General features: G+C 46.3%; 1 protein-coding gene across 1 annotated transcript; it reads left to right on the top strand.

The window, feature by feature from the left end:
- Positions 1-4,534: 4,534 nt before the first annotated feature.
- NRIP2 (nuclear receptor interacting protein 2) lies at positions 4,535-44,263 on the top strand. The gene is made up of 6 exons (XM_040345241.1): positions 4,535-4,936; positions 11,049-11,288; positions 16,447-16,529; positions 18,186-18,274; positions 40,544-40,596; positions 43,970-44,263. Exons 1-6 carry the CDS (start codon positions 4,736-4,738, stop codon positions 44,087-44,089), a joined length of 786 nt encoding a protein of 261 aa, XP_040201175.1. The 5' UTR covers positions 4,535-4,735; the 3' UTR covers positions 44,090-44,263.
- The last annotated feature ends 27,826 nt before the right edge of the window (positions 44,264-72,089 follow it).

Genomic DNA, 72,089 nt, shown 5'->3' on the forward strand with positions numbered 1-72,089 from the left:
ACCCCTTAAATTTTTCCACATTTTGTCATGTTACAACCCAAAAACATACATTTTATTGGGATTTTATGTGATAGACCAACACAAAGTGGCACATAATTGTGAAGTGGAAGGAAAATGATAAATTATTTTTAACATCTTTCACAAAAAAATATCTGAAACATGTGGTGGTGGGGATGGTGTTCAGGGTGATGTGCAGTGTTAGTTTTCCGCCAAAAAGTCAAACTTTGGTCTCATCTGACCAGAGCACCTTCTTCCACATGTTTGCTGTGTCCCCCCACATGGCTTCTCACAAACTGCAAACGTGATTTTTTATGGCCTTCTTTCAGTGGCGGCCCGTCCATATGGGGCGCACAGGTGCCAGCCCCCCAGTCCGGCCACCTAATCTACATGCAGGGCTCCAGACACATGGATTTTAATATGTTTTTTTTTTTTTTTTTTAAGCATATGATTAGAGCCCGAGGCTCTAATTAGCTTAAAAAAAAAGTGTGGTCTCGGAGCGCAGAGCACTACCCAAACCCATCCAGTTGTGTGACGGAGGGGGGACACGGAGGAGGGAAGCCGCCGCTGGACAAACTTAAACACAGTGGAGACCCGCTCTCCCTTTCCTTGCTTGCAAATGCACGTGTCACAATATTTTTGGTAATATATATATATATATATATATATATATATATATATATATATATATATATAAATACCTTTTTTTAATAAGTGATTACATGACCTCTGCTATAGGCAGCATCAGGGGCTTAGAGACGTTGGGATGTAGACTGCAGGGGGACGTGTCAGCAGGAGGCAGAGAAACAGCAGTACACTGATCTTCCCAAAAATTTGCTCTGCAATGGGGGCATGTCAGCACACGTTTGACCACTAGATCACAGGCAGACTGTACTCCCAAGTAGAATGCAAGAAGTAAACTGATCACGCTAGGATGCTTGTGCTTCCATGCCTGGAGTGGTCAGTTTGAAATGGGAAAGCAGGGGGACTGGCAGGATTACCAGGTATTTCACACAACATAAGCAATACTAAGAGACTAGGATACATTTTCATATAAGTACACACAGTGCCGGCCCAAGACATTGTGCTGCCTGGGACCAAGAATGAAATGCTGCCCCCCCCCCAGAAAAAAAATCACGCCAACCAAAAGGCCTCCACATTCATTATTTTATATCATGATAATTAAAGGGGACCCGTCATGGCACTATACATGTATAAAGGAGTATAAAGAGGACCTGTCATTGCTCTATACATGTATAGGAGTATAAAGAGGACCTGTCATGGCTCTATACATGTATATAGGACTATAAAGAGTACTTGACATGGCTCTATACATGTATAAAGGAGTATAACAAGGGCCTTTCATGGCTCTATAGATGTATAAAGAGAACCTGTCATGGCTCTATACATGTATAAAGAAGTATAAAGAGGGCCTGTCATGGCTCTATACATGTATATAGAGGACCTGTCGAGACTCTTTACATATAAAGGAATATAAAGAGGACCTGCCATGGCTCTATAAATGTATATAGGAGTATAAAGATTACCTGTCATGGCTCTATACATGTAAAAAGGAGTATAACGAGAGCCTGTCATGGCTCTATAGATGTATAAAGAGGGCCTGTCATGGCTCTATACATGCATATAGGCGTATAAAAGGACCTGCCATGGGCTCTATACATGTATCCAGGAGTATAAAGGGACCTGTGAATTGCCGGCGGTAACAATGTCTTTTGCGCAAACTAATCAATGTACGCCAATTGTGTTTTTTTTTTGGTACCAAAAATATGTAGAAGAATACATATTGGCCTAAACTGAAGAAAATTGTTTATTTTTCTACATTTTGGGGATATTTATTATAGCAAAAAGTAAAAAAAATGTATATATTTTTTAGCACAAAAAATTCAAACCGCAGAGGCGATCAAATATCACCAAAAGAAAGCTCTATTTGTGGGAAAAAAAAGGACATCAATTTTATTTGGGTAGCGGAGCTGGCGGAACGGGCTGGCGGGCATCAGTATGCTGCACCCCTAAAAGTGCTGCCTGGTACCCATGGTACCACCCGGTCCCATCATAGGGCCGGCCCTGAGTACACAGTAAAAAAGATACACATCAGGAATATGAAATACTGGGGTAGCATACACTTTAAATCAGTAGTTTACATTTTTTAATAAATTCCGTTTTTTCTTTTAAACTTTTTTTTTTTTTTAGCTTATACTATACTAATGTAAGTATTATTTAGGTCAGCAAATTATTAACTCATGTTAACTGATGTGTAGCGGCTAAACTTGGCCTGGAAATGTACACTGCAGTGACCTCTGGTAACAAAAGGGTTAAATATCTTTTCCTCCAGGCACAAAGCATCCCCCCCCCCCCTTCTCCTGAAAAGCATGTTTGTCTACATGTTGTCAGAAAATATTTTCAGTCTGTCAGTAAAGATCTATTCTATGTTTGGCAATCACAATAAATTATTTTGCCCGTCGCTTTTTGTTTTTTTATTGCACAATAACACATTGGAGATGAATCTGTCAGTAGAATTAACATAACTGTCAGTACATTTAAAAACAACGTGCAATCCTGCTACCTCTGTGTCACTCTTCGTGTACGCTGTCAGTAACTGTATTTAAAACTGTCAGTAGAAAGAAACAAAAAATAAAATTCCAATTTTCCAAACCTGCCTATTTTTTTATTTTTTTTTAGCTTCTGCGTTTTTACTATGTAGTATATAAAGCACAGCTGTCACTTAATGTCCACAAACATTGGGGGAGATTTACTAAAACTGACGCACACAGAATCTGGTGCTTAGTAACCAATTAGCTTGTAACTTCAGCTTGTTCAATTAAGCTTTGTCAATAAAACGTGGAAGCTGATTGATTACTATGAACAGCTGCACCAGATTCTGTGTGCGCCAGTTTTAGTAAATCTCCCCCGTAATGTAAAAAAAAAAAAAAAAAAAAAAAACTAAAGGTGGATCCCACCTTACACACTATACAACTTTTGCTGTTCAATTTCCTTTAGATTTACCTTCAACTATGTAGTGCAAGGGCATGCCTGATTGCATACAAATTGAAAGTGTTTAGGTTTGACCTCATATTATATGGTTTTGGTTAGGGTTGTCCAGATACCGATACCAGTATCGGTATCGGGACCGATACCGAGTATTTGCGGGAGTACTCGTACTCGCGCAAATACCCCCGATACCTAAATAGAATACTTTCCCCCCCCTTTCCCCCCCCGCCGCTGCCGCCGCATCGCACATGGCTAGAGGGACATTGCTGCATATGTGAGGGACATGGCTAGAGGGACATTGCTGCATATGTGAGGGACATGGCTAGAGGGACATTGCTGCATATGTGAGGGACATGGCTGCATATGTGAGGGACATGGCTAGAGGGACATGGCTGCATATGTGAGGGACATGGCTAGAGGGACATTGCTGCATATGTGAGGGACATGGCTAGAGGGACATGGCTGCATATGTGAGGGACATGGCTAGAGGGACATGGCTGCATATGTGGGGGACATGGCTGCATATGGGGGGGACATGGCTGCATTTGGGGACACATTTAAAAAAAGTATCGGTATTCGGTATCGGCGACTATTTGAAAAAAAGTATCGGTACTTGTACTCGGTCCTAAAAAAGTGGTATCGGGACAACCCTAGTTTTGGTAAATCTAAAGGAAAAAATCTAAAGAAAATGTTATAGTGTGTATCCAGCTTTAACCACATTCAATGCTGTGCAATCATTGCCTGTCTGCCTGCGTTTGCGCTCTGCATAACAATGGTCTGTAGACAAATGCTAGCTGTTAGCAAACATTTAGGTATCTGTCAGTAAAAAAGACACTCTTATGCTGCGTACACACGGTCGTTTTTTGTGATGAAAAAAAACAACATTTTTAAAAACGTCATTTAAAATGACTGTGTGTGGGGAAAACGTTGTTTTATGTCTTCTGAAAAACGACAAAAAATAAATTCAAACATGCTTCAATTTTTTATGTCGTTTTTCAAAACGTAGTTTCTTGTGTCATAAAAAATGATCGTGTGTGGGCTAAAACGACGTTTAAAATGACGTTTTAAACTCAGAAGCAAGTTATGACGCAAGCTTGAATGGAACAGAGTGCCGTCGTACGTGTTGTACGTAACCGCGTTTTGCTAGAGCATTTTGAAAAAACAATGGTGTGTAGGCAACGTAGTTTCTTAAAATGATGTTTGAAAAACGTAGTTTTTATCATGATAAAAAAGTCAGTCTTTTACAAGACAAAAAACGACTGTGTGCACGCGGCATTAAGGTTTTCGCAGCCCTGCAGATTAATGTGCATCCTTTTTTTCTTAACGACTCCGTTCAACCAGGATTTGGTGCTCTGCGCAGACAGACTTGCTGGGATGTGATGCTTTTACAGAAGTAGCTGGTAGAGGAAACCGGGACCTATTAAACTGCGTAACAGGACTGTACATGAAACCTGTGCAGTAGAGGGGGAAAGATTGGAGGGGAGGGAAGAGAAGAGAGAGCTGTGCACAGTGGCAGAGGATGGATAGCTTGTAAAGGAGGCAGGCAAAGGGGAATCACTGCAGAGGAGGAGGAGGAGGGGAATTAACAGAGGAATCCCCCAGAATACAGAGACACATCAGAAAGATTGGACACAGGCAATCCGGGGGAGGGGGGCACACACAGCAAGATAACAATAAGAAGAGGGCAGGGGGGTACAGACCGTCCGCAGAGGGCCCCCTACTTTGCACAATGAGCTTTCATAAGCCCCCGGTGGGGTTGCCAGAAGATGCCAAGATGAGGGGATCCCCAAGAAAAGATCAGGACTTGAGGGGCGCAGCCATCCTGCACCAACAGAGGCGCCTCAAACAGGCCACCCAGTTTGTGCACAAGGATTCTGCAGATCTGCTACCGCTGGACCAGCTGCGGAGATTGGGCACCTCCAAGGACCTGGTGAGTAAACTGGAAAGGAAAGGGGGGGATAAGGGAACTGCTTTTGGGTTTATGCAGCAGGTGGGATAGGGTCGTGATGCGTCACTTGTAAAATTTTAGATTGTGTGCTGGAAGACATGCAAGCAGCACCGTGGGGGTCCTGTGTGAACAGGTCTTACCACAGACAGCAAGGCATTTTTTTTTTTTATAACGCTTCAGCAAAGCTTTGGGGTGTACAAAGGACAATCAGAACATACAAAAGCAATGATTTACAAAACTAGGGGGAAATCGGTCAAAAAGATTTTCCAATTTTTCAGTCTAATTTTCTTTTGGTGGATAGCAGTTATTGATACCAGTGATCATTTTAGCGTAAAAGGGTGACAGTCTAATAGTATCATTTACTGTTTAAGATAGAGGGGAAAAAAAACATTAATCAAGTGACTATTGTTAAAGATGCAAAGAAAGATGGCAAAATATAGTCTACTACCATACAGGATATTATTATTATTGTTACTTACCATTGTTCATGCAAAGATTTTGAAATAGCCCAGTTATTGCCTGTCTAGTATATACGTGATGCAGGAGAAAGGGGACTGCTTAGAGGTGTCATTATTTGCCAATGAATACAGGAAAAAGGGAGAAGAAAATGAGTGCTCAGGGGTGTCACTGTCAATTATGTAAGGGAATGCTCAGGGATGTTACTATTAGTCACTGGATGGTGGAGAACAAAAATTTGCTCAGGGGCGTCACTGTCAATCACAGGATGCAAGAAAAAAGAGAATACTCAGGGGTTGTCACTATTAGTCACTGGATGGTAGCGGGGAAAAAACTGCTTAGGGGTGTCACTGTCAATCACAGGATGCATGGAAAGGGGATTTCTCTAGGATGTCACTGACAATCACAGGATGAAGAAAAAAAAGGGAGTGCTGAGGACTGTCACTCACAGGATGAAGAAAAAAAGGGGTGCTCAGGACTGTCACTGTCACTCACAGGGTGCTGGAAAAAGGAGCGTTCATTAGTGTCACTGTAAATCACAGGGTACATATGGAAAGGAACCATTCAAAGGTGTCACTGATAGACTCACAGTACAGGAAAAATGGACTGCTTGGGTGTGACTGCAAATCATGGGATGCAAAAGAAATGGGGTATTGTTGTAAATTCCCTGCTGGAGGAAAGGGACTGCTCAGAGGTATCACTGTCACTCACAGGATAGAGAATGAAAGGGACTGCTGTAAGGTAGGGTGACCAGACATCCCCAGTTTCCGGGGACAGTCCCCGGATTGAAGACACTGTCCCTGGACCAAGTCTGTCCCCAGTTTTGTCCCTGGATTGGATTTGAACAGGGGCTGGGGAAATTTCAAAGACAGTCGGTGCAGAATTAAAAAAATGACACCCCCCACTCTGTATTTTTTCCATTATCTGTGCCCCTTTCTGATGATCATGCGCATGCCCATTCAGCTCTGCTCATATATTCTTCTGCCTTGGCTCAAGTCCCTGCCAGCCATCTGCCTGATTATCTCCTTGCCTTCCCTGGTGGAGTGACCTTCCTCCGCTCCCCACCCAGTAGTAGCCGGGGCCCGGAGCGTAAGACTTGACTGGCTGTGAGGCGGGCAGTGGCGGCGATGGCCAGAGATTCCCGCCTTTACTAGTAAAAAAAAAACATCCCCGGATTTCATTTGAAAAATCTGGTCACCTTACTGTAAGGTCTCAAGTCAGTCACTAGAAGCAGTGAGAAGGGGATTGCTCTGGGTTGTCACAATAAATCACAAGTTATAGGAGGAATAGTACTGTTCTGGGGAGTCACTGTCAGTCACAGGATACAGAAGGAAAGGGACTATTTGGCAATGTTAGTGTAAATCATAGAATACAGGAGGAAAGAGACTCTTCTGGGATGTTATGGTAAAATCAAGGGACTGTTTAGGAGTGTTACTGTCAGTCACAGGATACAGGAGGAAAGGGACTACTCAGGGGTGTTACTGTCATTCCCAGGATACAGGAGGAAAGGGACTACTCAGGGGTGTTACTGTCATTCCCAGGATACAGGAGGAAAGGGACTACTCAGGGGTGTTCCTGTCATTCTGAGGATACAGGAGGAAAGGGACTACTCAGGGGTGTTACTGTCAGTCACAGGATACAGGAGGAAAGGGACTACTCAGGGGTGTTCCTGTCATTCCCAGGATGCAGGAGGAAAGGGACTACTCAGGGTTGTTACTGTCATTCCCAGAATACAGGAGGGAAGGGACTACTGAGGGGTGTTACTGTCATTCCCAGGATACAGGAGGAAAGGGACTACTCAGGGGTGCTACTGTCATTCCTAGGATACAGGACGAAAGGGACTACTGAGGGGTGTTACTGTCATTCCCAGGATACAGGAGGAAAGGGACTGGTCAGGGGTGTTACTGTTATTCCTAGGATACAGGACAAAAGGGACTACTGAGGGGTGTTACTGTCATTCCCAGGATACAGGAGGAAAGATAATACTATGAGTAAGCACTGATTGTAGTGCGAAACGTCAGCTGTATGCCCCTGTCTTTGCTGTGATGTATGGTGTTTGAATACTTTTATCAATAAAAGGCAACCAAGAAGGTTTTTCCAGAGTGCGGCTGTCCAAATATTTCTTTCTACAATTGCTTCGTGCATTGCTGGCACCTGGGTTTCTCTGAGAGGATACGGATTCATCCACATACCTAATTGGAGCGGTGACTATCTTCTCTTCAGGAGGAAAGGGACTGCTCAGGGGTGTTACTGTCATTTACAGGGTACAGGAGGAAAGGGGCTGTTCAGGGATGTTATTGTAAAATCATAAGATGCAGGAGGAAAATTACTGCTCAGGGGTGTCACTGTCATTCACAGAATACAGGAAGAAAGGAACTGTTCAGAGACATTATTGTAAAATCACAAAATGCAGGTGGAAAAGGGGTTGCTCAAGGGTGTCGCTGTCACTCACAGAATACAGGAGGAAAGGGACTGTTCAGGGATGTTATTGTAAAATCGCAAAAAACAGATGGAAAGGGGTTGCTCAGGGGTGTCACTGTCATTCATAGGCTACAGGAGGAAAGGGACTGCTCAGGGGTGTCACTGTCATTCACAGGATACAGAAGGAATGGGGTTGCTCAGGGGTGTCACTGTCATTTACAGGAGGAAAGAGATTGTTCAGGGGTGTCACTGTCATTCATAGGCTACAGGAGGAAAGGGACTGCTCAGGGGTATCACTGTCATTCACAGGATACAGAAGGAATGGGTTGTTCAGGGGTGTCACTATCATTCACATGATACAGGAGGAAAGAGGTCGTTCAGAGGTGTCACTGACTCACTGTCATTCACAGGATACAGGAGGAATTGGCTTGGTCAAGGGTGTCGCTGTCATTCACAGGATACAGGAGGATAGGGGTTGCTCAGGGGTGTAACTGAAAAATCACAGGATACAGAAGGATAGGGGTTGCTCGGGCATGTAACTGCAAATCACAGGATACAGGAGGAATGAGAGGATACGGATTCATCCACATACCTAATTGGAGCGGTGACTATCTTCTCTTCAGGAGGAAAGGGACTGCTCAGGGGTGTTACTGTCAGTCACAGGATACAGGAGAAAAGGGACTACTCAGGGGTGTCGCTGTTGTTCACAGGATACAGGAGGAAATAAACTACTCAGGGGTGTAACTGTAAATCACAGGATGCCAGTGGAAAGGGGTGATTGTGGCAGGGTAGGAGGTAAGAGTGCAGCCACAACAATCATACCGGTGAAGATCTGCCATTTGTTGTAGTCTCAGGATTCACAAGCAGAATCATCTTAGATCAGTATTATCTGGCTTTGCTGCATCAAGAAATGTAATTTGTGTGTGTGTGTGTGTGTGTGTGTGAGGGCAGGCTTGCCAACATTCCTTCTTCCACTTAAATGGAGACAGGGCTGGTTTTGCCAAACCCAAATCAATTATTTTTCAGGCAATTGTACAAAAATAAACCAACAGCTTAATTTTTAATGAAGACATCACAGTGATATCAGTGACCACCCCACAGGACAGTTATCTAGCAGCATGATCATTGCTGTGTGCCTGGGCAGGCTGGCATCATTCTGTCGTTTTCTGTGTGATGTACAAAATGCTCCATGCTCTGTGCCAGGCTGACAACAAATAATCTTTCACTGCATCATCCTCGTGGGAACAGGCTCCAACCGGCTGTTCATCAAATTGAAGAAAGCAAACAAAATGACTTTATGGGTTTTCCTGACAATCTTTATTTTATGTGTCACAAATTTCAATAACATCAAGATTCAGATCTAGGCCAACAGTTGAGGTGTTATTCAGCTAAAAGGGTTTATTTCAGGTTCTGGGTGGAGTTGGGAAGAATTAGAGACCCTGTTGTTTTTTTTTTTTTTTTTTACTGCTATCTGGGGCTCCATTAGAGATATTTCAGGTCACTTCCTGCCCTGCTAACAATGGTGATGTCACATCTGAAAAAACATATTGGGAACCATGGCGTACATCATCACGCATGCGTGCCAAATGGTGGCCTTCTTGGATGTTGGCAACATTGAGGTCTTACTATACACAGCCAACGCCGTATCCTGGCCTAGGCCAACAAGGCCTAGGGCAGCACTTTGCAGGGGGGCAGCATGGAAAGCGTCCCAGACGGCTTGCACTACACTGTTAGTGTAGTGCCAGTCTGATAGGGCAGACTGGGCTGAGAGGCAAATTAGTCTAGCATGCGACCCCCATAAAGCGGCCTCACTGCTTCCGGTATGTGGGAGGCCAGCATTCCACAACTGTGGGGGGGGGGCTGCTTCTAATTTTGACTGTCCTATCATCCTGGACTACAAACCTTCCTCACTGTGCTATATGTTTTCTGCTGCACCATTTAGTCCTCTCCATAAAATTATCAGAAATTTGTGCTTAAAGTAGAACTATAGGTAACATTTGTTTTTTCATTTTGGAGTAAGGGAGGGTTATAGCCCCTGTCAGTTTATTTTTTACCATCCCTGTCCCATTGACAGAGATTTCCCTTCACTTCCTGCCCCATAGCCAAGCAGGAAGTGAGAGGAAATCTCTGCAAATTAAGGGAATCCATTGCCCCGCCCCCCTCCAGGCCCTCAGAATTTGTGCCCCCACTCGAAAATTTCAGGGTGGGCCTTAAACAGAAAGGGGGTGTGGCCTTGACAGAAAGGGGTGGGTCATATTTAAACTATGAGGGTGAATGCATTTAGTCAGGCAGGCCTAGGGCAGTACAAAGTGACAGGTTAATATCTGGCTTTACAATATATTTAGTATTGATTTTTTTTTTTAGGAAGTATTTTTATAAGGTAATTCAACAGGGTTTTGGCTTTTCTGGTTTTGCAACACATTAACGATTGTTTTTTATGCACAGAAAGTATTTTTATAAGGTAATATTTGATTTGTATAGTACATATTTATCTCATAGTCCTCCATATGCACTGAACTTTTTGAGAACTTTTTTTATCTAAGCCGAAGAACCAAAATATGAAAAACTTTTGTGTGCGAAGTTCACGTCTGCTAGTGAAAATCCTTGTACATACCTTTTTTGATGCCTGCAGTCAGTGCCAATGCTGTTTTATTATGTGAACACTGACTTTGCCTAAGAAGTCAGTGCTTAGCCCCACCCACTCCAGCACCTTACTATTGCTTGGCGTGGATGCCCATAATTGGGATGGGCAAGCAGGAAGACATCCGCTGTCTTCCTAAGAGAAGTAAAAGTTTGTATAATAGAGCAACCAGTGTTTTGGGGATCCTTTGGGGGCTATAGGACACAGATGACCCTGCCTGCTACTGGGTGCTGCTTAGCATGTTTGAGACGAGTACAGGTATACTTTAAAGTAGGGCAGACTCAGAAAAAAAATGGTTCCGATAATTTGGTTTAGGAGATTACTGGTAGTTGATTTCAGCTAAGCAGTCCAGGCTTTAGATTAAGCTGAGACAAAATTGTTAATTAGTTAAAGGTTATATTTAATGATCTGAATTACCCTGTCATGCCTTAGAGAATATTTTAATTTTGATGCCAGCTTATTGTTAACGACAGATGAGGGGTGCAGAGAAAAAGGTGGAAGGTTAGTACATTGTTCTCTGTAAATAGAAATCTGTGTGGTGTCACTACTGATTTCATTTTTTGTTTCTGGATGTAGCAACCTCACAGTGTGATCCAGAGACGTCTTCTTGGTGGGAGCCCTATAAAAGAGACCAGCAGCTTAGTACCGTCCTTCCATCTCTGTGACCTGGGAGTGCAATCTACCAATGAATCAGCTAAAGTAGAAGAGAAGATTGATGAAGACTTCGATACGGTCCAGGACCAGCCAACAGCTCCTGATGCCTCTAAGGAGACTCCGGGGAGCTGGGTACAACGCAGCCTCCTGATTAGTTGTAAGGTGAGACACACAATACACAATACGCAATATTTAACCACTTGCCCACCGGGTTAATTTTGGCACTTCTCTCCTTTATGTAAAAATCACAATTTTTTTGCTAGAAAATTAATCAGAACCCCCAAACATTTTATATTTTTTTTAGCAGACACCCTAGGGAATAAAATGGCGGTCATTGCAACTTTTTTTATCGCACGCTATTTGCGCAATCATTTTTCAAACGCCTTTTTTGGGGAATTTTTTTTTTTCATGAATTAAAAAATAACAAAACAGTAAAGTTAGCCCAATTTTTTTGTATAATGTGAAAGATTATGTTACGCCGAGTAAATAGATACCTAACATGTCACGCTTTAAAATTGCGCACATTAATGGAATGGCGCCAAACTTTGGTACTTAAAAATCTCTATAGGTGACGCTTTAACATTTTTTACAGGTTACTATTTTCAAGTTTCAGAGTAGGTCTAGTGCTAGAATTGTTGCACATGCTCTAACGCACGTAACGATACCTCACATGTGGGGTTTGAACGGTGTTTACATATGTGGGCGGGACCTGCATGTGTGTTCGCTTCTGCGCGCGAGATAACGGGAACAGGGGCGTTTTGAAAACATGTTTTTTTCATTTTATTTTACTTAATTTTTTTTATTTTTACACTTATTTAAAAAAAAAAAATTTTGATCACTTTTATTCCTATTACAAGGAATGTAAACATCCCTTGTAATAGGAATCAGTGTGACAGGTCCTCTTTATGGAGAGATGTGGGGTCAATAAGACCCCACATCTCTCCTCCAGGCTTACAAGCATGAAATCGGTGAAAAAAGAATCACCGATCACATGCCAACAGCCGCGATTGCGGCTTTGTTTACTTCCGGGTACCGGATGTGATGTCATAACGTTGCGCCCGGTCCTCCGACGGTAATAGAGATGACTGTGACCGTCTGGTCACCAGTCATCTCTATGGTTCTGCAACGAGCGCCGACCGATTCGCTCTCCGGGCCCCCGATGGCACGGGAGAGCCCGGAGAAGCACCGGATGGCGGCGGGAGGGGGGGTCCCCTCCCGCTGCCCATAAGAACGATCAAGCTGCGGAACCGCCGCTTTGATCATTCTTATGGTGCAGAGAATCGGCGGCTGAAGACGGCGATATCTGAATAATGCCTGTAGCTGCAGGCATCATTGAGATATCACCGCTCAAAGTGGAGGACGTCCCAGGGACGTCCTCGGTGGTAAAGAGGTTAAAGCCTAATTCCAGTCAAGTTGAATGTTTGACTTTGGATAAAAGAGTTAAAGCTAAAATACAGGATAAGCAAATGCTGCCTAAATACAAGAAGCATTTGTATTATTAATTGAGTCTTGGTGGGCTTAGTGTATTTCTTCCAGATCTGTGCACCAATCCAGTGTCAAACTTTACCTCTGTACAGGAGCTTCCTGTAATAAAGACTGGTCACGGCTGCTCTCTCTACTTGTGCAGGATGACTGGTCTTATCTCCGCCCCCTTCGGAGCTTTCTGCAGGCAGCCTGTAATGGGTGGAGCCTGCTGAGGCTCTCCCACAGCTCTCCTTTCTGCACAGGCTATATACAGCACAGTAATGATATTACTGCTACCAGGGCCATTTTAATAGCGCCATGGGCCCCTGGGCAAAGTAATGCACTGGGGCCCCTACCAGCCTGCCCCAATTTACACACCTACGCTCAAGAATTAAAGTATAAATGGTTGACAGAATTAAATATATATTTAACAGTACTTTCAATAAAATTGGTTTTAGACCATAAAAAACATGCCATAAATCAAAGGCAAATTAACAGGGCACAGAACAAGGGGGGGCAGAAAATCACAGTATGGGGAGGGGGATCAGAAGGGCACAAACCTGGGATCAGGAGGGCACAGTACAGGTTCCGGGACACGGCCATTCTGGGACAGCTTAGAAAAAACTTTACTGTTCCAGCATATCCGGGACAGTTGTCAATTATGATGTAATGCAAGGTTATCATGAGGCCCCCATGCACTTGGGGCCCCTGGGCAGTGCCCAGGGGTGCCCATGCATTAAGAAGGCCCTAACTGCTACCTTATCAAAGTAATATCTGGGTTTCCAAAAGATGTTTGGTCACACAAAATGGAGTTAAATTAAAGCATTTGTGGCAGAAGTTCAGCTTTAAATTTTGGTTCTGTTCGTGACCTCATTAAAGAGATCTTCTCTTACTTCCTGCCCCGTTGACATCCATAGAAGGTATAGCACCACCTAGCTGTGTTGCTAGAGTGCTAGGAGACCTCCCCGCATCTCTGAGACCTCCCCCTACTTCTAGAAACATTCAGAAGATTCTAGAAGAATGGGAGTGGAGGAGAGGAGGAGCTGCCTGGAGTATTCTGAGGGCCCTGATCAATCCCCAACAGATGGGTTGGCAGGGGGTAAGCCGCCTCAAATACTCATGGTCAGCTCAACTGGGGCAGTGGAGTTTGGGTGGAAGCTGGAGATAAAGTGTTAGGCTGTTGGTAGCTCTTGAGGATGCCCCCTAGTCTGGGGGGGGGGGGGGGGTTGACCTTGGGCCTGTACTTGGCTGTAGAAGGAATCTCCTTCATGACACACACAGAGGTGTCCTAACCAGAAGCACGGGAGCAAGTGGAGGACAGCGGGAGAACACTGCTGGGAAAATCTCCAGGAAGGAAGACAGCCAGATGGGCTGGTGAGTGTTGCAGTCAAGAGGACTGGGTGCAAGCAGTCTGGGATGGATGCAGAGCCAATCTGGGAGGACTGTGGAGTCTTAGCCAGGAGGGCAAGTAAAATGGGCAGCTGCAGCCAGTTGGGCTGGCAGTGCCTGAGGTGTGGTAATGGGGTCAGTAGCCACAAGAGGAGAACAGCTAGGCACTAGGACTTTTGGCTACACTACCAAAGCGGCCTGCGGTCCCAGCCTGTAAAGGGCATTTGCTACCGATCTGATTTCACTCTTGTCAGACCATCCATGCAGTGCTAGCTGGTCCTGGGAGGTATATTTCTACAAGTAAGATTTGTGCTGGAGGTAAAAGGAGAAGTGTATATATGGACTGTATATAGTTGTGTCCCTGAAGAGTTCAACTACCTTGATCAAGTGGGCATCTCATAATTTCTCTATCCAAGTTTATTCCCCTCAATAAAAGATAAAAACAAAGCACTGGACTGTTCTTCTGACTCAAGTGTGCTGTGAAGATGCGGTGCGACTGGCTGTACAGGGTGGGAATCCCCTTCTACTTAGGGGGTGCGCTAAAAAGGAATGGAGGTCTAGGTGTCACTGGGACAGAAAGACAAAGACAGCCAAAAAACACTGTCAAAAAATAATCTCTTCCCCACCCTGCTAAAACTGTATTTTTCTTTTCATCCATGTCCCCATTGACAAAGTAAAGTCTATACGAAACAGGCAATGAGGGGAAACCCACAAACAGTAATAAAATCTTATAACATTTTTACTTTAGCTAGGTTTTACCTAAAAATCTCAATTAACCCTGGTGCCATCAGATATAGAAGCCAGTAGAAACCAGTAGCGGAAGCTCCATTAGGGGCGCAGGGGTGGCCCCCCTAAACGTGATTAGAGCCTGAGACTCTAATTGGCTTTACTGACAGACTGACTGAACAGGGGGATTTATTGAGCGACCGAGGGGGGGAGGGGGGTTGGCTGCCGCTTGTTTTTTTTGCCACCCCAATATGGAGAACCAGCCGCTACTGGTAGAAAGACAGTTTTTATTTCAATGTTTGAAGGAAATCTACTCTGATTACTGATTACTGATTACTTTCAAATTCTAAGGACTACATACCCCATGGTACCTTGCTGTCTGCCAGGAGTGATTCCTGTACTGACTCCCGAAACTCCACCTCTCAGCACCTCTGTAGTTCAGAAAAAAGGCTCTATGAAATGTGTAACACAGCAATGCCTACTCACAGAACATAGTAAATATCTGTCACAGAATTCAAAGAAGTAAATGTGTGGGAATCTCACAAAGTAAGTTTATTAATTGCAAGATCATTCAGAGTAATAGTAGTGGGCTAGAGATAATTAAAATACAATGTAGAAATTATTATATAATTCACATACGACCATAGATGCATTCAAGTTCCCCCTTCCATTAAAAGAAAAAAAAAGCAGCGCCAATCTGTACTTGCCCTATCCACGCTCCACCACTGTTCCTGATTTCCTTCTCGGCCCAGCACGGGAGGTCTTCTTTGGGTAAAAATCAACACTCTATCATTCAGACCATTTCCTGTGTGCCCAGAATGTCATTTACACCCCTTAGGGGGTAATTTATCACACTGGGACTGAGTGACGCTCACATCTGATTACATGAGCGTCCCTCATTTCAGAGAAATGCCGGTCCCCTGCTACCACTGGAAGAAGAAGGTGATGCCGACAAGAAGGCTGCAGAAAAGATGTATGTATGGAGGTTGAGGCTTCCTAAAGGTTTAGGGGGTGGTTGATAGCTATAAGACCCCTTTCACACTGAGGAGTTTTTCAGGGGTTTTAGTGCTAAAAATAGAGCCTAAATACCACCTGGAAAACTCCTGCCCTGCAGTCTCAGTGTGAAAGCCTGAGTGCTTTCACACTAAGGCGATGCGCTGGCAGGACTGATCCAAAAGTCCTGCTAGCAGCATCTTTGGAGCGGTGAGAGAAGCAGTGTGTTTACCGCTCCTCCACCACTCCTTCCCATTGAAAACAATGGGACACCGCGGCTATACCGCCGGTAATGCGCCTCTGCAAAGGTGCATTGCGGGTGGTATTAACCATTTTTTGACCGCTAGTGGGGGTTAAAACCACACCGCTTACGGCCGAATACCGCCGCAGATTTGCGGCAATTCCAACGGTATAGCAGCGATATACTGTCACCGCACCTCCCGCTCCAGTGTGAAAGGGGCCTAAGGAGTCAGCCCCTTCAAAGTAGTATTTTAGTTAAAGGTGGTGGCTGGTGGACTGAGTCAGCCCTTGTCTTCTTATATGTCTTGGCTACTCCAGCTGTGAGATCTCCATTTCATGATGTTCCTGCACAATTGAGGGTCTTGGTGTTCCTTCCCACCTTTATGGGTCTCAGTTCATCCTGTTCAATCTCCATAATAGCAGACTAGAGCTACTTTTACCAAATTGTTTTACAAAGCACTGCACACATGAATTCTCTTTAATGTTAAAGTTTTCTCTCTTCTCTCAGGTGTGTACGCAGGATGTCTCTTGCAGGCTGTCTATTGAAAGCTATGAGAATCTCATCTCCAGGTCGTGCATGCATAGACTGGGGTAAGATGTGGTCCCAAATCCTAGCAGGCTAATCCCTTCCCTTTCACTATAATTACTTCATCAGCAGTTACAATAATCACTGAGACATGAAATGCTAACAGCACACAAACACGGAGTATATACAACTCCTTCCTTGGCATTGTTTACCACTATAGTGTTGTTTCAAATGTAGCTTTATACATTGACATATGTCCATAGACTAGGGTGACCACATTTCCAAACTACAATTCAGGGACACCCCCCTTCCCAAAAATCAGCTTGGGCTGTAACGAATCACAGCACAGTGATTGAACACAAGAGGCAGGATTTATGATTTCTCCAATCACAAACAGGGGGGCGGGGATTGTGCTCCTCCAGGCATTCCCGGTCAGGACAAGTACTGTCAGTGAGTAAAGCGGTGATGTGACAGCCTTTTTTGGGGGCATCAGATTGGCCCAGGGGGGTTGCTGTGTCAGTTTCATTCCGGGACACTGTATTGTCCTGGAATAAAGGTGCCCGGGACAGACCTGCAAAATGTGGTCACCCTACCATAGACCCATTCTGTCTTGACAGTATGGTCACCTGCTGACTTGTAAAGGTTTGTGTTTTTTTAACCATTTACAGACTGCTTATGACCAGGCCATTTTTTGCGATACGGCACTGCGTCACTTTACCTGACTATTGCGTAGTCGTGCGATGCTGTACCCAAACAAAATTGATGTCCTTTTTTTCCCACAAATAGAGCTTTCTTTTGGTGGTATTTGATCCCCTCTTTGGTTTTAATTTTTTGCGCTATAAACAAAAAAATTTGCGACAATTTTGCAAAACAATAAACAATATTTTTTTACTCTTTGCTATAAGGCCCCTTTCACACGGCCGGACCGTTCAGGTCCGCCTGTCAGTTTTGTAGATCGGACACTTTTGACCCATTTTTGGGACTATTGACTTTTATACAGCAATCAGTGCTAAAAAAATGCACTAATTACTGTGTAAATGTCACTGGCAGGGAAGGGGTTAACACCAGGGGGCGATCAAGGGGTTAACTTTGTTCCCTAGTGAGTGTTTCTTTCTGTATGGGGATGGGACTGACTGAGGGGGGAGACATATCGCTGTTCCTAATTAGTAGGAACAAACGATATGTCTCCTCTCCCCTGACAGAACAGGGATTTGTGTGTTTACCCAATCACAATGATTACAAGGTGTTTTTTTTTTTTTTTTTTTCTGGGTTTGCATTTAATCAACCTTTAACTTTCTAGTATGCAAAGCAAAATGAAAGAAATAAATCTACTGGTGCCATTTACCAGTGCACACAGTATTTTAATGTTCTCTGGCATTGCCTATAGAACAGTAATCGACTTTCCATTTTAGAATTGGGAGCATGCACCAGTGTGCGCATCTAGTTCTGAGACTGTACTGTCACTGACAGTGAAGGATTCAGCCAATCAAGTGATTTTTACAAACTGACCTGCTGGCCATTGGTGGTAATGCAGTTTGCAAACCAGAGCTATCTACTAATTTGAAAGATAGAGATGTAGGCAGCCATCCCAGAGTTTGGAAGATCTTCAAACATGGCTAGAAATGTGTTTTTCATTGGCCAAAGTATGTGCATGTACACATTTTACATCTTTATCTAGCTTGCAGTTGTATGGCATTAACTATTTCAAGTTTGATTTTCAGGCTGCAGAGGTTAAGTGACCCACAGGGAAGGGTGCCGGTGGATGTTGAAGTAGGAAACGAGAAACTGACAAGCAATGCTGTAATTGTTGGTAAGACAATGACAGATTCTAGCAACAGAAAGGGGGACGCAATAATCATGCAGGGCATTATGAAATCGCAAACTAACACAAACCAGAAAACCTGGTGGGACTCGGAGAGAGAGAGATGGGCTGCTACACTGTGCCAGACAGCTTTTAATCTGTCTTAAACTGACCATACACTTTACAATCTCAACTATCATCTATGTAGTGCAAGGGCCTGCTTGATTCATGCAAATTGAATGAATAGTTTAGGCGTGTTCTAAGTTCACATGTTTTGGTAAATCAAAAAATCACTGTAGACTAGGATTGTATAGTGTATAACCAGCCTTATGCCGCGTACACACGATCATTTTTCGGGTTGTAAAAAACAACGTTTTTCAGGCTCTAGAAAAAAACACTGGGCCATATTCTCTTACATTTTCGGCGGGCGGCGCGTAAGCCATTTACACTCCGCCGCCCCAACCTACAGGAGCAAGTGCTGTATTCCCCAAACACTTGCTCCGTAGTTTGGGGCCGCGTAGTGTATTTGGCCCGGCGTATCCCCGCGTAAATCCAAGGTGGCGGCTTCTATTTAAATGAAGCGCGCCCCCGATTCTAACGAACTGCGCATGCGCCGGGCTTAAAATAGCCCAGTGCGCATGCTCCAGTTCTCGGCGTAAAACGTCAATGACGCCGACGTGTGCGTCATTGACGTAAAGTCGTATTCAAGAACGACTTAGTAAAACGACGTACCTGACGGGAAAACACCACGCGGACCCGACGCCATACTTAACATGGCCTACGTGGGACTGGCGTAAGGTTACCCCTCATATAGCAGGGGTAACCTTACGCCTACGCAAACGACGTAAGCGACGGTTACGCGACGCAAATTCGTTCGGGAATCGGCGTATCAGGCTCATTTGCATAAACAAATGAGAACTGAACGTAAACGCCACCTAGCGGCAGGCGGAGTAATTACATTTAAGATCCGACAGTGTAAGTGACTTACACATGTCGGATCTTCAGCGTATCTATGCGAAAATGATTCTTTTTTTTTTTTTTTTTTTTTTTTTTCTTTTTTTTTTTTTTTTTTCAACTTCAGACTCCACCTCATAGAGTGTGCATTTACATGCTCATGTTCTGCGTGCCAGCCCATTGCATCTCTATTTCGGTTTTGCATCATTAGTGTCTCTGTTTTTTATGCTAGTTGTTTTTGTTTTGTTTTCCACTTTTATCTTTTTTTTTTTTTTTATTATTATATATATATATATATTATATTGTTTTCTTGAGTACATTTTTGACTTCTTTTGCTGGACATATACAAAAGTTTTCCCTTAATACTTCACCTCCCCTTACCCGTCCCCCCCCCCCCCTATCTCACCAAAACAATCTTCTTATACCTCTACTTCTCTCTAATTTTTCTATAATGGCCTTAAGTGTCTTCTCTTAATTTTTCCGCGTAACTCCACGATTTCTTAAAAGTTCTCCAATTTTCCCATTTCATATTTTGTAATATGTTATTACCCTCCATGTCCTCCTGCAGTTCCTCCATTTTATACGTTTCTTCAACCGCATCGATCCATTCCCAGATCGATGGGCATTCCACCTCTTGCCAGCCCCTTGGAATTAGTCTTTTGGCAGCATTCAATAGGTGTGGTACTAGCGATTTTTTATAACTTTTAATGCCTTCTTCCCCCCCGTGGAACAGGACAACCCAAGGGTCCATCTTTATCTTTTTCTTTGTAATTTCTTCAACGCAGGCCAATATTTTTTCCCAGTACCTCCTTATCTTAGGGCATCCCCACCACAGGTGTGCCATATTTCCTGGTAAACCGCATCCCCTCCAGCACTCTCCAGTCTGTCCTTCTTTAAACTTTTTTAATTTGTCTGGTGTCATATACCATCCGGCTATGCATTTAAAACACATCTCTGCTGTGCGGCTATCCACCGCGGAGGAGTGTGTCAGGGTCAGCATTTTCTCTATTGTGGTCCTATCCTGATGTGTCCCTAGTTCTCTTTCCCATTTTTTAATGAATGGGGGTATGTTCTGCTCTTCCATCTTCAGTAACATCTTATATAGTCCTGAGATAGATCCTCTGGCATTTTTTGTAGAGCATATTTTTTCCAATTCCAATAACTGATCTCCCGACCTCAGTGGGTGTGGAAGGTCTTGGATAAAATGGTTTAGTTGCCGATATCTCCATTCATTAATTTCCAGGGAAGAGTTTTTTAATTTCAACTCCTGTAGTGTTAAAATGTGCCCTTCCTTCATTATATCCTTTAATTGTATAGTGTCCATTTTAATCCAATTTCCCCCCACTTGTGTTTTACCTGGTGCAAAATAATCATTATTCTTTAGTGATATAAGGGGTGAATTGTACTCTTTCACAATTTTTTTATAGACAGTGTCCCAAACTTTAAGTGCATTTTTAGTTATCTCGTGTGCGTTTTTATCTATTGTCCTAAATTGTGGAGGGTTCCAAATTATCTTATCTAACCTTGCCTGTGACAATTTATTTTCTACACTGACCCACCTTTTTTCTTTACTAGCCCTGGCCCACTCCACCACTCTTGTTAATATCACCGCCTCATAGTATCTTTTGACATCGGGGACCGCTAATCCACCCTTTTTTTTTGGTTGTTTTAGGGTCTGGAGTGCTATCCTGTGCTTCTTATTTCTCCATATATAATTCATTATTAATTTTCTGAGGGCCGAGAACAATGTCCCGGGGAGGGCAATGGGGATCATCTGGAACTTATATAAAATTTTTGGCAGAATGACCATTTTGCAATAATTAATTCGTCCTATCCATGATATTGCCCTGTTTTCCACCCTTTTTGTTTCTGTCTTAATTTCATTTAATAAAGGGATAAAATTTATCGTATACATCTCCCTAGTAGATTTTGCTAGCAGTATTCCTAGGTATTTGAGTTCTTTAACCCAAGCAAATTTGTACTTCATTTTCAGGAGTTGTTCTTCTATCTTGCTTATGTTTATACTCATAATCTCCGTTTTTGTGATGTTTAATTTAAAGTTTGAGATTTCTCCGTATTCGCTACAAAGGTTTAGAAGATTTGGGATTGATGTTTTGGGTTCCATTAAATAGAAGAGGACGTCGTCTGCAAAAGCTGCCAGTTTATGTTCTTCCTCTCCTATTTTAACCCCTTTTATTTTTTGAGAGTTTCTGATCCTAGCCAGTAGAGGTTCCAATGCGAGCACGAACAGTAATGGCGATAGAGGGCACCCTTGTCTTGTACCGTTTCTCATTAAGAAGGTTTGAGAGAGACTTCCATTTATTTTTATTTTGGCCGTGGGGGACCGGTAGAGAGTGCCAATCCACTCCATCATCCTCTGTCCAAACCCCATTTCCTTCAGGGTGAGCAACATGAGTCCCCAGTCTACCCTGTCAAACGCTTTTTCTGCGTCTATCGACAGAAGTAGACCTGGGGACCCCACCGCCTTCATTTTCCGGAGGATTAACAGTGTTCTAACCCCATTGTCTCTCCCCTCTCTTCCCTGGACAAAACCCGTCTGATCCGGGTATACCAATCTCGCCATTTCCTGTTTAACTCTCCCGGCCAATACCTTTGCAAACAGTTTTAAATCTGTATTGAGCAGAGATATCGGCCGGTATCCTGAACAGTTTCCGATGTCCTTCCCTTCCTTAGGGATAACGGTGATAGTTGCCTCCGATGCCTCTTTACTTAGTTCGTAATCCTTTCCAAGCCCATTATAATACTGGCATAGCCTTGGCAAAAGTATCTCCTTAAATTTTTTGTAATACATTACTGTAAAGCCGTCTGGCCCCGGACTTTTACCTGAGGCAGAGCTTGATAATGCTACTCTGATTTCGTTTTCCGTTATTTGCCTGTCCATCCCCTCTGCGTCTATTTGACTGACTTTTGATAACCTTGCTTCTTCTAAAAATGCTGAGATTTTTTTGTCCTTCTCCCCTTTTTGCCAGCTTTTTTGTTCTACTGAGTATAGTTTTTCATAATATAATCTAAATGTTTCAGCAATATCTTTTGTTGTATGCAAGACCTCTCCTTTTTCGTTTTTAATTTTGTCTATATAATTCCTTGATTTCTTTTTTTGTACCATCCGAGCCAGATGTTTGCTTGTTTTATTTCCCCACCTATATCTCTCCCTTGCCACCAAGTTAAATTCCCTTCTTGTTTCCCGATCAATAAGTTCTTTAAGTTCGTTCCGCTTATTAACTAAGTCCAGATAAATATCTCGTTGTTTACCATTTTTCTTATGTGTTAGTTCCAAATTGAGGATCTCATCTACTAATTTTTCCTTCTTGCTGTTCATTTCTTTTTTCCTCCTTGCCCCTTCGGAGATTAACACCCCTCTAATCACCGCCTTATGGGCATCCCATAATGTTGCTGCCGAAATTTCGTCTGTCTTGTTTATCTTAAAATATTCCTCTAATTCTTTTTTAACCCTCATTAAACTTTTCTCTTCTATTAGTAGTTTCTCATTTAGTCTCCAATTTGGATAGGTCCTTTGATTGCCTATAATATTTATGGATATACTAATTGGGGCATGATCGGAAATCGTCATAGTCTCTATTTTTGTCTCGACCACCGCATCTAACATTCTATGCTCAATGAAAATGTGATCGATCCGGGAGTAACTCTCATGTACGTGAGAATAAAATGTATAATCTCGTTTGCTTGGGTTAAAGATCCTCCATGTGTCTACTAATTGGCTTCTATGTAAACTGCCTTTTACCTTTCTTAATTGCCTCTCTTGAGTCTCTAATGTTTGGTGTGTTTTATCGGCCTTTGTGTCCATACAAAAGTTTAAATCTCCTCCCAGTATTATCTTTCCCCTCCTGAAATCTTTTAATTTCCCCAGGATTCCCTGGAGGTATTTCATCGGGGAGGTATTCGGTGCATATATGTTTACAAGAGTATATTCCTCCTCCTCTAGTTTTCCCCTTAAAAAGAGGAATCTCCCTTCTGGGTCTGTCAATCGGTCTGTTAACACAAACCTAATCCCCTTAGCTATCCCGATTGCTACCCCTCTGGCCCTTTTAGAAATGGTGTCACCATAGTACCATATGGGGAAGTCAGGGGAATATAGCTTTATGTTTGATCCTAATGTAAGATGGGTTTCTTGCAGGAGGACAACATCTGACCTAAGCCTCTTTAGTTCCTTTAGTACCTTATGTCTCTTTGATGGACTATTGAGGCCTTTTACGTTATAAGATAGACATTTAATTACCGGCATCTTGGTTGTTGGTTACAGTTTCTTCCGATTGTTTTGGTGAGATAGGATATCTTCCCCCCTCCCTCCCTTCCCCTCCCTTCCCTCCCCTCCCTCTCCCCCCTCCCCCCATCCCCTCCCTCCCTCCCACCCTCCCAATTTGGCCTATTTAAGACCTCTGAACCATTTTCCATGTCTTGGTTCAGATTTGCTCTAGGTGGGGTCTGAGATTGCCTCTCCCTCTCCCGGGTTATCTACCCGGGACAGGGGGGGGGTACAGGGGCCCCAGGCCAAAAAGAAAATACAAGTATAGCGAGAAACCGGGGGTCTCAAGAGGGACCCACAAGGTGACTCCAATAGAAGAAAAATAATAACAAGGAGAAAGAGCGGGAAACAAGACGGGGGGGGGGGGGTACTTCCATTTTCCACTCCCTCCCCTACTCCCAACCCGGTATGTCAGGGACCTGCATTTCTAATTTCCTACAGAATTCATTCAAGTCCTCTGGGAATCTCAGTGTCGCTGATCTCCCCTCTTTTGTTCCAATTAAGCAGGCAGGAAAACCCCAATTGTACTTGATATTCAAATCCAACATCTGTTTTAGGAGTGGTTTTAGCAACCATCTCCTTGCCAAAGTTTCTGGGGCCACATCGGTGAATATCTGCAAGTCCATCCCTTCAAACACTATCGGGGGTTGTCCCCTCAACTTCTTCCAGATTGCTTCTTTTTCTTCATAGAATCGGAACCTTATTATGACATCTCTTGGTCGCTCAGAAGTCCCTCTTTTCGGATTTCCTACTCTATGAACCCTTTCAATCCTGATTGGGTTGTCTGCAGTTCTTTCCAATAATGGATTAAATATCATCTGCGTTATTATCCTGAGGTCCTCACCCCTTTTCTCTGGTATGGACCTTATCCTCAAATTTTGTCTCCGATTTCTGTTTTCCTGATCCTCTAATTTATAGAGAATATGTCTTTGTTGTGATTGAATCTGGTCAATCTGGGCTTTTAATGTATTGGCTTCCTGTGCTTGTTTCTCTATTTGTTCCTCTGCTGTTTCTATTCTGGAGAGCATATGGCCAAGATCGGTCCGCAGGTTCTGTATTTCGGCTTTTATTACATTTTCCAGTCTTAACAGCATCTCTGCCATTTCTCCTTTAGAGGGGGATTGGGTGTCTGCACTTCGATCCTCCATCCTGCTGCTTTCCGGTCCACTCCCTGTAGGTCCTTCCTCTATGGATACTTCCCTGGAAGTATCGCTCTGGGGTTTCTTATTTTCAGTCTTCTTTGCTTTATTCACTTGTTGTTGCTTTGTTGTTCCCTGGATGCCAGGGGCTCGCGGACTTTCCCCTCTGGTCACAAATGGCCTTATTGAGCTTGTTGCTGTTGTATTGCTCGGAGTAGTTGGAGGTCCCCCTTTTGTTGATCTACTCGTCATCCTGCTCATGTTAGTCTCCTTCTTTCTAATTCTCTTCCCCAGCTTGACCTCTTATTGGTGCAAAGCTTAAATTAATGAAATAAAGCCAATTTGGGGTGTCAAACTAAGTCGGACCCGTGTTTCTGGGGTGTATTTGATTTTTTCTTTTTTTTTTTTTCCCTCTCTTTTTTCTTTCCCCCTTTCCTTTTTTTTCCCCCTCTCCCTTCTCTCCCCTCCTTTCCTCCCCCCACTATTTTCCAGTCGGAGTTGTCAGAATACCACACTCCTAGGCCGAATAGCCTGGGGGTTTCTAATTTGTATTTAATATTGTGTTCTAGCTGCCTTCAGGTCTCCCTCCCCTTTCAATTTTTTAACAAGTCCTGTGAGGAGGGGGGGGGGGACCTCCAGAGGGAGAGCAAGGAAGGTCCAGGCCTGATGGCCTGATGGCACCTGGGATTTTCCAAGAGAGGGGGAATTATAATTATCCTCCGTCCGCGGGCTCAAATGGCTCAAATGGCCCTTGGATGTTCAGGAAAATGGGCCTCCTTTAGGATTCTTTGCCAAAGCTACCAAAAAAAAAAAAAAAAAAAAAAAAAAAAACAGCAACACAAAAAAAAAAAAAAGTTCCACAGTTTTTGCCTATTCCCAATTAACGGGTAGGTGATCCCATTCCATCAGTTAATATGTCCTTGTCCACCCCTTTTTTATCCCGGATCATCCAAGGAGATAGGGAGGAGCTAGGAAGAAATATGCTATTTTGAATCTACCCTTATATGCCTGGTCTATTCTGGGTGTTTCAAAAAGAAGAGTGGAGGGGGGGAGGTGTAGGTAGTCCACCCAGCTAATAGCCTAATAGCCAGATTAGTCGGTTACCGATAGTAACAGCTGACTTCCATGTGATTTAACACTGTCTTGCTGGTTATCTTAAGGTTCTCCTCTACTCCATCCATTTTGTCCCCGATATTCATATACTGGATAATATATATCATACCATTTCATAGCATTTATATAACTTGTAGAGGACTTTATAGGGGGGGGGGGGAAGAGGTTGTCTCTTGTTCTCACTGGATTTTTTTAAAATTTGAGTAACCTCTGCTCCTTAGAGTCACCTCTCCACCTCCTCACTCTTTGCCATATTCCAGGTTTTCCTCCGGGTCCTTGCCGTGTCCCAAATCTTCCCCCAGAACCTCAAAATGAAGTGCTTTAAAGTGCTAAGTGCTTTTTGGATTTACTTATATCACTCTAATGTTTTGATAGTTTAATACTTATGTTCAGTTTTTTATCACACAAGAAGTACCATGACACACTTTTGCTTTCCAGATACTTAGGTGACAGCAGAGAAATTCCAGATCTTTTTACTGCATTGATATTGTTTTCAGCTCACCTTCTCCTCTCCCACTGGGGGTTTCCCCTACCTTACCTCCGTGCCTCTGTCTTCTGTGTTCATACATGAGAGGGATGCAGGCATCCGGGAGCAGACCTTAGTGGAGGTAGGCGTCCGACGTTTTGGACCTGGCTGCCTCAATCTTCCCGCTGCATAGTCCGCTCGCTACCTTGGACCTGGCCATCCGTCTCCGATCCTTACCGGCTGTGTGTCAAAGCAGCTACACTGCACACCGCGGCAGCCCGTGCAACGCAGTGACCCGCTCCCGCCGATTGCGTCCGTGGTATCCAGCTGATCAGCCTACTAGTAGGAAGGCAGCGAGCGGGCAGAAGCTACTGCTATCTGCCGTCTCCTCTCCTCTTCCTGTCAGCGCGGTCCGTCCGTCCCCATACCTGGCAATCCCGCAGCTCTTCACTCCCCCCACCTACGAGCGCGCCACGTCCTCACGTGCACGTGCACGCCATCTCGGTGCTCACAGCGAAAATGATTCTAAGAATCACTCGCATAGATACACTGGCCAAAAAAGAGAGATACGATGGAGTATCCTGAGATACTCCATCGTAACTTTACTCAGAATATGGCCCAATGTTTTTTTCAACTTGATCATTAAAACGGCCTTGCCTGCACACGATCGTGAAAAAAAAAAATGGTCTAGCAAAGCGCGGTGATGTACAACACGTACGACGGCACTATAATAGGGAAGTTCCATTCAGATGACAATACCCTTTGGTCTGCTTTTGCTGATTTTGTGTTAGTAAAAGACGATTCGCCCTTTCCTGTCTGTTACAGTGTGATGAATGTGCTTACTCCATTACGAACGCTAGTTTTACCAGAACGAGCGTTCCCGTCTCATAACTTGCTTCTGAGCATGCACGGATTTTTCACGTCGTTAAAGCCCACACACGACTATTTTTTACAACCCGAAAAACAACAACGTTAAAAACGTTGTGAAAAAATAGAGCATGCTCGTTTTTTTTTTGCCCGTTCTTCAGAACCAAAAAAATGCTCTGAAGCCCACACACGATTGTTTTTAACCACTTCAATACAGGGCATTAATACACCCTTCCTGCCCAGACCAATTTTCAGCTTTCAGTGCTCTCACAATTTGAATGACATTTACTCAGTCATGCTACATTGTATCCAAACAAAATTTTTATCATTTTGTTCTCACAAACAGAGCTTTCTTTTGGTGGTATTTAATGACCGCTGTTTTTTTTTTTTTTTGCAATATAAGCAAAAAAAAGAGACATTTTTGAAAAAAATAATAATAATTTTTTGTTTCTATCTTAAAATTTTGCAAAAAAATAATTTTTCTTCATAAATTTGGGCCAAAATGTATACTGCTACATATCTTTGGTAAAAAATAACCTAAATTAGTGTGTATTATTTGGTCTCTGTGAACGTTATAGAGTCTACAAGCTATGGTGCAAATCATTGAAAAATGATCACATCTGATCACACCTGGGGCCAGATTCAGAAAGAGATACGACGGCGTATCTCCTGATACGCCGTCGTATCTCTGAGTGCGCTCGGTCGTATCTATGCGCCTGATTCAGAGAATCAGTTACGCATAGATATCCCTAAGATCCGACAGGTGTAAGTGTCTTACACCGTCGTATCTTAGGCTGCAATTTCACGCTGGCTGCTAGGTGGCGCTTCCGTTTGTTTACGCGAGGAATATGCAAATTACTATTTTTGTCGATTCAGAAACGAACGACCGCTCCACGCCGTTTGCGTTCGGCTTTTTCCGGCGTAAAGTTACCCCTGCTATATGAGGGGTATGTGCGGCGTATCCTATGTTAAGTATGGCCGTCGTTCCCGCGCCGAGTTTTGACATTTTTACGTCGTTTGCGTAAGTCGTTCCCGAATACGGCTGGACGTAATTTACGTTCACGTCGAAAGCAATGACGTTTTGCGGCGGATTTTCGAGCTTGTGCACTGGGATGTTTTCACGAATGGCGCATGCGCCGTAAAAAAAAAACGTCAAATACGTGGGGTCAAGCCAAATTTAAATAAAACACGCCCCCTATATCCCCATTTGGATTACGCGGCCTTATGCCGCAACACATACGTTACGCCGCCGTAACTAAGGGCGCAAGTTCTTTCTGAATACAGAACTTGCGCCCAAAGTTAGAGCGGCGTAATGTATCGGAGATACATTACGCCAGCCGGACAGATACGCTCAGGTATCTGAATCCGGCCCCTGATGTACTGACGTCCTATCTAATTTCTTGAGATCCTAACAACCTAGGAAAGTACAAATACCCCCCAAATGACCCCATTTTGGAAAGTAGACATTCCAAGGTATTTAGTTTTTTTTTTTACACAAAATTGTCATAATTACAAGTTAGTTCTCTCACACAGCACATGCATACTTACAATGACACCCAAAATACATTCTGCTGCTTCTCCTGAGTATAGTGATGAGACTTTTACACAGCCTGGCCACATACAAAGGCCCAACATGTAAGTAGCACCTCCAGGCGTTCTAGGAGCAGAAATTACACATCTCATTAGATGACAACCTATCACACTTTTGAAGGCCCTGGAGACTATGGAACCGCCCACAAAATGACCCCATTTTGTAAAGCTAACACCCCAACGTAATAATCTATCAGCCATAATGAGTCTTTTGAACAGTTTATTTTTTTCCAGACATTTTTGGAAAATGTGGAAAAAATATGAAAACGCATTTTTTTTACACAAAGTTGTCAATTTATAAGATATTTCTAACACACAGCATGTACATAGCAAAAATGACACCCCAAAATACATTCTGCTACTCCTCCTGAGTATAACGATACCAAATGTGTGAGACTTTTACATAGTCTGGCCACATACAGAGGTCCAACATTGAAGTAGCACCTACAGGCGTTCTAGGAGCATAAATTACACACACAAATTCCTGCCAACCTATGACATTGTTGAAGGTTCTTTATATTTCTAACCTATAGCATATACTGTACATACCAATTACAAACCAAAATACATTCTTCTTAGCAAAGAGTAAAGAAAGGATTACCTGTGGTTTTAGTAGTGCAGTGGTCCACAGAGCAGAGCATCGGTCCAGGTAGCAGGCAGATGTGGTCAGCAGCAGCGAAAGGATCGTCCATGCAGCAGGCAGGAATACTGTCCATAGTACAGGCAGCAGGCAGAGATATGATTAGTGCAGCCAAAGTATTGGTCCAGGCAACAGGCAGGACCATCAAGTTTAGGGCCTCGGTCAGGGAAGAATGGGGACAGGGGTAGAGGTTTCTCCCACCCAAATCGCTTTGAAGCCTCCGGGCAACCAGACCCTGTTCTGGGAACACAGAAAACCAAAAACAGTTTTTCTGAACTCTGAACACTATTCTGGAGCCCCTCACATATGTGAGACCCCTGAGTAGCAGGGTGAAAGATCAGTCCAAGGGGCAGGCAAAAACATGGTCAACAAGCCGAGGTCAGTGCAGGTAAAAGGCAGAAATAGACGGTAGGCAGAAGCATAGTCGAGAAGCAGTCCAGGGTCAGTTCACGTAAAAGACAGAAACATGGCAGATAAACAATGCAGACGGCAGGCAGAGGCATAGTCGAGAAGCAGTCCAGGGTCAGTTCACGTGAAAGGCAGAAACATGGTGGATAAACAATGCAGACGGCAGGCAGAGGCATAGTCGAGAAACAGTCCAGGGTCAGTTCACGTGAAAGGCAGAAACATGACGGATAAACAATGCAGACGACAGGCAGAGGCATAGTCGATAAACAGGTAAATTCCAAAAGCCAATATAAAGGAATAGTAGTGGTAAAAAAAGCATTTGTGGGTTTAACCACAATCTTGTTTTTTTGTACGATTCTCCTTTAAGGGGGCATGGCAAGGGGTGTGTCCTATGCCTGCATACTTTTGCTGATAGGTGTCCCTCATTCCCATCTCAGAAAGTTGGGAGGTATGGACAAGTTAACAAAATGAACAAGTACAAAAAATTAAAGAGGTTTTTCCATAATTTTAGGATAGTAGATTTAGATATTCAAATCTTTCCATTTTGTCTAGGTCCCCAATCCGTCCACCCTGGAAGTCATGGTTTCCATACACTGATGTTGGCCAGAAAGTCTAAAAGCCGTGGATTTTTGTCCGAAGGGCGTTGGCCGTGAACTTTTTCAGCCAACATACACGAAACGACGTTGTTCTTTTAAGCACTTGCTCCGTAAGTTGCGGCGGCGTAGCGTAAATCTGCCGGCGTAAGCGCGCCGAATTCAAAAGGTCAAGAGGTGGGCATGTTTTATGTAAATAAAACATGACCCCACGTAAATGACGTTTCTCACAAAACGGCGCATGCGCCGGCCGTGAACGTATCACAGTGCGCATGCTCCTAATCACGTCTCAAATAGTCAATGCTTTCGACGTGAACGTAATTTACGCAAAGCCCTATTTGCGAACGACTTACGCAAACAACGTAAAATTTTCAAAATTCGACGCTGGGAACGACATCCATACTTAACATTGGCTATGCCTCATATAGCAGGAGTAACGTTACGCTGGAAAAAGCCTTACGCAAACGACGTAAAAAAATCAGCCGGGCGCACGTACGTTTCTGAATCGGCGTATCCAGCTCATTTGCATATTCTACGCTGAAATCAACGGAAGCGCCACCTAGCGGCCAGCGTAAATGTGCACCCTAAGATACGACGGCGTAGGAGACTTACGCCGCTCGTATCTTAGCCTAATTTAAGCGTATCTGGTTTCCAGAATATGCTTACATTTACGACGGCGTAGATTCAGAGTTACAACGGCGTATCTACTGATACGCCGGCGTAACTCTCTGTGAATCTAGCCCTATATCTTTTATTTATACGTAATCCTTAATTACACAGGATTTACATTTATTTTGTGTGCACCAAATTCTTATACAATCTTAGATATTATCTATATCTATATATCTATATATATCTAAAAGTATCATGTGCCGCTCAGGCTCACTGAAGGGGGCGCTAGTCCTTGGTATCCACCGCTGGGAGTGCTGGTCGGGAGGAAGCTGGCCCCAGTTCTTAAGATTGCTCAGTGTAAAGGAAGGTATCCCTGTGACCGCACATCCATGTCATCCCAAAGTACAGTGGTAAGTGGCAACCTCAGCCTGGACTTTCCAATGCGTTTTTCTCCGCCCTTCGGAGTCATGGGGATGGAGATCCCAGGCATGTGGGGGAGTTTTAATGCATCATTGGCTGTCACGTTTAGTGAAAAAGGTGTGTCATGTGTGTGCGGATCTATTATGGAGCTACGTGAGAGACAAAACAAGTTTGTAATCAACCTAAGTGGACCACAGAGACCTATAAAAAATATTGGATGGCATTGATATCTAAATGCAAAAATGAAAAGAGGAAGCCAATATTTTTTATAGGTCTCTGCGGTCTGATTGGGTTGATTACAAACTTGTTTTGTCTCTCACATATCTCTATAATAGATCCGCACACACCTGACACTCTTTTTTCAATCGTGACAGCCATATATGCATAAAACTCCCCCACATGCCTGGGATGTGCATCCCCATGACTGAGAAGCAGGGAGAAGCGGAACGCGTTGAGGCGTAGCCTGGCTGGACTCCAGGCTGAGGTTGCCACTTACCATTGCACTTTATGGTGACATGGATGTGTGGTCACAGGGATACCTTCCTTTAAACATAACCCATGTAGACAGCAGAGCTGTGAGAGGGGTCCAACAGGCCTACCCACTACAGACTGTCTGCAGAAAACTACAAGAGGGGACAGAGATGCTGCATCTGAGATCTAGTGAGCAAATTTTACGGAGTGCGAGGACATTTGTGCTGTGCTGTACTTCTGCACTCTGCATTACATACTACTAACCTGAATTCTGTGCTGCATAGTACTAATGACCCCTGCACTCTTCCTTACGTACCCTTGACCTTTGAACTCTGGATTACCTACAACTGACCCCTGCACTTGGCATTACTACTGGCCCCTGCACTTGGCATTACTACTAGCCCCTGCATTTGGCATTACTACTGGCCCCTGCACTTGCCATTACTACTGGTCCCTGCATTCTGTGTTATTTACTACTGACCACTGCACCTGGAATTACATACTACTGATCACTGCATCTGCGTTACATACTACTCACCCCTACACTATGAATTACTTACTGCTGTCCTCTGTGTTACTTACTCCTGACCCCTTTACTGTGCAATACATACTTCTGACCTCTAAACTCTGGATTACTTACCCCTGACCTCTGAGTTACCTCCTACCCCTAAACTCTGCATTACATACCGGTACTTCTAAACTCTGCGCTCCATTACTTAAATCTGAGATGTGCATTACATACTACTGACCCCTGCACTCTGCGTGCCTTTCTCCTAACCTCTGAACTCTGTGTTAATAACTACTAACCCCTGCTGTCTGAATTAACTACTATTGACATCTAAGCTCTGTTACTTACTACTGACATCTGCACTCTGTGTTGCTTACTTCTGACCTCGGAACCATGTAATACTCCTTACACCTGAACCTTGCTTTTTTTCTTACTCCTGAACTCTGTGTTACTTACTCCCTACCCCTAAACTCTGCATTACATACTCCTGACCTCTTCACTCTGTCACTTACTCCTGACCTCTGAACTCTGCATTACTTACTCCTGACCTCTGAACTCTGCATTAATAACTACTGACTCCTATATTTTACAATACCTTCTCCTGACCTCTCAACTCTGCATTACTTACTAAGGAACCCTGAACTTTTCAAATCTTCCTTACTTCTTAATGTGGCCTTGTTACAGTACCTCACAAAAGTGAGTACACCTCTTACATTTTTGTAAATATTTCATTATATCTTTTCATGTGACACTGAAGAAATGACACTTTGTTACAATGTAAAGTAGTGAGTGTACAGCTTGTACAACAGTGTAAATTTGCTGTCCCCTCAAAATAACTCAACACTCAGCTATTCATTTCTAAACTGCTAGCAATAAAAGTAAGTACACCCCTAAGTGAAAATGTCCAAATTGTACTCCTCACATGGTTGCCACCACATACGCTTGACACCATCTGAACCAAATAAGTTTTTCTAGGTCTCCTCAGACCAAAGGATATGGTTCCAGTAATCCATGTCCTTAGTCTGCTTGTGCTCAGCAAACTGTTTGTGGGCTTTCTTGTGCATCATCTTTAGAAGAGGCTTCCTTCTTGGACAACAGCCATGCAGACCAATTTGATGCAGTGTGCGGCGTATGGTCTGAGCACTAACAGGCTGACCCCCCACCCCTTCAACCTCTGCAGCAATGCTGGCAGCAATCATACGTCTTTTTCCCAAAGTCAACTTCTGTATATGACACTGAGCATGTGCACTCAACTTCTTTGGTCGGCCATGGCGAGGCCTGTTCTGAGTGGAACCTGTCCTGGTAAACTGCTGTATGGTCTGGGCCACTGTGCTGCAGCTCAGTTTCAGGGTCTTGGCAATCTTCTTATAGTCTAGGCCAGAGATATGCAATTAGCGGACCTCCAGCTGTTGCAAAACTACAAGTCCCATCATGCCTCTGCCTCTGGGTGTCATGCTTGTGGCTGTCAGAGTCTTGCTATGCCTCATTGGACTTGTAGTTCTGCAACAGCTGGAGGTCCGCTAACTGAATATCCTTGGTCTAGGCCATCTTTATGTAGAGAAACAATTGTTTTTTCAGATCCTTTAGAGATTTCTTTGCCATGAGGTGCCATGTTGAACTTACAGTGACCAGTATGAGAGAGTGAGAGCGATAAAACCAAATTTAACACACCTGCTCCCCATTCACACCTGAGACCTTGTAACACTAACGAGTCACATGACAACGGGGAAGGAAAATGGCTAATTGGGTCCAATTTGGACATTTTCACACAGGGGTGTACTCACTTTTGTTGCCAGCAGTTTAGACATTAATGGCGGTGTGTTGAGTAATTTTAGAGGGGACAGCAAATTTACACTGTTATACAAGCTGTACACTCACTACTTTAATTTGTAGCAAAGTGTCATTTCTTCAGTGTTGTCACATGAAAAGATATAATAAAATATTTACAAAAATGTGAGGGGTGTACTCACTTTTGTGAGATACTGTATATGGCAATGAAGGGATTAGCCCACCCATCATGGCAGCTCACCTCTTAGCACGTAGTGGAAACTCAATGGGCACTCTAGTTGAGCTATATGGCTCCTTGGTCCCAGCTAAAAATAACCTACTTTTTAAATGAATGACTGTATATTTGTCCTGGTATGTTATCCCTGTGAATGGAGCCAAGTGTCTGTTATCATAAGAGGGTTGTATACAGTTTAGGTGCACTGAGCCCCTCTCCTGGCTTGGAGCCAGTAACGTCACGGGAGGACACTGTATATAGAGAGCTGTATTTACTATGTGATAATCATTTACATTCGGCTGCCCCACTAATGTTGGTCTCAGTAGCTTTTGTATTTTTAGTTGGGGCAGTGGCACTCCATCTGAAACATTCATTGTGGGATGAATTAAAAAACAAACAATTAACCACTTCCATACCAGGCACTTACAGTACGCACCTTCCTGCCCAAGCCAATTTTCAGCTTTCAGCACTGTCGCACTTTGAGTGGCAATTGCGCGGTCATGCTACACTGTACCCAAACAAAATTGGCGTCCTTTTTTCCCCCACAAATAGAGCTTTCTTTTGGTGGTATTTGATCACCTCTGCGATTTTTTTTTTTCGCGCAACAACTAAAAAAAGACTGAAAATGTTGAAAAAAAATGACGTTTTTATTTTTTTATGTAAATTTTTTTGTAAATAAGTAAGTTTTCTCTTTCAATTACGGGCACTGATATGGCGGCACTGATGGGCACCGATGAGATGGCACTGATGGACATCGATGAGGTAGTACTGACGAGCACAGATAAGGTGGCACTGATCATGCTGGTATGCGGCACTGATGGGCACTCATAGGCGGCACTGATGGGCACACATAGGCGGCACTGATGGGCACACATAGGCGGCACTGATGGGCACTCATGGGCGGCACTGGGCACTCATAGGCGGCACAGATGGGCACTCATGGGCGGCACTTATGGGTGGCACTGATGGATACTTATGGGTGGCACAGATGGGCACTGATAGGTGGGCACTGGGCATGGATGGGCACTGTGGGGTGGCACTGATGGACACTGTGGGGTGGCACTGATGGACACTGGGGTGGCACTGATGGACACTGGGGTGGCAGCACTGATTTACTCATATTGCCAGTCAGTGCCCATTTGTGGGCACTGATTGGCATCTTTTTCTTTTTTTTTTTAATGCTTTTTTTTTTTTTTTTTTTTGCAGACTTTTTTTTTTCTTGCCCTTCCCTGGTGATCCAGGGTGGGCTTCCCTGGTGGTCCATGTGGCGATCCGAGGGGGGGCTGCGCTGATAAACAATCAGCGCAAACCCCCCCTGTCAGGAGAGCCGCCGATCGGCTATCCTCTACTCGCGTCTGTCAGACGCGAGTGAGGAAGAGCCATCAACGGCTCTTCCTGTTTACATCGTGATCAGCCGTGGTTGGACACGGCTGATCACGTGGTAAAGAGTCTCCGCCGGAGGCTCTTTACCGAGATCGGAGATGCAGGGTGTCAGACTGACACCCCGCATCACCGATCGGGCGCGCGCGGCATGAAATCCTGCAGGACGTCCATGGACGTCCTGTCAGGATTTCAGAACCACTTCCCGGACGTAAATCGGCTATAGGCCGGGCGGGAAGTGGTTAAAGATGCTTCTGTTTCTGGCCAAGAAAAATGCTAGTTGACTGGCTGTCATGCCAGTCTTATGCCCTGTACACACGATCGGTTCATCCGATGAAAACGGACCGATGGATTTTTTCATCAGTTCAATGCTTCCGAGCATGCGTCGACTTGATTCTGAGCATGAGTTGATTTTTAACCGATGGATTTCCCCACAGACGATCGTTTTTTTTCTAACGTTTTTTTTTAACCATCGAAGGGGACCACACACGATCGGTTCGTCCGATGAAAGCGGTCCATCGGACCGTTTTCATCAGACGAACTGATCGTGTGTACGCGCCATTATTGTTTCCTTATTTCCTGACCTAAGATAAGCATGCAAATGAGGAGTCCTCACCTTGCTCTGCCTTTACTTGCGGGTCAGTGACTCAGGAAGCACCAAAATCATTGGATCAGCATTTGAGGTCCCGTACACACGGTCGGATAAAACCGATGAGAATGGTCCGACGGGCCATTTCCATCGGTTCACCGCTGAAGTGGCCGGATGGTGCGTACATGTGCGTACACACCATCGTTCCAAAAAACTATCGGGTCAGAACGCGGTGACGTCAAACACACGACGTGCTGAATAAAACTAAGTTCAATGCTTCCAAGCATGCGTCGACTTGATTCTGAGCATGTGCGGGTTTTGAACCAATGCTTTCTGTACTAACCATCGGTTTAGACCAGGGGTCTCAAACTCAAATTACCTGAGGGCCACAAGACAAGTTTTCATATGCCATGGGGGGCCGCATGCAAACTTTCAAACTTCAAAAACAACAGTACTGGTGTCAGCGAACACATTATTAACCCCCAGCACTGGTGTCAGCGAGCGCATTATTACCACCAGCACTGGTGTCAGCGAGCGCATTATTACCACCAGCACTGGTGTAAGTCAGGGTTTGACAAATTTGCTTGGAATCTAGGAGCCAGCTAAAAAAGTTAGGAGCCAGAAAACGCACCCCATCCCGACGAGCTTGCGCGCAGAAGCGAACACATACGTGAGCAGCGCCCGCATATGTAAACGGTGTTTAAACCACACATGTGAGGTATCGCCGCGATTGGTAGAGTGAGAGCAATAATTCTAGCTCCTCTGTAACTTAAAACATGCAACCTGTAGATTTTTTTAAACGTCGCCTATGAAGATTTTAAAGGGTAAAAAAGTTTGTCGGCATTCCACAAGCGGACACAATTTTGAAGCGTGACATGTTGGGTATGAATTTACTCGGCGTAACATTATCTTTCATAATATTAAAAAAAATGGGGATAACTTTACTGTTGTCTTATTTTTTAATTAAAAAAAGTGTAATTTTTTCCCAAAAAAGTGCGCTTGTAAGACCGCTGCGCAAATACGGCGTAACAGAAAGTATTGCAACGATCGCCATTTTATTCTCTAGGGTGTTAGGATAAAAAATATATATAATGTTTGGGGGTTCTAATTAGAGGGAAAAATATGGCAGTGAAAATAGTGTAAAATTACATTAGAATTGCTGTTTAACTTGTAATGCTTAACTTGTAATACCAACGGCCACCACCAGATGGCGCCAGCTCACATCTGGTGGTAATAACTTGTAATACCAACGGCTCACCACCAGATGGCGCCAGCAAAAAAAAGGGGCCGCCATTTATAACTGGTCCGCGGGCCGCAAATGGCCCGCGGGCCGGTACTTTGAGACCACTGGTTTAGACCGATGGGGCAGCGGTCCATCGGTTCGATTTTGAAGCATGTTTTAAAATTTTGGACCGAAGGACAACAGACCGATGGGCTATAGACACGGTCGGTTTGGACCGATGAAACTGAACCTCGGTCCATTCTCATCGGTTTTGTCCGACCGTGTGTACGGGGCCTAACAGCAATTGTCAGCCAGGAAAATAGCATTTCTAGAATAAGAGCAGCAATGGTAGCCTTCATATTAGAGCTAAAATCCAGGCAAGCAGCTTAATAATACCCTGATGAAATACAAATAGGGGAGCAGTGCTACTGGCAAATTAATTTGTATTTCTGTCCATCCAGTTCTGAGACTCACAATGCTCTGCTCTGTCTAACAGAGGGGAGGAGACCTGATTTTTTTCTTACTGCATCTCAGTAAAATTTACATGTCTTGTCCCTCCCAAAGCCTGTGACTGGACAGGGAAAGGACAAGCAGAAGACTGATGAGCTGATCTCTCTGCCCTCTCCTCTTATCAGCATCCTCTTTGACTGTGAAGCTGCCTTAAAGCTCAGGTAGTGGCACTCCCAGATGGGGGACTTGCATGCCATGCTATCTAATGTTGCCATTTACAGGAATCAGCATGAAGCTTTCCATTTCCCATGAGAAAAACTGACTTCATGAAATGCCGGGCAAAGATGGAAGACAGGTACCCTTGGGATCCTCACTCTTAAAGCGGAGTCCCACCCAAAAGTGGAACTTCTGCTTATTCGATCCCTCCCCCCCCTCTGGTGTCACATTTGGCACCTTTCGGGGGCAGATACCTGATTTTTACAGGTACCCTGTCCCCACTTCCGGGTAGGGTTGCCAGCAGTCCGGTAATCATCAAGACAGTTCGGGTTTTGAATCATGTGTCCGGGTTTCAGTCCACCTGAAACCCGGACACAATATTTAGACAGGAATGTGGCTGGGAACAGGGCCCCATAGGAGGGTGAGGGGGCACTATGCACGTCACATTACTATTCTATTTGGAGTGTCCTAGGTCTATTACAATCCTAATTGCTGCGCGCCACTTAAGTGTTTGGGTTTGGCTTGAAGAAAAAGTGGCAACCCTACTTCTGGGAGACTGGGCTGCGGCGAATTACGTCAGCAGCTTGGCCCCCTCCTCCTCCCTCCCCTTCTGCCGGGCCAGTGAGAGTACAGCGCGCTCCGTGCATGCGCAGTAAGGACCCGGCCGTCAAGCCTAAAGGCTACACTGCCAGGTTCCCTTACCCGCAATGTTGGCAGCAGTACCCGACCAGCTGATGTAAACAATCTGCTGCAGTGCCAACATTGCTGGTTTCCAGGACAGGTAAATGTCCTAATGTTAAAAGTCAGAAGCTACAGTATGTGTGCAGTTTGTGTAGCTGCTAACTTTTCATTTTTAAAGGGGCGGACGGACCTTCTTGTTTAGCGTTCCAATGCAGTGCATTATGCAGATTGTGGCACGTGTCTTGAATAATTGCAGTCCATTCACTATGAATGAGCCCCCTATGCCCCACAACGAATGGAAGAATGAGCCGCCGGGGGAGAAATAAACTGCTACTTTCATCTTTTTATACATTGGCTCTGCATTTCTTCCCATGAAAGGACTTTAGAAGTAAGCACTGGCAGTATATACTGACACACATAGGCGTGCGCACAGGGTGTGCCGAGTGTGCCCAGGCACACCCTAGTCACCCTGTGCAGCACAGATTCCCCCTACTGCCCTGGCTTTCCCCTCCTTCCCTCTGCAGCACTACCGGCTTCCCTCCTCTCCTCTCCTGCCGGATGTTGCTGCGGGGATGTTTTAGGATGAGTGAAGGAAGGAGCTGATAAATATGTATTTATCAGCCTCTTCCGGTGGCGGTGCGTCCATAGTGGGCGCAGGAGCGCCACCCCCTCTCTCCCCTGTGCCGTCAGGTGTACAATACATAGAGATTCATTGCCGCCCACTATTCAGATGGCCGGCTCAGATGTGCCTATCAGAGCCAGCGGCACAGTGGTGACAATTGCTGGGCACAGTGGTGACAATTGCTGAGCACAGTGGTGACAATTGCTGGGCACAGTGCAGTGGTGACAATTGCTGGGCACAGTGCAGTGGTGACAATTGCTGGGCACAGTGGTGACAATTGCTGGGCACAGTGGTGACAATTGCTGGGCACAGTGCAGTGGTGACAATTGCTGGGCACAGTGGTGAGAATTGCTGGGCACAGTGCAGTGGTGACAATTGCTGGGCACAGTGGCTGCGTTTGATGGCACAGTGGCTGCGTTTGATGGCACAGTGGCTGTGTTTGATGGCATGGCACGTTTGATGGCACAGTGGCAGCGTTTGATGGCACAGTGGCTGTGTTTGATGGCATGGCACGTTTGATGGCACAGTGGCAGCGTTTGATGGCACAGTGGCTGTGTTTGATGGCATGGCACATTTGATGGCACAGTGGCGACGTTTGATGGCACAGTGGCTGCGTTTTATGGCACAGTGGCTGCGTTTTATGGCACAGTGGCTCTGTTTGATGGCATGGCACGTTTGATGGCACAGTGGCTGCGTTTTATGGCACAGTGGCTCTGTTTGATGGCATGGCACGTTTGATGGCACAGTGGCGACGTTTGATGGCACAGTGAGGCTTCAATTTATGTTTTTTTTTTTCTTGTTTGTTTGCGCCCCCCAAAAATTTTGAGCACCAGCCGCCACTGGCCTCTTCCCTTTCTGAACGAACATAGTGAGTGATCAATAGTGTGTGTTTGAGCTTTGGGGTGCACACCCTATTGCAATAGGCTGCACACCTATGCTGACATCCTGTAGGCGACAGCAGCATACAATCAATCTCAGTGATTTATACATTGTTACTCTACGCTTTCTGTTGGAAATTTGCAGTGAAATCTATTTTTTCGCCCCTAACAGATGACGGCAGTGCAGAATTCAGCATCGGTCTGGACACATTGGTAAAACTCAAGGTATGTCCAGCATTTTCTGTTCCATGGCTGTGGGGTGTGACAGAGTCTTCATCTTAAAAACCGTTACCTTTAAATATCTTTTTAATGCTTGCTGTACCATATTTCCATTACTACTATACTACTAATATTATTATTACACATACACACTCAGATCCCATCCATATCACCCAAGTTTTAGATCTATTGTCAGATACAGTAGTACCTTGGATTACAAGTTCCAGAAGAATGCTTGTAATCCAAAGCACTCATATAGAAAAGCGAGTTTCCCCATAGGAATCAATGAAAACTCAGATAATTTGTTCAAATGTTACTGCTAGTGTATGCAGTACCGCATGTGGCCAGAGGTGGGGTCGCCGGAGACACTCGAATACGCTTGGAGACACTTGAAAACACTTGGAGATGCTTGGAGACACTCGGGAACAGAGTATTTACAAGTGTCTCTGAGCAGCTCCGAGTGTCTCAGAGCATCACCGACGCCCCCACACCTCTGGCCAAATGCGGTAGTGTTCGTCTTGCGAGACAACACTTGCAAATTGAGTCAGAATTAAAAAAAAAAAAAAACAGCTTGTATTGCGAAACGCTCGTAAATCGCATTACTCGCAATCCGAGGTTTTACTGTACTATATATTTTTTCATCTTAAGTAAGTTTAATACTTCCAGGTAATTACTACCTGTAACGGTCACCACCGTTTACGACCTTCCATCACATCCACGACAGCTCATCTGACACACAGACAAACCAGCAGGCATCCGATTTTCCCAGAATCAAGACGAGACACGCAGCTCTGTACTTGTTTCAAATGAAGACAATTTTAATGGTTTCTTCTCAGCTTATATACAGTACAAGACATTAAAGGAACAATCAACTCCCCACCCACACACTAAGGCTAATTACTAACCATTCTAGACAGGTCGGCGCCGGCCTATAATTATCATGTCTAATCACTGCACATTCCTTAATTAACAGCATAACAAACAAAAACATCATCACACACTGAGTTCCCTAGACAGACGCTCTGTCTTCGCATACAGCTTGACACCTATTCACACCTCTGAGCATCAATAGGTTTTAGACAGTGTTATCACACAATTAAAGGCCTTACACAATGGTTAATGGAATATCTTAGGAGTCTATGCAATTGACACCTTTCACAAGGACAATGAAATGTCTTCCAGGCCCTGACTCAATTAGCATGTCACTAGTCAGGGCTAATCATAGAATGAGTCACCACATTGAATAGCCAACAACTTGTGATATCTCAAGACATCCTGCAAACATGAATTATTATTAATGTCCCATCTCATGTAATACATGAATTATGATTCACTTGCCACCCCATGCCCAAAGGGCACAGGGTGGACTCAGACCCAAGAGTTATCAGTGACGCTGACACAGGAGTATCCCCCATCCTCACAAAGTCTCTGGGTGTCCCGGGTCATTCCGTTACATTACCTCTCACAGAGATCACAGTAACTCCCACCAGGCAATGCCTTCCACTCCTTGTCTCTTCAGAAGGCCAGAGCCATCTTTGTTCAGGCATTGCCCACTTCCTGGACTTTTTTTTTTGTTGGGAGGGTGCATGTGATCAGCATAGGGCCAATCAGCACTGTCCATAGACAGACGGTTAGGGGTCATGAAGCCTCCTAGGACAGTCAGAGGAGAATGAAAACTCCTCATACAAGCTGTAATCAGTGTTCAGCCGGACACTGATAGAAGTCACAAGACTGCTATATACTGCTGATGAGAAAGGGTATTTAGCAGTTTATATTTACTAAAATAATAGCATTTCCATGTTCTGTGTACTGTGGGAGGCCAGATATAGTGAATGCAGGGTCCTGGGTTTAGTAACACTTTGGGGGTTATTTACGAAAGGCAAATCCAATTTGCACTACAAGTGCAAACAACAAGAGCAAAGTGCACTTGAAATTGCACTGAAAGAGCACTTGGAAGTGCAGTCGCTGTAAATCTGAAGGGAAGCTCTGAAATGAGGGGAAGCTCTGCTGATTTTATCATCCAATCATGTGCAAGCAAAAATGCTGTTTTTTTATTTCCTTGCATGTACCCCTCAGATCTACAGCGACTGCACCTCCAACCTCACCTTGTGACTTGCTACAAAGTAACAATATTGTAGCTTAAAGGGTCACTAAAGGAAAATATTTTTTAGCTAAATAGCTTCCTTTACCTTACTGCAGTACTGGTTTCATGTCCTCATTGTTCGTTTTTGCTTTGAAGTAGCTGTAATTCTGCTGTGATCTCCACACTTCCTGGTTGCCTGTTTCCTTATAACCATCATACTGGGAGATTTTCACGGTGGTCTAAGCTGTCATTACTGTGTGTCTAAAACTCCTCAGAACCAATCAGATTCATTTTAAAAACAAAACACTGCCCTGGATTTGTTTGTTTTTGTTCTGTGAGTCTTCCCGACTCACCTCTCACCCGGAACTTCATGTATGTACCATTTAAACCGAACGTGAAACTAGAGGCATATTTTATGATAGATTCAATTCAATTTTTATTCATTTTTAAAAGGAATCAGTTAACTTTTATGTCTCTATACCCAATAAACAGTAATTTCAGCAAAAAAATGTTTTCCTTTAGTGACCCTTTAATCACTGGGGAAAAGAGACTGAGGAAATGCTTTCTCCTGACTGCAACATCATCTCAGCCTAGGCAAACCCACTCAATGATGGCTTTTAAAATTATTGTAAACTATCACCTTATAAAACAACCCATTCAAGTTTATAAAAGAAAAACAAGGCAAAACATGTGTATAGATATAAAAAAATATAAAAAATACTTTTTTTTTCTATTTTTATTATTTTCCCTTCACATTCCTTCTAAACTCGGTTGCATAAAAGCTGGGGATGGAGGAGCAGCAGTACACTGATCTTCCCAAGTCTGATCATTGGAGAAGAGCAGGCTGAGTTCCAGAATAGCTAGAGAACTGGCCATGCTGTGTTCTCCTGCTTAGTGTGGTCAGTTTTTTTTTTTTTTTTATCAGAAAAATGGTTTATGGTGCCAATAAAATAATATACAAAAATATAAAACCAGCATATATAACAAATCACACATTAGCATCAAAGGAAAACATGTATCATCCATATGCTAGAACAAAGGCACCAAAAATAATACACAAAACATATAATATGTGGTCAGTTTTTAATAGTAAAGCAGAAGGACTGACAGGTACATCAAGTATTTCACACAAAAGGAAGAAATGCAGAGAACAGGAAACGTTCTCATACAAATACTTTGAGTAGAACAGACACATCAAGAATATAAAACGTTGGGTTTCCATACAAATAATGAAAAGATGATACTGTTGCTGTATATAGTAATATTTCTTGAATGATGATTCCTTGACTTCCTCAGAGCTGCATAGATTTGGAGCATGGTGTCCTGAAGACCCCTTCACAAGTCATCCCATTTCTGACTTTCTTCAATCATCCAGAGGCAGAGAAGACCGCCATTATCTCTGCCCCAAACCAGTGAGCGCTGAAGCACCACCCGCTGGCAGGGGAGCGAACAGCAATGCTGGCCGAGAAGCACAAACAAGTACAGCCATCCCTCTCCACACTGTGTTCATGGACAATTTTTCTGCATGGCCTTACAAGGCAGGAAAAACCAACAGAAGATATGTTTGTATGCAAATGTGTGTTGTTAAAATTTTTTTTTCATTTTTTGAAGTGTTCCAGGAAAAATTTGAACTGACAAATCTGTGACCATTCTTTATAAAGGAAGACATTTTCTCATTCTATGTAGTGTGACTGTGTTTTTTATATGTATTAAGGAGTTATTTCCCAGAACTCAGCAGTGGCATCCCTAGTCAGCGTACAATACTCTATACCAGGGTTAGGCAACCCCCGGCACTGGTGCCGCAAGCAGCACTCAAAGCCTCTTTTACCGCCACTCGACTCCCTCCCCATCAGCAGAGCAGTGCAGGGAAGTGTCAGTGAGACACTAATGCATTCCAATTTCACAATTCCCCCATGCCGCACCTGCACTGAGAAACATTGGCCCAGATTCAAGAAGCACTTGCGCCCGCGCAACCATAGGTTGCGCGGCGCAAGTGCTTACTTGCTCCGGTGTAACGAGTGCTCCTGATTCAGGAACCTCGTTACACCGACTGCAGCCTAGGATCTGACAGACATAAGCCTCCTTATGCCTTCACATCCCAGGCTGCATTCTTGCGTTGGCCGCTAGGGGGCGCGGCCATTGTGATCGGCGTATAGTATGCAAATTGCATACTACCACCGATTCACAAAAGTTGCGCGGGCCCTGCGCACGCAAGGTACGGAGTTTCCGTACGGCGACTTTAGCGCAAGGTTGCTCCTGCTATAGCAGGGGCAACCTATGCTAAAGTATAGCTGCGCTTCCCGCCCGTGAAATTTAAATTTCACGTCGTTTACGTAAGTGATTCGTGAATGGTGCTGGACGCCATTCACGTTCACTTAGAAGCAAATGACATCCTTGCGACGTCATTTGCCGCAATGCACGTCGGGAAAGTTTCCCGACGGAGCATGCGCTGTTCGCTCGGCGCGGGAGCGCGCCTAATTTAAATGATTCCCGCCCCCGGCGGGATCATTTACATTAGGCAGCCTTACGCCCGGCTGTTTAGCATATCGCCCGCGCAATTTACGGAGCTTCTGCTCCGTGAATCGCTGGGCAAATCGAAATATTTGCGTGGGCGCAGAGAAAAATCTTTGCTCTTTGCCCACGCAAATATTGCTCCATTCTACCTGAATCTGGGCCATTGTATCTCACATTGTAAAAGATGAGAAACATTGGGGTGGATTCAGAAAGCAATTGCGTCTGCGTATCCATAGTTACGCAGCGCAATTGCTTAGTTGCGCCGGCGTAACGACTTTTCTGTATTCAGAAAGCTTGTTACGCCGACTGCAGCCTAAGATATGCCCGGCATAAGGCTCTTATGCCGTCGTATCGTAGGCTGCATTCTTACAATGGCCGCTAGGTGGCGTTCCCGTAGTGGTCAGCGTAGAGTATGCAAATTGCATACTAACGCCGATTCACAACCGTACGCGCGCCCTGCGTACGCAGTTTACGTCGTTTACGTTCGTCGGGTTCTGCGTAAGGCTGCTCCTGCTATTAGCAGGGGCAGTCAATGCTAAGTATACCCGTCGTTCCCGCGTCGCGATGTTTGAAAATTACGTTGTTTGCGTAAGTGAATCGTGAATGGCGCTGGACGCCATTTACGTTCACGTTGAAGCAAATGACGTCCTTGCGACGTCATTTGCCGCAATGCACGTCGGGAAAGTTTCCCGACGGAGCATGCACACTACGTTCGGCGCGGGAACACGCCTAATTTAAATGATCCATGCCCCCTACGGGATCATTTAAATTACGCGCCCTTACGCCAGGCATTTTTAAGGAGCGCCCACGCAAATTACGTAGCTACTGCTGCATGAATGAAGCGTAGGGCACGTAATTTACGGAGGCGCATCGTTAAAACGGTACGCTGCGCCTCCGTAAGAGGGCGCAAGTCGTTACTGAATCCACCCCACTGTTTAGTTCTCTAACTTTGCTGTAGCTGCGATCTTCAGCTTTTGTGTTGGGGAAGAGATTGGGTGCAGTTCTACTGGGGGAGGGGGGACCGGTCCCTGTTTCCAGGAGGAGGAGAACTGTCATTGGCCACTGCTAACGTCAATCACAGTCCTGCTAGCCCCGTCTACCATCTGAGAGGAAGATGACTTGCTTGGTTGCCACCAGGGGCGGACTGACAACTCATGGGGCCCCTGGGCAATAGGAGATTATGGTGCCCCTAGGCATTAGATTATGGGGCCACACAGTAAACCCACACATACAGTATACACACACACAGAAACACAATATACATACACAGACACACAGGGCCAGATCCAGAGAGAGAGTACGCCGGCGTATCTACTGATACGCCAGCGTACTTTCAAATTTCCCGCGTCGTATCTTTAGTTTGAATCCTCAAACCAAGATACGACGGCATCTGGGTTCAATCCGACAGGCGTACGTACTTCGGCGCCCGCTGGGTGGACTTTGCGTAGTTTTCCGCGTCGGGTATGCAAATTAGCTTTTTCCGACGATCCACGAACGTACGCCTGGCCGTCGCATTCTCTTACTTCGTCTCTAGTCAGCTTTTTCCGGCGTATAGTTAAAGCTGCTATTTTGCGGCGTATAAATAGACTTGCCATGTTAAGTATGGCCATCGTTCCCGCGTCGAAATTAGATTTTTTTTTTTTTTGCGTAAGTCGTCCGTAAATAGGGATAGACGTAAATCACGTCTAAGTTCAAAAAATGACGTTGTTGCGACGTCATTTCGCGCAAAGCACGGCGGGAAATTTCAAAACGGAGCATGCGCAGTTCAATCGGCGCGGGGACATGCTTCATTTAAATGAATCACGCCCCCTAATCGCCAATTTGAATTCCGCCGCCAGAAATACACTACGCCACCGTAACTTACGGCGCAAAATCTTCCTGGATTCGACTTAAAGCCAGGTAAGATACGGCGGCGTAGCGTATCTCTGATACGCTGCGCCTATCCATTTCTATGTGGATCTGGCCCACAATATACATACACACGGAATACACATACACACACACTGAAAAGGTACTGGAGAGGCGGGGCAGCTATAATCTTGAGATTTAAAAAATATATATATATTTTTACATACTGCCCCTGGTTTTACTGAGGCTGGCAACCCTGATGGGGCCCCCTGTTGGCATGGGGCCCCTCAGGCAGTGCCCGAATGGTCAGTCCACCCCTGGTTGCCACTACCAATCTCAGAAAGAAGGGGTTTTACTGTGATTCAGAAAATTCACAATCAGATGACAGTTCGTGGAATTACTGTTGAGCTTCTGGGAACTTTGTTGAAATTATTTCTTTGTGTCACTTACTACTGAACCACTGCACTCTTTGTCCCTTTAAGCCACAGCCAGTATTCAGCGCAACTTTTGCTGCGGCGCACTTTTTTTCAGCTGCAGGTGTCCACCTTATGATCTTGCACACAGGCACACACTGCTTTCAGGAAATGCCCCTAACCTGAGCTCATCATTGCACATCCATTCCATATTCTTATATGTGACATCACATACATCCCATACATCACATACAAGCACGTGGGCTGGATGCAAGAGGTGGATCAGCAGAATGAGTGTGCCAGGATAGGTAGATGTGTCTCATCTTTTCTTCCTTTCACCACTCTGCATATCAGGTATATCACAGATGAGAAGAGGTACAGCGGTGGAGCAGATGAGCAGGAGGGTACAGCAGTGGGGAAAATGAGCAGAAGGGGTTCAGAGGTGGGACAGAAGAGCAGGAGGTACATCAGATGTGCAGGGGGGTACAGTGGTGGAAGAGATGAGAAGGGGCTTCAGCAGTGGGACAGAAGAGTAGGGAGATACAGTGATGGGGCAGATGTGTAGGGGGGTTCAGTGTTGGGCCAAATTAGAAAGGGGGTTCGGTGTTGGGCCAGGTGAGCAGGGGGGGTTCAGTGTTTGGCCAGATGAGAAGGGGGCTAATGAGAAGGGGGTTCACCAGTTAGACAGAAGAGCAGGGGGTACAGTGGTGGGACAGATGAGCAGTAGATGGGCAGAAGAGCAGGGGGTACAGAGGTGGAGCAGATGTATAGAATGGTACAGTAGCGGTACAGAGGAGAAAGGAGGTACATTGGTGGGACAGATGAGCAGGAGGTACAGTGGTGGGACAGATGTGCAGGAGGTACTTCGGTGGGGCAGATGAGAAAGGGAGTTACAGTGGTGGGGCAGATTTGCAGATAAGTTCAGTGTTAGGACAGATGAGAAGATGGTTCAGATGTGAGACAGAAGAGCAAGGGGGTACGGTGGTGGAGCAGATGTGCAGGGGGTTACAGTGGTGGGGCAGATGTGCAGGGTGGTACAGTGGTGGGGCAGATGTGCAGGGTGGTACAGTGGGGGGGGCAGATCTGCAGGGTGGTACAGTGGTGGGGCAGATGTACAGGGTGGTACAGTGGGGGGCATATGTGCAGGGTGGTACAGTGGTGGGGCAGATGTGCAGGGTGGTACAGTGGTAGGGCAGATGTGCAGGGTGGTACAGTGGTGGGGCAGATGTGCAGGGTGGTACAGTGGTAGGGCAGATGTGCAGGGTGGTACAGTGGGGGGGCAGATGTGCAGGGTGGTACAGTGGTAGGGCAGATGTGCATGGTGGTACAGTGGTGGGGCAGTGGTACAGTGGTGGGGCAGATGTGCAGGGTGGTACAGTGGGGGGGCAGATGTGTAGGGTGGTACAGGGGTGGTACAGTGGTGGGGCAGATGTAAAAGGTGGTAAAGTGGTGGGGCAGATGTGCAGGGTGATACAGTGGGGGGGGCAGATGTGCAGGGTGGTACAGTGGGGGGACAGATGTGCAGGGTGGTACAGTGGGAGGGCAGATGTACAGGGTGGTACAGTGGTGGGGCAGATTTACAGGGTGGTCCAGTGGGGGGGGGCAGATGTGCAGGGTGGTACAGTGGGGGGGGGAAGATGTGCAAGGTGGTACAGTGGTAGGGCAGATGTGCAGGGGGTTACAGTGGTGGGACAGTGACAGTGATCTGAGGTGTAATAATTGGGGCTGATCTGAGGCGTGAGGGCAGGATGTTAATTTCTCACTACTCAAGTAATTTACAGCATTTACTTTATAAAGAAAATACTTTTCGTGATTGAGAGTGGGAAATTGACATTTTGTGTTATAAAATCTGCACTCTTAATTTCACTGAAAATATTTTTCGGCACACTGTGCTCAAAAGGTTGCCTACCCCTGCTCTATACTATGTAACAATCATGCCTGTGCAGCATAAAATGAAGAGATCAGTGTATTGAGGACAGGAGATAACATCACGTGGCAGCTACATTTGCTTACATGTTTTATTTATGCCAAAGGGTCAACCCAGGGCTGGATGTACAAAAGCCACACCAGGCTTTTGCCTATAGGTGACAGAAAACTTTTGACAGGTTATGGAATACACAGTTTTTCCCCCATCATCCTAAGAAATTGTCATCTCAATTAAAGTGATCCCGTGCTTTACTAATGCAGGACAAAGCAACACGTTCCCCCTTATGCCACCAACCCCTGGGTGGAGTTGGGCTTTAAATGTAAACTCCAGGCAGCTATAACAGACACAAACTAATGCATCTCTGCAATTAGTAATACATTAATAGGTAGATTCAGGTACATTGGATTAAAGTTACGGCGGCGTAGCTTAGCGTGTTTAGGCTACGCCGCCGTAAATTAGCTAGGCTAGTAATGATTCTCAATATACTTACCTGCTAATATACAGCGGCGTAGTCTAAAGCGGGCGGGCATATGGGCGCCTAATTCAAATGTGTGGAAGGGGGGCGTGTTTAATGCTAATAAGGCTTGACCTTACGTTTTTTACATCTTTTGGACACTGCGCATGCGCCGGGCGCCTACATTTCCCAGTGTGCATTGCGGCTAAGTACCCCTGTACGGGCCTATTGATTTCGACGTGAACGTAAACGACGTAAATCCCGTTTTGCGGACGACTTACGCAAACGACGTAAAAATTTCGAATTTCGCGGCGGTAACGGCGGCCATACTTGACATTACTATTCCACTAGGGCCTAGCTCTAACTTTACGCGGCCTATCTCTTACATAAACGGCGTAAAAGTACTGCGTCGGCCTGGCGTACGTTCGTGAATCGGCGTATCCCCTCATTTACATATTCTACGCCGAACGCAATGGAAGCGACACTTAGCGGCCATCCAAAATATTGCAATCTAAGATAGGACGGCGCAACCCGTCGTATCTTAGATATGTTTAAGCGTATCTCTGTTTGAGAAAACGCTTAAACATAGGTCGGCTTAGATTCTGAGTTAGGTCGGCTTATCTACTGATAAGCCGGCCTAACTCTACCTGAATCTACCTAAAGATGTATTATTTTAAATGCAAGTAGTGAAAGTCCCTGAATTTGTCCTGGATTCTTTTTCTGATATACAGGTAGATCCTATCCTGTGGTCTGATGAGACCAAGATAAACTTATTTGGTTCAGATAATGTCAAGCATGTGTGGCGGCAACCATGTGAGGAGTACAAAGACAAGTGTGTCTTGCCCACAGTCAAGCATGGTGGTGGGAGTGCCATGGTCTGGGGTGGCATGAGTGCTGCCGGCACTGGGGAGCTACAGTTCATTGAGGGAACCATGAATGGCAACATGTACTGTGACATACTGAAGCAGAACATGATCCCCTCACTTCGGAGACTGGGACACAGGGCAGTATTCCAACATGATAATGACCCCAAACACACCTCCAAGACGACCACTGCCTTGCTAAAGAAGCTGAGGGTAAAGTTGATGGACCGGCCAAGCATTTCTCCAGACCTAAACCCTATTGAGCATAAGTGGGGAATCCTCAAACGGAATGTGGAGGAGCGCAAGGTCTCTAACATCCACCAGCTCTGTGATGTCCTCGTGGAGGAGTGGCAACCTGTGAAGCTCTGGTGAACTCCATGCCCAAAAGGGTTAAGGCAGTTCTGGAAAATAATGGTGGCCACACAAAATATTGACACTTTAGAACCAATTTGGACGTTTTCACTTAGGGGTGTACTCACTTTTGTTGCCAGCAGTTTAGACATTAATGGCTGTGTGTTGAGTTATTTTGAGGGGACAGCAAATTTACACTGTTATACAAGCTGTACACTCACTACTTTACATTGTAGCAAAGTTTCATTTCGTCAGTGTTGTCACATGAAAAGATAAAATAAAATATTTACAAAAATGTGAGGGGTGTACTCACTTTTGTCAGATACTGTATATAAAGTGCCTTGCAAAAGTATTCACCGCCTTGGTATTTTTCATGTTTTGTTGACTCACAACCTGGAATTAACATGGACTGTTTGAGGATTTGCATCATTTAATTTACAGAACATGCCCACAACTTTGAAGATGTTTTTTTTTTTTTTTTATTGTGAAGCAAACAACATATAGGACAAAATAACAGAAAAAGTCAATGTGCATAACTATTCACCCCCCTAAAGTCAATACTTTGTAGAGCCACCTTTTGCGGCTATCACAGCTCCAAGTCGCTTTGGATAAGTTTCTATGAGCTTGCCACATCTTACCACTGGGATTTGTTTTCCCATTCCTCCTGCAAAACTGCTCCAGCTCATTCAAGTTGGATGGTTTGCACTTGTGAATAAAGGGCCAGATCCACAAAAGAGATACTCCGACTTAACTGCTGTTCAGTCTGTGTGTAACTTTGGAAACGATCCTCAAAAGGCTTTTTCCAAAGTTAGGCAGAAGATCCGGCATGTGTAATTGAATTACACTGCCGAATCTTAGGATGCAGTACCGCATCCGCCGCTGGGGGCATTTCGAGTCGAAATTGCCGTTTCTAGTATGCAAATTAGCACTTAAGGCGATCCACAAAGCTTTCCAGCTTCGTTTTTGCGCCGTAAGTGTTATTTTGCAAGTGTAAAATTAGGGCTGGTTCTACAAAGTGTAAACTAGTCACACCTTGTAAAAGCCCATTCCAGCGACGGCATTTGGTATGCTTTCCCGAGGGAGAACTCCACGGCAATTTGTAAAAACAAAACCGGCATGGGTTCCCCCCCAGGAGCATACCAGGCCCTTAGGTCTGGTATGGGTTGTAAGGGGACCCCCCCTACGCCGAAAAATTGACGTAGGGGGTCCCCCTACAATCCATACCAGACCCGTATCCAAAGCACGCTACCCGGCCGGCCAGGAAAGGAGTGGGGACGAGCGAGCGCCCCCCCCCTCCTGAGCCGTGCCAGGCCGCGTGCCCTCAACATGGGGGGGTTGGGTGCTCTGGGGCAGGGGGGCGCACTGCGGGCCCCCCCACCCCAGAGCACCCTGTCCCCATGTTGATGAGGACAGGACCTCTTCCCGACAACCCTTGCCATTGGTTGTCGGGGTCTGCGGGCGGAGGCTTATCGGAATCTGGGAGTCCCCTCAAATAAGGGGGCCCCCAGATACCGGCCCCCCACCCTAAGTGAATGGATATGGGGTACATCGTACCCCTATCCATTCACCTGTAGGCAAAAAGTTAAATTTAGTAAACACACAACACAAGGCTTTTTAAAATATTTTATTATTCTGCTCCGGATGCCCCCCCTGTCTTCGTTATTAGCTCAATTAGCAGGGGGGGCTTCTTCTTCCGCTCTCCGGGGGTCTTCCGCTCTCCGGGGGTCTTCTCCGCTCTCCGGGGGGGGCTTCTCCGGACTCCGGGGGGCTTCTTCCATCTTCTCCCCTCTTCCGCTCTTGACTCGGCGAACCCCGGTTCTTCTGCAGCTCTCCGGTGCCTTCTTCTTCAGCGCTGGCTGCCTGCTATGTTTGTGTGTTAGCTCGATTTCAAACAGGCAGCCAGCGCGGTCTTCTGTGGCGTCAGGGTCTTCTGTTCTTCTCCCCTCTTCCGATGTTGCCTCGTCGCCTGTTGTCGCTGTAATGATGGAAGCGCGCCTTGCATCACATTTATATAGGCATCACCGTCCCATCATGCTCCGGTAGGTACCCACGTGGTGGGTGCCTACCCACGTGCACCCACCACGTGGGTACCTGCCGGAGCATGATGGGACGGTGATGCCTATATAAATGTGATGCAAGGCGCGCTTCCATCATTACAGCGACAACAGGCGACGAGGCAACATCGGAAGAGGGGAGAAGAACAGAAGACCCTGACGCCACAGGAGACCGCGCTGGCTGCCTGTTTGAAATCGAGCTAACACACAAACATAGCAGGCAGCCAGCGCTGAAGAAGAAGGCACCGGAGAGCTGCAGAAGAACCGGGGTTCGCCGAGTCAAGAGCGGAAGAGGGGAGAAGATGGAAGAAGCCCCCCGGAGTCCGGAGAAGCCCCCCCCGGAGAGCGGAGAAGACCCCCGGAGAGCGGAAGACCCCCGGAGAGCGGAAGAAGAAGCCCCCCCTGCTAATTGAGCTAATAACGAAGACAGGGGGGGCATCCGGAGCAGAATAATAAAATATTTTAAAAAGCCTTGTGTTGTGTGTTTACTAAATTTAACTTTTTGCCTACAGGTGAATGGATAGGGGTACGATGTACCTCATATCCATTCACTTAGGGTGGGGGGCCGGTATCTGGGGGCCCCCTTATTTGAGGGGACTCCCAGATTCCGATAAGCCTCCGCCCGCAGACCCCGACAACCAATGGCAAGGGTTGTCGGGAAGAGGTCCTGTCCTCATCAACATGGGGACAGGGTGCTCTGGGGTGGGGGGGCCCGCAGTGCGCCCCCCTGCCCCAGAGCACCCAACCCCCCCATGTTGAGGGCACGCGGCCTGGCACGGCTCAGGAGGGGGGGGGGGCGCTCGCTCGTCCCCACTCCTTTCCTGGCCGGCCGGGTAGCGTGCTTTGGATACGGGTCTGGTATGGATTGTAGGGGGACCCCCTACGTCAATTTTTCGGCGTGGGGGGGGTCTCCTTACAACCCATACCAGACCTAAGGGCCTGGTATGCTCCTGGGGGGGGAACCCATGCCGGTTTTTTCTTTGAAAATTGGCATGGAGTTCTCCCTCAGGAATGCATGCCGCTGTCATTTTTTTTTTTCCCGACGCAACTTTTTTAAGCCGTCGCGATCCTCAAAACTCGGCGTAACGTAACTTCGCGCATGCGCAGTACGGCCGGCGCGGGAGCGCGCCTCATTTAAATGGGACTCGCCCCATTTGAATAGGAACGCCTTGCGCCGGCGGAATTTTAGTTACACAGCCTTAAATTTCTAGATAAGTGCTTTGTGGATCAGGCACTTAGGTAGAAACTTTAAGGCAGTGTAACTTAAATGGGATTTTTTAAGTTACGCCAGGTTTTTGTGGATCTGGCCCAAAAATCTTTAAGTCTGACCACAGATTTTCTATTGGATTAAGGTCTGGGCTTTGACATGTTTCCCCTTAAACCACTCAAGTGTTGCTTTAGCAGTGTGTTTGGGGTCATTGTCCTGCTGGAAGGTGAACCTCTGTCCTAGCCTCAAATCACACACAGAGTGGTACAGGTTTTGCTCAAGAATATTCCTGTATTTACCACCATCCATCTTTCCTCAACTCTGACCAGTTTCTCAGTCCCAACTGCTGATAAACATCCCCACAGAATGATGCTGTCACCACCATGTTTCACTGGGCGGATGTTTTTTTTTTGGGTGATGTGATGTGTTGGGTTTGCACCAGACATAGTAAAAGTTCAATTTTAGTCTCATCAGACCAGAGCACCTTCCTCCATACATTTTGGGAGTTTCCCACGTGCCTTTTGGCAAACTCAAAATGTGCCATTTTGTTTTTTGCTGGAAGTAATGTCTTTCTTCTGGCCACTCTGTCATAAAGCCCAACTCTATGGTGCGTACGGCTTATTGTTGTCCTATGTACAGATACTCCAGTCTCTGCTGTGGAACTCTGCAGCTCCTCCAGGGTTACCTTAGGTGTGTGCTGCCTCTCTGAAAAATGCCCTTCTTACCCGGTCCGTGAGTTTTGGTGTGCGGCACTCTCCTGGCAGGTTTGCTGTTGTGCCATGCTCTTTCCATTTGGTTATGATAGATTTGATGGTGCTCCTAGGGATCATCAAAGATTTGGATATTTTTTTATAACCTAACCCTGACTTGTACTTCTCAACAACTTTGTCCCTTACTTGTTTGGAGAGTTCCTTGGTCTTCGTGGCAGTGTTTGGTTAGTGGTGCCTCTTGCTTAGGTGTTGCAGCCTCTGGGGCCTTTCAAAAATGTGTGTACTGTATATGTAATGACAGATCATGCGACACTTAGATTGCACACAGGTTGACATCATTTCACTAATTATGTGACTTCTGAAGGTAATTGGTTGAACCAGGGCTTTTTATGGGCTTCATAACAAAGGGGGTGAATACATATGCACATGCCAAATATCAGTTTTTTTATTTCTGAAAAATAGTTTTAAGTACAGTATATATGTTTCTAATTTTACTTCACCAACTTAAACTTTTTTGATCCATCACATATAATTCAGATTAAAAAAAAACATTGAACTAAAGGCTGTAATGTAACACAATAGGTAAAAAGCCAAGTGGGGTGAATACTTTTGCAAGGCACGGTATATATAATCTCAAATTGCATTTCTTTGATTATCTGAGTTTACAATTCACGCAGGCAAGCAATGTCACTGATATGGTCCTACAGGCCAAAACCAGGCAATAATATCATCCAGTAAAAAATTAGCATGGTATGCAGTGGCATCACTAGGTGTGGCTATTGGGGCTATAGCCCCTACACTGAGGCCCATAGCCCCGAGTCTCTTACCGCAGGGGTCCCTAACCACCAGGCCATGGCCTCTCTGTAGCTGCTAAATAGCTCTGTCTACTTTCCAAAAGGTTATTTGGTGGGTATTTGTACTGTGCTGCTGTTTTTGGGCCTCAAAAAATTAGATAGGCAATCAGTACATCAGGATTGATGAATTTTTATATATATATATATCATAGTTTGTAGACGCTATCATTTTCCTACAGACTAAATAATATACACTGATTTGGGTTACAGTATTTTCACCAAAGAAATGTAGCAGAAAATGTAGCAGAATACATTTTTGAAGAAAGATCATTTATTTGCAAAATTTTATAACAGAAACGAAGAAAAGCATTTCTTTTTGTTTCGTAGATTTTGGGCTTATTTTTTTTGTTTAAATAGAAAAATAAAATTAAAACCTGTGGTGATTAAATATCACCAAATAAAAAGTTCTATTTGTGTTACATGACCGCGCAATTGTCATTCAAGGTGCGACATGACCGCGCAATTGTCATTCAAGATGCAACAATGCTAAAACCTAAAAACTGGCTAGGGCAGGAAGGAGGTAAAAATGCCTGGTATTGAAGTGGTTAATCTTGTCTCAATATATCATCCAAACTTTCCACTCTACTCCTCCCAAGACCTTCCTGCTCTCTAGCTCTAGAAATCTGTTGGTGCTTTATAAATCCTGAATAATATTAATAATAATAATACAATTTAAAATATCTATTGCCACTGACACATTTTGGGGGATACCCCCCCCCCCTCCTTCTTCAGGGCTTCAGTATTAATTGCGAGGTTTAAGAAATGGCCCTATGACCAGGATTCATTTTTTGTAGGGGGAACAGGATCGGTGTATCAGCAAAACACAATTTTTAGTAATACAATGATTCTAGGCTTACATGAACTTTCACCCTATAAGGAATGAATCCTGGTGAATGGGCCCCTTATGGGTCATCCTAACTACTTAGAATACCCTAAAGAAAGGGGAGATATATTGAGCTCCTAAAAATGCGTTCCCACTTTTCTTTATTCTTGTTATGAACTATTTATAATATTAAAAGATTTAGTATTTCTAGACCTTTGGTTTGGAACTCTCATTCAATTTTATATACACTCCCCTAATTTATCTTGCTGCATGGACATGGGCACCACTAAAAGGCTAAAAAGGGGTTTCAGCCCTTCTTCATTATACTCAGAAATAAACAAATAAATACAGAATTTGAGGTTTTAAAGAAAATCTGACACAAAACTTCACAACTCAAACTGGGGAAAGGTCTAGACTGCCCTGCAGTGCTGGGACCCTGGTTTAAATCTGGGGCAGGAGTAGGAAACTATCTACATGGAGTTTGCATGTTTTCCCTGGGCTTTCATTGGTTTTATTCCATACTCCAAAGATATGCCGTGTAGGTCAATTGTCTCCTGTCTGTAATTGTCCCTCGTATACAGGGCTTTTTTTCAGCTGGAACTTGGTGGAATTCAGTTCCACCACCTCTGGCTCAGGCCTTCTGCTCCCTGTCCACCATTATCACTTGTAAACATAAGTCCGACTCATGATGGCCCAGGGCAACTTCCCCTTTTGCCCTGCCTTAAAGATGGCCCTGGCTCTCCCCCGAACCCTGGCCCAGATTCTCAAAGAAGTTACGCCGGCGTATCTCCATATGCGCGGCGTAAGTGTATATATACGCCACCGTATCTATGCGCCGTACCTACAGAACTAGATACGCCTGAAATTAGGCTTCTTCAGACCGACGTAACTTTCCTACGCCGGGTGTAGGGTGGGCGCATATTTACGCTGGACGCATCTGGCGCTCCCATTGATTTTGTATTAAAATATGCAAATGAGGGAGATATGCCAATTCCCAAACGTACATGCGCCCGACGCAGGTTACACGCGGTGCGCGTAAGCTGTACGTCCGGCCTAAAGTTACTCCTCATAAAGCAGGGGTAACTTTGCACCAGACGTGCGCAGGTCAGCAGCACCATTAAGGACGAGCTGAGCAACCACACTTGCAGGACAACACATCCGTATGCCAACATGCCAGGGGCAGGCATGGTCATAGCACTACTAGTGTGTTCAGAGGCGTGTAGAAGGAGGAGGGCACAGGAGAGGATATACCGAACGTGCATGAATGTCTTTGGTATGGGGGAAGTCGGAGGTGTATCGCATCTTCAGATTCAGCACTGCTGCCATCCTGGAACTAGCCACAACCCTGCATGATGACATCACCAGCAAGACACAACGCTCACAAGCAGTGCAGCCACTGGTCAAGGTACTGGCAACACTGCATTTCCTCACCAGTGGCTCATTCCAGCGTACAAGTGGAGTAGTGGCTGGGATGTCACAAACCACCATGAGCAGATGTGTGCACCAGGTTGTCCCCGCAATCCTCACACGCATGTCCCACCAAATCATCAGACCCACCCATGAGCATCTGCGGCAGAAGGCAAGGAATGATTTTGTCAGAATTGCAGGATTCCCACTCACCGTGGGGGCCATTGATTGCACCCATGTGGCACTACGGCCCCCCTGAATTGCCTTGTGGTACGCATCTTTGCCCATTAAACACACACATTCATCATGGCACAAGAAGAATGCACGCATGCACACCACTGTGGTCCCTAGCTCACACACACCACATCCACATCACATTGGATTAGCCCAAGTCCACCATGCCACTTGGGAGCAGCAACGCCGTGCCAAGGCCCCAATTATGTCGCTGTCCATTCATACCACATTCACACGGTCGTGGGGATAACTTCTCCCCGACGACCCAGGGTGACACACCTTACTGGCAGGTATGTCACCACCACATTCACACACCAGTCACACTGTAGTCTGCACTACTGACCGTGTGCAGTAATTAATAAATAAAAAAAACTCATCACCTGAGCAAAAAAATAAATAAACACTCATCACCTGAGCAAAAAAATAAAATAAACGCTCATCACCTGAGCAAAAATAAGGAAAACCAAAAAAATTATTTTCCCTGTCGTGGGCCAGGCCTGGTGCCACAGGCCCTTAATTGTCTGGTGGGAGCCTCGGAAGGGGGGGGGTGGGGCATCAAGTGGAGGAGCAACCCCTAGTCTCTCCCTGGCTGGCTGCCTGCCCTCCAAAGCCACGGCAATGCGGGTGAGTATCGCATTGGTCTCCGCCTGCACCATCCGCATCTGCCTCGATGGCAGCTGTACAGCCTCTGCCAGAGACTTTACCTCTGCCACGAGGTTTGCCGTTGTGGCTTGCAGCTCCCCCAGGCAGGTGACCATCGCTGCACTGTTGCCACTGACATCCAGGAGTGCGTCATTTATGTGGCCCTTGGAGGCCAGGCTGTCTGCCACACGACGCATCTCCACGGCAACTGCCCCCATATGCTGGGTCTGGCCGTACTGTTCCCTCGCTAATTGTTCCGGCAGGAATTCAGGAACCCTCCTTGTCTTCCTGGTAGCCTTCCTGGGGCCAGAAGAGGCTTGGGGCCTTGTATATGGGGAGGCAGCTGAGGGACTGGATCTGATGGCGATGGAACCTGAGGGGCTCGATCTGATGGCGATGAACCCTGAGGGGCTTGACGAGATGGGGGTGGAAGTGTGAGACGGCCCAGCCAATAGGGAGGGATCCTCCAAATAGAGGCACACCTCCTGATCCATATGGACCACATCCTCCTCAACCACCTCTTGAGTTGAGGTCTGGGCAGTCCCCTCCACCAATGACTCTTGGCTTCCCAGGGGGTCAGGCTGAGGTACAGGATGTACCGGGGATGATGGCGTGGGACTGCCACAGGCAGCAGATGGCCCTGATCCCTCCTGCACATCTGTGGATGACACAAAACATTCACATGTTGGTGTACCCACACACTTGTCACATGTTCCCTTCCACCCCCTCACATGCTACACACCAGATAGGAGATAAAACACACTTACCTGTCCTCAAGGCCGGTTCAATGGAGTCATATCCCTCCACTTGCTCCCTCTGAAGACACCGGGCAACCACCTGCTCCTCAGGAGTCAGGCTAATAGCAGAGGCTGGTCCACCTCCAGTGCCCCTGGCATGCTTCCTCATTGTGCCAAGCTTATCTTTGACCACCCGACGCAGGTCATTCATTTTTTTTTAAATGTCCTTGGGGTCCTTACCTCATTCCCAAGGGCATTGACCTGTGTGGTGATCTTCATTAGAATCTCATTCCTCTTGGCCTTACTAGTTGATTTACTCTCTGCACCATGGAGGCGAGCATCGTACCTCTCCATGGCCGAGATCACAATGGCCCTCTCTTGTAGGGAGAAGTTCTTCTTCCTGCTCTTATCCCTCCTAGACGCTGGAGCAGACATGGCACAATGCAAAAGTACTTACACCACCAAAAACCAAACGGTGTACTTTTGCACTCGACAGGCGCATGTCTGGGCGTATTTATGTACTGGGCGTAAGCGGTGGGCCAGCGTATCTCAGGGGTTACGCCGGGTGTAGTTGTGAGCATGCGCAGAGGGGTGCAGAACATACGACCACGTCACGGCGCATGCGCTGTTCGTTCGGCCCTTCATTTGCATGGGGTCACGCTTCATTTAAATGGATCACGCCCACTTCCTTCCTACTTTGAATTACGCCGGCTTACGCCAACAAATTTACGTTACGCCGGCGCAAGGTTGGGCGCATTTGCTCTGAGAATACGGTGCTTGCCTCTCTAAGTTACGTCGGTGTAGCGCATATGAGTTGCGCTACGCCGGCATAAAGATGCGCCGATCTACGTGAATCTGGGCTTCTGTGTGTAGCCCCACACCCCAACACTGCAATCTGTATGTAATGCCCTTTAAAGCGGGGGTTCACCCTAAAAACGAATTTCTAACTTTACATCCAGCTTCCTAACAACATTTACATTATGCAGGTCTTTTTTTTTTTTCTCCGTACATACCGTTATATTGTGATTTTCTCCAGGGCTTCCGGGTTCTGATTACTGCGGGACTGGGCGTTCCTATCGCTGGGTTAGATGATTGACGTCTGGTGAAACAGTTCCCATGTCGCACAAGGCGTGTCACCAGATTTCCTTAAATAGCCGAGCTGCGAGTCGGCGCTATACGGCGCCTGCACCCGCCGTGTAGAGCTGACTGCGCAGGCGCCGTATAGCGCCAACTCGCAGCTCGGCCCAGTCCCGCAGGAACCAGAACCCGGAAGCCCTGGAGAAAATCACAATATAAAGGTATGTACGGAGAAAGAAAAAAAGACCTGCATAATGTAAATGTCGTTAGGAAGCTGGATGTAATGTTAGTAATTTGTCTTTAGGGTGAACCCCCACTTTAGGATCTCCCACTGTTAGTGAAATTTGACCACACTATTAACCCACTATGTGATGAGGTTTGGAGGGTGTGTGTGTGTGAGGGGATTTTGGGGGGGGTCGCGGTTCAGTTCCTGCACCTATTTTCTGAGAAAAAAATCCCTGCTCGTATGTATATGCATGTATGTATGTATGGATATGAAATGGGGAGCTGGGACTGTTAGCATCTTGAGGACAAGGACTGATGTGGATGTATTATTAAGGTCTCATGCACACTGGATGTTAAAATAACGTTTTATAAACGCCAGTAGCTTCGCAGTGAGTTTTTCTACTTTTTTCAAAGTTTTTGCAATAGCATTTTTTAGCGTTTATTAGTGTTCTTTTGGAAGAAACATTTTTGTATTTTTTTTTTATTGGATCAAAAACGTTAAAAAACGCTGGTGAGCGATGTTTTTGCACGTTTATCGACGTTTATCAGCGTTAGAGCATTGTTACAGCTGAAAAACGTCTCTCAGAACCCACTTAATTTTGGGGTTTTTTACTGCTCAAAACTGCTTATCACAGCCTATGTGTGCATGGACACATAGGATAACATGATGGAGAGTTTATTGACTGTAGAAAAAAACGTCTACAGCCAAAAACATCTGCTATAAAAACGTCCAGTGTGCACGAGGCCTTAAAGTGCTGCGTAAATTGTTGACGCTATAAATAGTAAATACCTGTGATAAATTATACAATAAATGTCAAATCTTGACTTTTTTTCTTGAGGAATAGAGCGTCTGTAGGAAAAGTTTCACCGCCCAAGCCCAGAAGGTCAGACGCTAGCAAATAAAGTGAATGTAAATCAGAAAGGCACACAGAACAGTCCTTCCTTCTAAAGGCAATAAAAGGCGTTGAGTAGTGTGAGTTGTTTGAAAAAAAAAATGAGGGCCAGATCCACAAATAAGTTACGCTGGCGTATCTATTGATACGCCGTGTAACTTCTAGTTTGCTCCGGCGTATCTTTGTTTTGTTTCCACAAAACAAGATACGCCTGAAGCTGGGCTAGATCCGACTGGCGTACGTCTTAGTACGCCGTCGGATCTAAGTTGCATATTTACGCTGGCCGCTAGGTGGCGTTTCCGTCGATTTCCGCGTCGAGTATGCAAATTAGCTAGATACGGCGATCCATGAACGTACGTCCGGCCGGCGCATTTTTTTTACGTCGTTTCCGTAAGGCTTTTTTCGGCGTATAGTTACCCCTGCTATATGAGGCGTATCCTATGTTAAGTATGGACGTCGTTCCCGCGTGGAATTTTGAAAATTTGATGTCGTTTGCGTATAATGACGTTCACGTTGTAAGCATTGGCTTGTTGCGGGTTAATTTAGAGCATGCACACTGGGATACCCCCACGGACGGCGCATGCGCCGTTAAGAAAAAACATCATTTACGTCGGGTCAAGACGTATTACCATAAAACACGCCCCCATCTCATCCATTTGAATTGCGCGCCCTTACGCCGACACAGTTACACTACGCCGCCGTAACTTACGGCGCAAATTCTTTGAGAATACGGGAAATACGCTGTAAGTTACGGCAGCGTAGTGTATCTGGGATACACTACGCCGGCCATAAAGAAGCGCCGCACTTCATGGATCTGGCCCAAAATGTTTAAACTAAAGTTCAAGAGCTTTTCAAGCAGAAAGACAATTAAAAAGGCAGGATTGAATCTTTCAGGAGACTGTGGGAATCATTTATCATGGTGTTGGCTGTCAGGAGTAATACGTTACTGCTGGCGACAAATTAAGCAGTGTAATAAGAACAATTCCCTGTAATCATGAAATAAATATAATATTTTCGCTATAAGGGGATGACTTATCGTACAGTGGAGCCACAACGTGAAACACAATAATGAATTTTTTATTATTAAGAAACTTTTGATGTTATTACTATCAACACTGCGGCGGTATAATTGGCTAATCCACCATTCTAAACGAGTCTCATGTTCCTTCCTTCTCGGCAGAGGCATCTGTAAATCTGATCGTTGTAAGGCTGACATTAACTATTAGAGTTTGGAACAAATATCCTATTTACAATGTTTACTTGTATTTCTATGCAGTGTTTTTTCATATGTTGAATTCTGTGAGCTCAAGTTTTTAAAAAAAAGGAACTTGCATAGGCAGATCTATAGCAGCTGGAGCAATAATCAGAGTTTGAACAGGGGAACAAATAAATCATGGGGCCCCATTGCAAAATTGTGATCCCCCCCCCCCCCCAGCAAACTTTTTGACACCCAGAAATGTTATTTGGGCCAATAGTATAATTGTATATAGTTTACTTTTAATTGTAAATAAATAGTATACTTTTGAGGAGGATTTGGGTATTTTTGTCCCCATAAGCCTTGTATACAAGACCAGTTTTCCCATGACAACTTTTGGCCAGGAAAACTGTCCGTGTGTATGCTCCATGGCAGTTTTCCCGACAGGAAAACTGACGTGAATCGCGACAAGAAAAATTAGTTCTCTTTTTTCCTGCCGCGATCCCCGGCGGTCTTTTTCCCTGCAGTTTCCCTATGGCGAAACACTGCGGTGGAGCATACACACGGATGGGATTCCTGGCCAAAGCTCTCGCCGCAGTTTTCCCGACGGGAAAACCTCTGGTGTGTACACGATGGAAAATTACCGAGCAGGTTCTTGGTTTTCCCCCCGGGATTCCTGGTGAACTTTTTACCGCCGGGAATCCCGGTCGTGTGTATAGGGCTATAGACTTCAATGGGAATGCCTGAACACACTCAAACAAAGTGAGTGTTTTTTTTATCAGTGGTATTTTAGGGATTCTTAGGTCTGTAAGAACTGGTCTCCTCCCCATAGTGCCTTTCATTGGTTAAAAACAAAAATGCCTAAAGCTTGAATACACATGTAAAACGCTTGTAATACGCTTCTAAAATGCTTGTATATGTGCACAAAATGGCTCACAAATGCTCAATTAAAAACATGCTTTGTGGTGCGCAGTGTGTAGGGGTGGGGCGAAGCATTGTGAAAATGATACATTTTCCTTTTTTTTTAAAAACTTTATCAAAATGTCTCAAAATAAAATTGTTTTTCAACTCTGTGCACCGCAGCATATTGGGATACACTGTAGTGTGTAAATATGACACTTGTCCCTCTTTTCTCAGTGCGACTGGGAACTGGAACAACATGAAATAAGGCAAATTGTCTTGTTTGTACACTGGGACTGCATTGGGCAATGTTGCCCAAAGGGACTAGTGTAAACAAGCCCTTAGGGGCCAGTGTTGTGGATAGAGAAGAGAGGCAGTGCAGTTAATTCATTTTCCAGCGTAAACGCTCCCTTTCACTATGACGCTTCAAGTAATCATCCAGCTGCATTGGGACCTCCGCAGACACAAGTTGTGACTGTGCTCGGTACACTTCTTCTATCCCACCCTCCAAAGCCTATGGAAATGTATTTCCCAGGGGTACAGACACAAACCGCTTCTCTCCAGAAACATCACTAATTATTTATCAAAAATGTTAAAAACACTTTCCAATTCCTTTCATTTTTGCATGCTCGGGGGCAAATTTCTTGCTTTTTCTTGTAGAAAGTGAGAATGACTAAAGAAGCCTCATTATTCTTCACTTTGGGATCACTTCCTTGACTATGGTATAAATACATTAACCCCTTATCTGCTAAGCCCCCCCCACATTTTTACTCAACCTTTACCTTAATAAATAACTGACACCACTACTGTAATCTTTGGAGTAAAAACTGTCCGTAGCAGCCTCCATTTATTTTTAAATAACCTTTTAAATATTAAATAACATTAAATAACATTTTTACACATAAACCTTTATTAGACCTGAGATACCACTTTTAACCCTGCTGGTGCTGGACTTTGCAGGCACATTAACACACTTGTAACCATTCTAAAAAAGTTTTATGAGCACTGCAGTACCTAACTCTGGTCTTAGGCCTCAAGCCGAAACTGACTCAAAGACGACCAACTGACCGCAGTACCCCCATTAACCACTTGCCAGCTACACCTTGGTAGACTGGACTAACAGCCCCTTCAGAACCCATACCACCTCTGGGTAATGGCATCCACTTCAGGGTAATTTCTTCTCCTGCAAAGTCCAAAACACCCGCCGCCGCCACGACATCCTAAGTTCGTACCTGTGTGGAAAAAACAAAAACCAGAAAAGCACCCAAAACCGCCAACACCGTATCACATACCATGACCTCCCACTACACCAATGACCCCCTTTAAAATGCCCAATAAAGGGAGGGTGGGTGGGAAACTTCTCCCCACGTGTTAACCGGGAAGCGTGGGAGGGGAAATATATAACCTCCCTCCCATCGCTCTCCTTCCTCACTGACCCCTCCCTCCGACCATGGCAGGGCTTTTTCTTTAACCCCGTCATGGCCGGCCCTGCGCTGATGTCTTGTTGTTTTGCTCCGGGCCTCTCTTGACTATGGTATAAATACATTAACCCCTTATCTGCTAAGCCCCCCCCACATTTTTACTCAACCTTTACCTTAATAAATAACTGACACCACTACTGTAATCTTTGGAGTAAAAACTGGCCGTAGCAGCCTCCATTTATTTTTAAATAACCTTTTAAATATTAAATAACATTAAATAACATTTTTACACATAAACCTTTATTAGACCTGAGATACCACTTTTAACCCTGCTGGTGCTGGACTTTGCAGGCACATTAACACACTTGTAACCATTCTAAAAAAGTTTTATGAGCACTGCAGTACCTAACTCTGGTCTTAGGCCTCAAGCCGAAACTGACTCAAAGACGACCAACTGACCGCAGTACCCCCATTAACCACTTGCCAGCTACACCTTGGTAGACTGGACTAACAGCCCCTTCAGAACCCATACCACCTCTGGGTAATGGCATCCACTTCAGGGTAATTTCTTCTCCTGCAAAGTCCAAAACACCCGCCACCAGCACCCAAAGGTAACTCCTTACCTTTGGGCGCACCTCCACACCCTCAATGCTCGCTGTATCCCGTCCTGTAAGCCCAACACCCACATGTCAATCCCCACGTCGGTCAAATGAACTCCATCTTTCAGCTGATACCTCCACGTATCCACCTCCAACTCAGGGTGTTTAACCACCAACCCGCCGTTCCGGATCACAAATTTAGCCACGTCCCGATTAATTTTTTTCCTGGCCCTGTTCACACCTTCCCACGATCTAGCCATCCGCCATGAAGACCTGCCCACAATGTCAGACCATATCACTACCGTATCCGGGTAGGACATGCGAATCCTCAAGAAATCAAACTTGATGTCTCGTGCGACATCCAACATAGAACGCACCCCCAAGTCGTTTCCCCCCGCATGGATCAACAAAACGTCCGGCGGTCGGTCCAAGCGTGCAAACTTGTGCACTTCCGGCACCACCCTGCTCCACAACATCCCCGGGAACCCCAACCACCGCACCATCGCTTCCTGTCTGGGGACCCCCAGCTGGCGACCGTTCGGCCGCATATCCGCTCTCGCAGCCCCCCTACGAACGAAGGAGTGGCCTATTATCCATACCAGTCCCTGTCCCGCACCTGAAAGACAGCAAGTAAGAAATCCATCACCACAAGCCCATCGGGAGACGCTCCCCTCCCGACTCCCAACATGTTCCCTTAACCAAACAAAAACAAAACCCCGATACACTCCCCATCCCCCTTGGAGGTGGCCTGACATGAACTTTACCTGGCCATCTATTGTTTTGCACCCCCGCTCCCCCCTAGTTCTACCATGAGCTGAGGTCTGACATATAATCGAAATCTCCTTGACTCCCATCTACCAATCCTTTTCACCAATTCATCGTCCAAGCCACAACGTACTGCTTCTGTCGCGGCACCAATCCGAAAGGAATGCGCCGAGAACTCCTGAGCCACCAGGCCCAATGCCCCCAAACACCGTCTGAACACTGTCACGAACTGATACCGTGACAACGCCGTCCCATCCTCGTGCAGCAAGAATGAGCCACTTAACTCTGGCCGTACATCCAAAAATTCCCGCACTACCCTAACCGGGCATAATTCCGACCCTTCAATAGGGAAGACTCGCACCACTTTACCCCTCCCTTTCTGGTCCGTCTTGGACCGGCGTAGCAACAAAGCGACCCCGTCTTGATTCCACACCACATCATCAGCCAACATGCCACCCTGCACCTTCTTCGAGGGGCTAACCAACTCCCCCACCCTAAAAGCTCCAAAGAACGCCAAAGCGAACGCCGCGCGAAACAATAACACTTCAAACCGGGATGAACACAATGTCCCCAACTTTTCCATAATACCCCTCAATATTGCAAACGACACAGGGCGACGGGAATCCGCCTGACGCCCCTGCTTCCTGTAACCCTTTAGAGCCTGCCGGACACAAAATTCCTTAGTAAAGTCCGGGCGCCCTTGCCACTTAAACAGGAAAGCCAATCCAGCCAATTTTTTGTCCATCATGGACGGAGAAACCCCGGCCTCCATGTTCCTGCCCAAGAAATACAGCACCAAACCCCTGACCTCGGGACCGGCCGGGTCCACCTCGGCCTCCCTAACCAGAGCCTGCCATTCCGCCCACACCTTCTCATACGCCCTCCAGGTGTTCACACTTACCGACCTTCTGATCCAATCGGAGACGATTCCAACGGAATCCTCCAAAGCCACTCTGGACAGGGGACACCTTGCTCCTCTGCCTCCGGCACCAGCTCCCGGAACCTGTCCCACTGAAAGCGAGACAGAGCATCAGCTACTACATTCTCCACCCCCGGTAGATGCACCGCATATACAAATATGTTCAACTGCAAACAGCGCAGCACCAGGTGCCGTAACAGCCGAATAACTGGAGGAGAAGACGCCGTAACTCTGTTGATCACCTGGACCACCCCCATATTGTCACCATGGAACCGCACCTTCCGATCCCGGAAGGCCGCACCCCACAATTCTACTGCCAGCACCACCGGAAACAATTCCAACAGCACCAAGTTCTTTGTGAACCCCGCCTCCAACCGGGCCTGAGGCCATGAGCCCGCACTCCATTGCCCTTGAAAATATGCCCCAAAACCTGCGCCTCCAGCCGCATCTGTGAACAACTCCATGTCAAAGTTGCTAACCGGACCGGACATCCACAAGGCCCTGCCGTTGAAGGATTCCAAAAAGGAGTGCCATACCAACAAATCCTCCCTATGTTCCTTCCCCAGGCGCACATAGTGCCTGGGCGACCGGACACCCGCTGTAGCCGCCGAAAGGCGCCTGCAAAAGACCCTCCCCATGGGGAGAATGCGGCAAGCAAAATTTAGCTTCCCCAGGAGCGACTGAAGCGCTCGGAGTTGCACCTTCCGCCAGCCCACCATCTCCTGAATCTCGGCCTTGAGGCCCACCAACTTGTCCAGCGGTAACCTACATTCCATCCTCTCTGAATCGATCACGATGCCCAAGAATTGGATGACCGATCTCGGTCCTTCCGTTTTCTCGGGCGCCAGCGGCACACCAAATCGCTCCGCAATGTGCTCCAAAGTGGCCAACAGCACTGCGCAAATCTGCGACCCCGCCGGCCCAATACAGAGAAAGTCGTCCAGATAGTGGATCACGGAGCTTACGCCGGACACATCCCGAACCACCCACTCCAGGAACGAACTAAACCGTTCAAACAGCGCGCAGGAAATGGAACAGCCCATCGGCAGACATTTGTCTACGTAGAACTCCCCACCCCACTGGCAGCCCAAGAGCCTGAAACTATCTGGGTGGACAGGCAGGAGCCGAAACGCAGCCTCAATGTCCGACTTGGCCATCAAGGCCCCCCGGCCATACCGCCTGACCCAGCCCACCGCAGCATCAAAAGAGGTGTAACTCACCGTACACTCCTCCATGCTGATGGCGTCGTTCACCGACCCCCCCTTCGGAAACGACAAATGATGAATAAGCCGAAATTTGTTCGGCTCCTTCTTAGGCACCACCCCCAACGGGGAAACCACCAAGTCGTCCAAGGGAGGCGAGACGAATGGGCCCCCCATACGGCCCAATGCCACTTCCTTCTGCAGTTTCTCTGAAACCACATCCGGGTGTTGTAACGCTGAACGTAAATTCTTAGCCACCGGGGGGACCACGGACAAAGAGCACGGAATGTTAAAACCCACCGAGAAACCCCTTTCCAACGACAGGGCGGCCGCCCTATCAGGATATCTACCGAGAAACGGTCGCATCCTTTCCACCATCACCGGAGTCCTCCCTCTTACTTGAAGAATCTCCGGGACGTCCCTTGCCTTGCTTAAAACACCGGGAAGAGGGGTGATTGCCACCACAGCCGGAGCACTCGTGCTTGAACCGGCAAGACCCTCCGAACCTGCAGTTTCCTTCGTTAAACTGCCAGCAGACCCCCTTCTTCTTTCCGGCCGACTGTCCTGGGGAAGAGGTTCCACCGGCCCCCCCCTGAAAAAACGGCGTGGACGTCCGTGGGGCCGACATAAGCCGCATCCAAAGGCCAATGTCCTTAGTGTCCCACCTAATATCCGGCCTGATAGCCCGGCGTTGCCGGAACTGCTCATCATACCGGAGCCACCCCGTGCCCCCGTAACACCGGTAGGCCTCGCTAATCGCCTCCTGGTAACTGAAAAGCGCCGAACAATGTTCGGGGTTTTTCTCACCGATCACGCTCGCCATGATCGAATAGGCCTGCGACCAATTCGCAAAAGTCCTAGGTATAAGCCTATACCTCCTCTTCTCCTCGTCCTCTTTCTTGGACTCTTCCGGCTTAACCCTATCAAGGTTAAACTTTTCCAGCGGTAACAACGCAAATATCTCTACATATTCACTCTTCCAAATCTTTTCCCGCACCTCCGGCTTCAAATGCGAACCCAGCGGTGCCTCCCAGCACGTGTAAACCTCCCCTTTAGCCGCGTCCGCCAACCGGACCAACTCTCTCTTCTTCGCGGAATCGACCCCCGCATCCCCCTTTTCCGTAGGCGGCACCACGGCACCTGCCGCCACAGCCCCTACCTCTTGTCCCTTGTCCACAGGCACCACAGCCCCCGGCACGGCGACCGCTAATGCAGGTGCCGTAACCCCGGGTCCCCCCGCCGTTCCCCATGCTGCCGCCGGGCTAACGGCGGGGCTGACCCCACCCTTCAGCTGGCTAACCAACGTCTCCAAACCCGCCAGGAACCGGTGCAAACCGGCATCCTCTCTCGACCGTTCCCCCAGTGTACCCGAATCACCACTACTCACCCCTGCGGGCACCCCCCCACGACTACGGGGACCCCCCCCTGTCCCCCCGCTAACACCCCCACATTTTGTAAAATAGAAGGCAAAGCCAAAAACGACTCACCGGGCTGTCTGGAAGCAATCCCACCAGCCGTCCGGCTTGGCTCCCGCGCTGCGACCTCCGTCCTGGGCACCACTTCCTCCTCCGACAGCTCCCCTTCCGATCGATCTCCATGCCGACCCTCCTCACCAGATGAAAGCCCTCCAGGCGACTCGGGCCTGGGAGCCGCGGGCCCAGAGCTGGACTCACTCTCGCTGCGTGCCCTGGACCCGTGCACCGACTTCCTCATAGCTTTTCTCGGCGCCTCGGACACTCTGCCGTCTTCCCCTCCCCCTCGCTCCCTCACCACGGGGCTGGATTGGAGGTGGCTAGCCGCGGATGCTGAAGAGCTAGCCACCGCAGGGACAGATGTGCTTCGCCGAGGCTCTCGGCCCACCGGTGCACAACCGGGGTTGGAGCCCGCATCCCTCCGATCTTCTCGCCGAGCGGACCTGGCCGCCGCCTTGGAGCCCCCTGGCCGCCCCCTCCCCGTTCCCCGCTGCCGATCGGTGTCCTCCTGGCGCCCCCCCGCCGCCGCCGCTGTCCGTTTTGCGGGTGGGCCCGAGGAGGCCCGGATGGGGCTGCCCCCTCTCCTGTGGGACCGGGTGGACGGTCCCGGGGAATAGCGTGCCGGAGGCCGGGACACCCTGGATCGCGGGGTGTACTCCTCCCCCCCCGGACGGGTGGATTGCTGGCTACATCCTGGGTGGCAGTATGAGCCCCCCCCGCTCGCGGGGTGCCCCCCCCGCCCCCCCGGCCGGGTGAATCGTTCCCCGTGTCCCCGTGCGGGAGGAGCGGCCCCAGCATGGACTGCAGCCACCCCTCACCGCGGCGATCCGCCTCCTGCCTGAGCTGGGCGATCATGGCCTCGACCCCAGCCATGGTACAGGCCGCTGGATGAGCTAAAAATTGAGTCCCCGGCTGCGGCCTAGCGGCGCTCGTTTTTTTTTTTTTTTTTTATCAGGGCCTAGCTTCCCCCCAGCAGCGCTGACCTAAAACGCAGAAAAAACGGTGAAAATAGCACCCGATCGCGGCCTACCTCACCCCTTTACGTTTCTGGCAGAGCAGCAAGTCCCCAGCAGGCACAGAAACTTCTCCCCACGTGTTAACCGGGAAGCGTGGGATGGGAAATATATAACCTCCCTCCCATCGCTCTCCTTCCTCACTGACCCCTCCCTCCGACCATGGCAGGGCTTTTTCTTTAACCCCGTCATGGCCGGCCCTGCGCTGATGTCTTGTTGTTTTGCTCCGGGCCTCTCTTTCTAAATGTCTGCTGATAGAGGGGGATGTTTTCTGAGAATAAAAGGACAATGGATACCAAGGACAGAGCAGAGCACATTGATGTAGGTAGTGGATATAGAGGATGATGAGAGACAGCAAAGAAGTCATTGTTGTACAATAGATGAAAAGAAAGAAAGAGAGGAGAAACCGAGAGGAGGGAGAGAGAAAAGAGAAACCGAGAGAGAGAGAGGGGGACAGACAGACGGAGAGGGAGAGAGTGTTACAAAAGAGAGAGAGGGGGGACAGGCAGACGTAGAGGGACAGAGAAAAGAGACAGAGAAAGAAAGGGGAGGGGCTGACAGATGGATAGGGACAGAAAAAAGAGACGGAGAGGGGGGACAGACGGAGAGGGACAGAGAACAGAGACAGAGAGAGGGGGCAGACAGATGGAGAGGGACAGAGAGTGACAGAGAACAGAGACAGAAAGGGGGGGGCAGA

Source organism: Rana temporaria, chromosome 3 (genome assembly GCF_905171775.1).
Source record: "Rana temporaria chromosome 3, aRanTem1.1, whole genome shotgun sequence".
Classification (NCBI taxonomy): Eukaryota; Metazoa; Chordata; class Amphibia; order Anura; family Ranidae; genus Rana; species Rana temporaria.

What these genes read in the sequence shown, in the direction of transcription:
- NRIP2 (XM_040345241.1), top strand. Translation starts at nt 4,736, where the DNA reads ATGAGCTTTCATAAGCCCCCGGTGGGGTTGCCAGAAGATGCCAAGATG. An exon ending in GCCTCCTGATTAGTTGTAAG is followed by an intron (nt 11,289 to 16,446) that starts GTGAGACACACA and finishes CTCTTCTCTCAG; the next exon opens with GTGTGTACGCAGGATGTCTC. An exon ending in AAGCAATGCTGTAATTGTTG is followed by an intron (nt 18,275 to 40,543) that starts GTAAGACAATGA and finishes CGCCCCTAACAG; the next exon opens with ATGACGGCAGTGCAGAATTC.